This window comes from Arachis hypogaea, chromosome 10 (genome assembly GCF_003086295.3).
Source record: "Arachis hypogaea cultivar Tifrunner chromosome 10, arahy.Tifrunner.gnm2.J5K5, whole genome shotgun sequence".
Taxonomy (NCBI): domain Eukaryota; kingdom Viridiplantae; phylum Streptophyta; class Magnoliopsida; order Fabales; family Fabaceae; genus Arachis; species Arachis hypogaea.
Genome location: NC_092045.1, coordinates 21,287,159 through 21,359,247, shown reverse-complemented (window position 1 = coordinate 21,359,247; position 72,089 = coordinate 21,287,159). Strand labels below are relative to the sequence as shown.

At 33.2% G+C, this 72,089-nt stretch overlaps 1 protein-coding gene, 2 long non-coding RNA genes and 1 other non-coding gene across 5 annotated transcripts; 1 reads left to right on the top strand and 3 right to left on the bottom strand.

Annotated features, from left to right (window-relative positions):
- Window positions 1-9,431: 9,431 nt before the first annotated feature.
- On the top strand, window positions 9,432-13,276 carry LOC112715356 (ABC transporter F family member 4). Its single transcript, XM_025767120.3, has 2 exons — window positions 9,432-9,897; window positions 10,910-13,276. The coding sequence occupies exon 2, from the start codon at window positions 10,919-10,921 to the stop codon at window positions 13,091-13,093; it is 2,175 nt and encodes a 724-aa protein (XP_025622905.1). The 5' UTR covers window positions 9,432-9,897; window positions 10,910-10,918; the 3' UTR covers window positions 13,094-13,276.
- Window positions 13,277-40,654: 27,378 nt separating this feature from the next.
- On the bottom strand, window positions 40,655-41,405 carry LOC114924572 (uncharacterized). Of its 2 annotated transcripts, XR_011866508.1 has the most exons (4): window positions 41,268-41,405; window positions 41,120-41,176; window positions 40,972-41,014; window positions 40,655-40,887 (listed from the first exon to the last, which is right to left on the bottom strand). It is a non-coding gene; the product is annotated as an uncharacterized lncRNA (long non-coding RNA). The 2 variants fall into 2 exon arrangements; XR_003811914.2 differs by lacking the exon at window positions 40,655-40,887 and having other exon boundaries at window positions 40,923-41,014.
- A 565-nt stretch (window positions 41,406-41,970) lies between these two features.
- Window positions 41,971-43,020, bottom strand: LOC140175823 (uncharacterized). Its single transcript, XR_011866507.1, has 2 exons — window positions 42,351-43,020; window positions 41,971-42,283 (listed from the first exon to the last, which is right to left on the bottom strand). It is a non-coding gene; the product is annotated as an uncharacterized lncRNA (long non-coding RNA).
- Window positions 43,021-54,312: 11,292 nt separating this feature from the next.
- On the bottom strand, window positions 54,313-54,420 carry LOC112719415 (small nucleolar RNA R71). The gene has a single exon (XR_003161718.1). It is a non-coding gene; the product is annotated as a small nucleolar RNA R71 (small nucleolar RNA).
- Window positions 54,421-72,089: the final 17,669 nt, after the last annotated feature.

Genomic DNA, 72,089 nt, shown 5'->3' with positions numbered 1-72,089 from the left:
AAAATAATATAACTTATTTAATATGAATTTAATATGAATACAACAAATACAAAATTAATTTAGTCAAAAGTTTATTATTTTCTAATCTTCTATACATAAAAATGACAAAATAGAATTGTAAAAATAATCTTTTTTTTATCATTTTTGCTATTTTAATTTTATTTTTTTGCTTTTTTATGTGTACATTAACTTTGTGTATTTAATAATAAAATATACTGATATTAATTCTATCATATAATAATATATTTTTCTCCTATGTTAATAAAAAATTTCAATAGTTATCAACTACATCTAATAGAATGACTGAGAAGTAAGAACTACGACAAGTTAAACCCAGATTCAAAATGCTGAAACGAAGGAAAGAAAATAGTAGATATATGACTAGAGAAAAATATAAAAGTGGCACATGCTTCAGCTGGAGAATCAACGCCTGCAAGTACTTGCAGAGGTCATGTTCGGCATATTTCAGCTGGAGAATCAGCGCCTGCAAGAAGTGGAAACTTGCAGAGGTTATGCCGCTGGGATGCCTTATCTGACTTGCGGGTCGGATTGCGTCGGGTGCGGGTCGAAACCGACAAATGAGCTCATTACCTGCGATAGGAATAGACATGCATCATGCTTGTTTGCGCATATCTCTATGTTGTGTAACTCTGTGATTGTGTGTGTGTGCTGCGTGACTGATTGACTTCTGAGTTCTTTTATTATTCATGCTTATAAGTGTTTTGTTGTTAGTTGCGGTTGGTTAATAATGGCAAAATGAACTTAACTTCTAACCCCGACCCTACTAAGAACTTCCCGGTTCTTACCCCCCTATCTCCACCCCTTTCAGCTATAGGTGCAAAGCCTCATTGTCAAGTTACGGGAGCACAAAGGAATATGTTTATAAGTTGAGTTGTTAGGATTTGTTTTCCTCTCGTCTTGTTAGTTAGAGTTTTTAGAGGTGTAGGATTTGTTTTTGGGAATCTTGACATAAGTTTATGTATTTAATACTATGTGAATATATATACTTTTGTGATTTAGTGGCGTAAAATAAAGTCTCTTTTCGTTTTCTTAATTAAAGTTTCGGTTCGTATTCGCGAAGGCTCAATATTAAATAAAGATAGTATAAAATAAAAAGGTTTAGAGGTAAGTAGCACTCAGACTTTTAGTACGATCATGAGGTGCTAAAAGTTAGGGTGTTACACCAACAACTCTAATTTTATTTCACGGTCAAATTAAAAAAAAAAGCAGTAATTTTAAAGGTAGTCAGAAAAAAACAACAAAATTAATAGAAAAATAATTAACTTATATTATTCTATTAATTTATTTAATATATTAAAATTATTTTTATTTATATTAAAATTAATTTTAAAAATTTAAAAAAAAGTATAATTAATTATAATTTACATCTTAAATTATGTTGAGTACATGATATTCTATTGTACTGCTAAAAGTAAAAATGAGATAATAAATATATTTTTATCTCTTAATTTAGTATATTTATTTATATTTTATACTTTTTTTACGATTAATTTTGTACGATGTTGGTATATTAAATAAAAATACATGTTATAATAACAAAAAATAAAATAAAATTTCAATCAATAATTTTATATTCTTTACTTTTTTTTTCAATTTTATTTTGGATTTTAATTTATTACTAAAAGGTAGTAAAATTCTATTGATACTGAAATAAAGTTGCAAAAAGGTATATAGGGTAGAATAAGTAAAATAACGTGATACCCACGTTACAACATCCAAATGAAACAACCTAAGATCTAAAATGTTTATCTTTCACTTTCTCGCCGTCTATTATATTATCGATTCTATTATATAAAAATTAATTTTTTACATTTAATGATAGTGTCAACCTAGCATGTTTCTGAGAGTATTTCTTAATTTATTTTGTTTAACTTATTAAATACAATTCATTATGATGCATTAATTATATCAACTAATTGATTTGATTAGATATTTAAGTATCATACAATTTAAAATTATGTATATTGATTTGATTTTTATGATATATAAATTTAAGGAATAAATTAAAATAATATAACTTATTTAATATGAATTTAATATGAATACAACAAATACAAAATTAATTTAGTCAAAAGTTTATTATTTTCTAATCTTCTATACATAAAAATGACAAAATAGAATTGTAAAAATAATCTTTTTTTATCATTTTTGCTATTTTAATTTTATTTTTTTGCTTTTTTATGTGTACATTAACTTTGTGTATTTAATAATAAAATATACTGATATTAATTCTATCATATAATAATATATTTTTCTCCTATGTTAATAAAAAAATTTCAATAGTTATCAACTACATCTAATAGAATGACTGAGAAGTAAGAACTACGACAAGTTAAACCCAGATTCAAAATGCTGAAACGAAGGAAAGAAAACAGTAGATATATGACTAGAGAAAAATATATAATAACGAGAAATATACTAAAACTAGATTTTTCCTCCAACTAATAAAAATGAGGTGTCAATTTCTCATTAATTCATTTTTCCTCTAAAATGAAATCACTATTTTCTTTTCTAAATTTATTTTAGAAAAATATCTTTATTATAATTATATTACAATTAACATTTAACGAATAATGCATGATTATACTAATTTAGGAAAATATCTTTATTATAATTATATAAAATCAATATTTAATACATTATCAACTAATAAAAGTGAAGTGTCAATTCTTCATGAATTCATTTTTCCTCCAAAATGAAAGCATTATTCTCTCTTCTAAATTTATTTTAGAAAAATATCTTTATTATAATTATACAAGTTTAATCACCCGTGCCATGCACGTGATAAGATTAAAATTATAATTTTAAGTTGTTATATTAAATTTTATTTTAATTATAATAATTTAATTAATAAAAAAATAACTTGTATGCGTTATTTTTTTTCTTAATATAGTATTAATTGTATTAACTATAAAATAGTTATTTAATCTACTTTTTTCAATAAATCAGGTATACATACTCAATATGACGATAAATAATCTAGTAATACTTAAATCTACCAACAAAGTTTTATATGTTGATTTACTATGAAGTAATAAAATATCAAAATCAGCTCAAAATGAAGAACAAATTAATAGAAAATCCTAATGCAGAAAGTTTTGTAATAAATAATAAATAATTTAAACCTACTGAATAACAATTCAATGCTATCCTTTGATACATGCAAAATATATACATAAAACAACACTGTATCAATGTTTGTATATAAAATTATATGATTAACGTAATTATAAAATTGTTTGTCAAGAGAATAAAATTATACGAATTTTAATGATAATTTTAATATTCTCAAACTATTAATGTACAATAAGAATTCATCTATTAGTTCCTAGAATTTCTAAATTTTTTTAAGTGATAGTAATAAATTTTAATAAATAAATAGATTTAATAAGACATTTTGTTATTACCTTTTTATTATAGGCTCTCAAAAACTTCTCTATATACCACATTCATCGTGCAGTTATCTTCCAAGTGTCCATGATCTTGCAACAGCACTCGCAAACCATCTTTACTCGTTACCCTTGATAACGCAACATACAATTGACCATAGGTGAAAACTGGCCTTGGAAGATAAATTCCAACTTTCAATAGAGTTTGTCCCTGGAACTTATTTATTGTCATTGCAAATGACATGATAATTGGGAATTGTCTTCTTTGAAACCTGACCGGCAATGTTTCATTATTTGGAATTAGATTCATTCTTGGGATAAGAACAATACTTCCAATTTATCCTTGAAACAATTTTCAACGGATAAATTGGATAATATATCTGGATACACGAAATCAATGAGGTCATCCAAAGCTGTCTCAGAGTTCTTAATCAAAATGTCAGATGGTATATGAACGATCGATTCACCATCTGTTGTATCACCAGCCAAATCATTACCAATTTTTAGTAGCCATTCTGCAAAATTTTTGAGTTCTTGTATGTTGTTGTTTTCACCTAGTGACAATCTCATATTTTTTGTAAGCTTCAAAATCTTACAGTTATGCCACAAATATGAAGAATTAATAGAAGACTGAATTATATCTTGCCTTGAGCCTCTGGGAATCACAGGTAAAATTTGTCTAAAATCTCCTCCGAAAACAACAACTTTACCCCCAAATGACAAATGAGCATTATACGAATCTGAGCATCTTAAGATGTCTCTGAGGCATTTGTCTAAAGCTTCGTAACAATACTTACTTATCATTGGAGCTTTATCCCATGTGATTAATTTGGCCTTGGATATTAACCTTGCAACAGGACTTTCCTGTTTAATACTACACAAAGAATCCTCATTTATGGTCAAAGAAATTTTAAACCTTGAATGTGCAGTTCTTCCATTAGGCAACAAAAGTGTAGCAATCCCACTCGAAGCAACATTTAAAACTATACCTCCTTTAGACCTAATTGAGCATGATATAGTTGACCATAAGAATGTTTTTCCACAACCACCTTGACCGTATAAGAAGAAAAGTCCACTCATATTATCGCTAACAGCACCAATTATTTGATCGTATGCAAATTTCTGCTCATTAGTTAGCCTTTCTAAATACCCACTTAGTTCAATCGCAAGAGCATTAACGTCAAAATAATTAAAACAAATGACTATTACGACTTATATATATACACTAATTACAAGCGATATGAATTTCTAATGGAAATACTTGATACTAATAGAAAAAAATTATATAAATAGAAATTATTTAATTTCAATTTCAATTCCATATAACAAAACAATGGTTTTCAAAATTATGGAATCTTTTTTTGACATATGTATTATGCCATACGTATAAATTATACGGGTTATTATATAAATTCATATATATGCATAACAAAATAGTTTAATATTATATATTTTCTACATTAATTATATGTCAATATTTTAAAAAAAGAGATAAAAGAAAAAATATATAAATATGTATAATATTATTGCTATATATGAAATAGTTTTATATTGCTTTAATTATAGAAACTTATTATAATTATATAAAATTTAATTTGAAGAAATAATTTCTCTTGCCATAAATAATATACTAAAACTGTTAGTATATTATCTTCTTTATGGTTAATTGAATTTATCAATGATTTTCCCGTGTAAATCGTTATTACCCAGTTTTTAATAATTACTTAATATACAAAATTTGAAATTAGAAATTGTTATTACTAATTCAATTAACTGATTAATTGAGTAATAATTGTCAAATTATTAAGGTGCAAAATCATTGATTTACTCAATTGATTTCCATATATTATTTATATTTCAAGTAATAATTTGAAATTATATTATTTACCTAGTTAATAATACTATTATTAAAAATTATTTTTTACATTGATTTTTAAATCAATTATTAAATAATTATTTTTGTTAATATAATTGTTTATAAATTATTTTAAATTATATTTTGTTAAAATATAATTATTTAGATTATTACTCATGACACGAGTATAATTTTATTTTATACTAATTAATCAATTATAATTATATGACACGGGTATAATTTCAATTTTATCTATGGATTATTTTTCGTAATAATATACAACATATTATTTACCGTGATAATTTGATTTGATTGATTTCTAATTATTTACGTACATAAATGATTAAAATATATAACATAAATATCGTAATTATTATAATTCTATGATATAATTATAATTAACATATTTTATCATAATTAAATATTGATTTGATATAATTATAATGAAAATTCTTTTCTAAAATAATATAATCTACTATTATTCATCCACTAATTATTTGGCAATAAACCTTAATATGATTTTTTATATCTCCACTATAAGAAATAATTACTTAGATATACCAAATAATATGTAACATATTACTACTTGTATAAGTTAAGGCACAAAGACAGGATTTAATTAAGGTGATTAAAACTTTCACCAAACAGAATATGACCTCAATCGAATAAAAAATGGTACTCGATTTTGCATTAATTAGCTAGTCGAAGAAATAACATACTCATTCATTATTCATGTTTCATTATATTTTTTAAATAATATATAGAAAACATATATCTTGTGTATAAAAATGTAACTATTAGTAATTTTATTAATAAACTTTTTTTTAAACTATTACTAATTTCAATTTTAATAGAAAATCTGAGGAAATAATTTCGCTTGCCATAAATAATATACTAAAATTGTTAGTATATTATCTTCTATATGGTTAATTGAATTTATCAATGATTTTCCCGTATAAATCGTTATTACCCAGTTTTTAATAACTACTTAATATACAAAATTTGAAATTGAAAATTGTTATTACTAATTCAATTAACTGGTTAATTGAGTAATAATTGTCAAATTATTAAGGTGCAAAATCATTGATTTACTCAATAGATTTTCATATATTATTTATATGTCAAGTAATACTTTGAAATTATATTATTTATACAGTTAATAATACTATTATTAATAATTATTTTTTGCATTGATTTTTAAATCAAGTATTAAATAATTACTTTTGTTAAGATAATTGTTTATAAATTATTTTAAATTATATTTTATTAAGATATAATTATTTAGATTATTACTCATGGCACAGGTATAATTTCATTTTATACCAATTAATCAATTATAATTATATGACACGGGTGTAATTTCTATTTTATCCACCGATTATTGGCAAATAAATTTTATTCCAATTATAAATAAAATCTGTTTTTATTGGCAAATAAATTGTCTTTAGGTCAACGATTTAATATATGTGTAGGTTCATTTTTTGTCAAATATAATGAAAATACAAATAAAGAAATAAAGGATAAAAATAAACTTAATAATACCTGACACTACTTTATTTTATTAAATTATTTAAAAATAGCACATCCACAAAAAATAATCGTAATATATAAACTGAGGCAATAATTTAAAATTCTATAATTATAATTTAATCAAATACTAATAGTAAAACCAAATTACCTAAACAATATTGAACCTATTCTAGTCCTTAGTCACGTATAGTATAGAATCATTCTTGTAACGACAACCAATTGAAATAACATCGTAAGTTTCAATATTTAGAATTCGTGCAAAATTAGACCATCCTCTTGTTAGATAAGCTTCATCATCCGCTATCCATGCAATGCGGCAAGGTATAGAATTGCCACACCGAGAAATCAAACTAACTCTTATTCCCCTCAATGGCATTGCATGCATGCAAAAGAAAGCTGGTAATTTCTGAAAAAAAATCAAAATATGTTAAAAAATTATTCTAATAATGAACGGCTTAAACTAAGAAAATTTAAATATATTACCAATCATTGAAATTGCATATCTGAATTTGTCATGAATTTAGCAAAACTGAACGCTTATATCCTTCGGTAAAGTAGAGACTATTGCCTCTTATTTGAACGCTTACATCCATGTAGTTGGAACCCGAATCAGTGAAGACAACTCGATGAGGTATTTCATGGATGTGATGCATTGTAAATGATTATGGCAAAAGACAATCGAACTGGAACATTAGACGATAAGAATAACTCAGAGTAACAACAAATAAAAAATGATCAAAATAATAATATAATAAAATGAGTATATAAAAAAATATTATAAAAAATTATAAATTGTACCTTAAAATGATCAACTTCAATAAAAAACGAAGAATACATTCGTATTCTATGAAGTAGTAAAAAAAACACTAAATATAAAATTATGAATTGACTCTCAAATTTAGATTCATGTACCACAGGAAAACACTATATATAGACTTTAGTAAAACAAAAATAAATATGTAAATTACCTATTATTAAGGTAATTTTTTAATAATACATTAAATTTTGATTTGATACAATTATAATGAAGATATGTTTCTAAATTAGTATAATTATATATTATTTATTAAATATTAATTATAATATAATTAATATTAAAGATATTTTTATAAAATAATTTTGAAAAATTATTTGATATACGTGAATCGAGTAACAAAGATTTTTTATTATTATTATTACTATTATTGATATTATTATTATCATTAAAATTATTAAAAGTATTTTTAATTGATAATTGATAAGTAGTTTAATAGTGCATTAAATATTGATTTGATATAATTATAATGAAGATATGTTACCAAATTAGTATTATTATATATTATTCATTTAGTATTAATTATAATATAATTACAATAAAATAATTTAGAATAGAAAAAAATTTATTCGTTTTGGAGGGAAAACGAAAGCATGAGAGATCGACACGTCACCTTTAGTAGCCGGGGGAAAACCCAGTTTTAGTATATTAAGTAGATTACAATATTACAATTATATTACAAGTAGCATTTTTTTTGGTGACTATGTTACAAGTAGCATTTAATGAATAATGCATAATTATAGTAATTTAGAAAAATAAAATAAAGTCCAATCATTTATCTTTCGACTGCACACATATGAAGGAGTCACGTATAGTAAATACGGTCGATGATTGTAAAACTGTATACTAACATTGATATAATATTATTTCAGGTATATATTTTGCAGGTATCAAAGAAAAGTGTTGAGTTATTTTTTAGTGGATTTAAATTATTTATTGTTTATTAGAGAATTTTGTGCATTAGAATTCTCTAATAATTTATTATTTATTTTGACTTGATTTTGATATAATTTTATTTAATAGTAAAACAACATATAAAAAAATTGTTGGTGGATCTAAGTATTACTAGGTTATTTATGATCACATTGAGTATATATGTTTGATTTATTGAAAAAAGTAAATTACTAAAACTAATTAATAACTATTTTAGAATTAATATATTTAATACTAAATTAAAAAAAATAAACAATACATAATATGTTATATTTTTATTAATCAAATTATTATAATTCAAATTAATCTTAACAAAAAAATTTAAAATTATAATTTCAGTCTTATCACGTGTATAGTACGGGCTATTATACTTCTTTAATTACTAAAAGAGATCTTTAATATTAAATTATTAACAACAACCAAATCTTTTTATAATATTTAAAAAAAAAATCAAATCTTTTTATAAATAGACAAATATACCTTTAATTATTTTTTACGTATTTTTTTTATAATTTTTATATTAACAATTTTTTTCTAAAATTTTAGTAATTTTTATTATTTATTTATTTTTTTGATCTTTTATTTTTTTATTAAATAAAGATCACAAAATAAAAAATAAATAAAAATAAATAAATAAATAAATAATAAAAATTATTAAAATTTTAAAAAAAATAAAATTTATCAATATAAAAATTATAAAAAATAAATAAAAAAATAATTAAAAATATATTTATTTCTTTATAAAAAATTTAGTTCTTCTTCTTAGATATTATAAAAGATTTAGTTCTTGTTAATAATTTTAATATTAAAGATTTTTTTAATAATTAAATAAATCTTTCTAACGCTCATTTCGAATAATTTTTTCAAAATTATAAATAAATAAAAATACATGCATTCAAACCCTAATTTACTCGAACCCTGTTTCCCCTTCCCTTTCATTTCGACTGCGCTGCGCCTCCCCACCCATCCAAAAACTCCCTCTCCTCAGTCCTTACCGTCCACCGTTGTTTGCGCCGTCACGCCGGAGGCCGGACGGATCCCTCGCCTAACTACTCCTCGTGGTACATCGCCGTCACCATCGTCCATGTCCACTCCTCACTTCCTCGGTTAAGCTGAAGGCTGAAGGTTCCTCACTACTGCTCGTGGTTTATCGCCGCTCGCCACCTCGTTCTTCCCCACGCCGGAGAAATCGACGCTACACGCTGTTCCTCGCCTTTGGTCTGCGTTCCTCGCCTCTGTTCTCCGGTTCTTTCTTCTGCACTGCCGATCTACTTCTGCTTCACTTTGGCAAGGGGTTCCGGTTGCCTGAGCTGCTTCTCTTCTTCTTCGGTTCTGCCTGAGCTTCCTCTTACAAGGTAATTTTTTTAAACAAATTTAAATATCAATAATTTTGGTATGAATTCTGCCATTTTGGTCCTGGTCTGGACTTTTTATCTTATTTTTTTAGTTTAAATTCCGGTGTGGTTTAATTATTTTTTCTAAACTACTGATATCAGTAGACAATAGGTTGATTGGTTCTGGACTTGTTAATTTTTTTCTAAATTTAGATATCATCAATTTTGTATGATTCTTCTCTGGTGCGGTTTAATTCTTTTATAAACTACTGAATAGACAATAGGTTCTGTAGTTTTGTTTTAATATTTAGATATCAATAGGTTCTGGTTCTGATACGAATTCTGGTTATTTCTGGGTCTTGGTGTAGTTTTTTAATTTTAAATTTAGATATGAATATATTCAGTTACTTGCAAAATTTTCTGGAATTGCTGATATGCAAGTGGGCATTTTTATTATGTTATGTTTAATTGTTCTTTTTTATTTGGTTTAGTTTCCACTTTGTGGTGTACTTTTGGAATGTTGCGATATCAAAATGCTCACGTAGGATAGAATACATATGATACATATAGGTTTTCTTTAAGAACAAATATTATTAACAATAACGGAACAGTATTACAATATTACATAGAGATTAGAGAGATACATCCCTCTAAACGAAACATGTGCCTTGCACCAAGTAGATTACACAGGTAAATCTCAAGGCACATGTTTTGTTTAGATGGATGCATTTCTCTAATCTCTATGTAATAATGTAATACTGTTATTTTTAATAATATTTGTTCTTTTATTAAGAAAACTGTGTGTGTTATATGCATTCTATCCTACGTGAAGTATATATTTTGTGACCTTGATATGTTCACATTTTCAATTTAGCATTGATTAGCTCAATTTTACATGTCTTAGATACAAATCTAGCATGAGTTGTCTATTTTGTAGGATAAGTGAAATATTTATTTTATGAGTAAAGAACACAACAAAACTGTAGATGTGATTAGTTGACTAAATCAATGTGGTTTTCGATTGTGTTGCTAGGTTTCAACAATGGTTAGAAAAAAGTCAGAGGATGCAGGCCCATCTGCAAAGACGAAGGCAAGTAGCAAAGATGCCCCTAAGAAGGAAAAAATTTCCATCTCTGCCATGCTGGCCAGCATGGACGAAAAGCCTGATAAACCCAAAAAGCCCTCTTCCACTAAGCCCAAAGCAAAAGCTGCTCCAAAACCTTCTGCATATACTGATGGTATTGATCTTCCTCCATCCGACGAAGATGAAGATGAAGCTCTCTTGGAGGAGGAGGAAGAGAATGCTTCCAAACGGCATCAGAGGAGTGAATTGAAGGCACTTGAAGTATCAACCACAGACAAAGAGCTGAAGAAGCGTGAGAAGAAGGATATTTTAGCAGCTCATGCTGTTGAGCAGGCAAAGAAGGAAGCTCTTAAGGATGATCATGATGCTTTCACTGTGGTTATTGGAAGTCGGACTTCAGTGCTTGATGGAGACGATGATGCTGATGCTAATGTCAAAGATATAACAATAGAGAATTTTTCGGTGTCTGCTCGGGGTAAAGAACTTCTGAAGAATGCATCAGTGAAGATATCTCATGGGAAGAGGTATGGTTTGGTTGGACCCAATGGAAAGGGGAAGTCCACACTATTGAAGCTTCTTGCTTGGAGGAAGATACCAGTACCTAAGAATATTGATGTCCTTCTAGTTGAGCAGGAGGTAGTTGGTGATGACAAAACAGCTCTTGAAGCTGTTGTTTCAGCTAATGAAGAACTGGTTAAAGTTCGACAAGAAGTTGCTTCTCTGCAAAATGCAACTTCTGCCGAAGGAAGTGTTGAGAAAGATAATAGTAATGAGGAAGATGATGCAGGGGAGAAGCTAGCAGAGCTGTACGAGAAACTACAACTGATGGGTTCTGATGCTGCTGAAGCTCAAGCATCAAAGATTTTAGCGGGTTTGGGTTTTACGAAGGATATGCAGGGCCGACCAACAAAATCTTTCAGTGGTGGATGGAGAATGCGAATTTCTTTGGCTCGAGCACTTTTTGTGCAGCCTACTTTATTATTGCTTGATGAACCCACAAATCACCTTGACCTGAGAGCTGTTCTCTGGTTGGAAGAGTACCTGTGCCGTTGGAAGAAGACTTTGGTTGTTGTGTCACACGATAGGGATTTCCTCAATACAGTTTGCACTGAGATTATTCATCTTCATGACTTGAAACTCCATTTCTATCGTGGAAACTTTGATGACTTTGAGAGTGGGTATGAACAGCGTCGTAAAGAGATGAACAAGAAGTATGAGATTTATGACAAGCAACTGAAAGCTGCAAAAAGGAGTGGTAACCGAGCTCAGCAAGAAAAGGTGAAGGACCGAGCAAAGTTTGTGGCAGCTAAAGAAGCATCTAAAGCCAAGGGCAAGGGCAAGGGCAAGGTTGATGAAGATGAGGCCCCACCAGAGGTTCCACAGAAGTGGAGGGACTACAGTGTTGAGTTTCACTTTCCTGAACCTACTGAGCTCACACCTCCACTTCTTCAGCTTATTGAAGTGAGCTTCAGTTATCCGAATCGTGAGGATTTCAGACTGTCAAATGTTGATGTTGGCATTGATATGGGAACTCGTGTTGCCATTGTTGGGCCCAATGGAGCTGGAAAATCTACACTACTAAACCTTCTGGCGGGTGATTTGGTTCCAACTGAGGGTGAAGTTAGGAGGAGTCAGAAGTTGCGGATAGGAAGATACTCGCAACACTTTGTGGACCTTCTAACTATGGACGAAACCCCTGTTCAGTATCTTCTTCGTCTCCATCCAGACCAGGAGGGACTTAGCAAGCAAGAGGCTGTCCGTGCAAAACTCGGTAAGTTTGGGCTACCTAGTCATAACCATCTCACCCCTATTGCCAAACTATCAGGAGGGCAGAAGGCCAGGGTTGTCTTCACCTCAATATCCATGTCAAGACCCCATATTTTGTTGTTGGATGAACCCACTAATCATCTAGACATGCAAAGTATTGACGCATTGGCGGATGCACTAGACGAGTTCACTGGTGGAGTTGTTCTCGTTAGTCATGACTCGAGATTGATATCTCGTGTATGTGAGGATGAAGAGAGGAGTCAAATCTGGGTTGTCGAGGATGGTACTGTAAGGACTTCGGTTGGAACATTCGATGATTACAAGAACGAGTTGATGAAAGAAATCAAAGCTGAAGTTGATGACTGAGCTGCTCCTTTTTGAGAACAACTTTTGGCTACAACTTTTTTCCTTTTATGCAAACTGAGTGTAAATAAAAGTATGTTGCCGGAAATGCTACCAATATTTTTAGCTAGATTCACAATTTCTGTTTTATACTTCTATCATAGTTTATGAGTTGATCACAATAAATGAACATGTGTTTCTTGATTATATATACTTACAATAACATGACAAGAAATATGGTGTTGTCCGATATGTCCAACCAACATAGTGGAACAAGGCCTAATTGTTGTTGTAGATACTCGCAGTAACAACTAAGTGATTAACAATAGCTTACCATGATGGCATCGAAGTGTAACGACTAGCACGAGTACAAGATATGCTTTTAGATGGCATAATTGGAGGAGAAATAGTCAAATAGAGGTTTGGAAGAGATGGATACCACAGTGGGGCTAATAATTGTAATTACTAATTAGAATCGCTGTACCATATGCAGCAATAGTTGAGTAAAATAATAGTACATTACAAGTTAGACAGCAACGAACGGTTTCGTTTGATATTGTTCGTTAGATGTTCTAGATAGCCAAATGCTTAATGGAGACCCAGTGAAAAATGAACGCACATTATGAATGTTGATTCTAACAATATCATACGAAAGGAGTTACTGTACTTTGCTTACAATTTGCATGGATGGAGAACATTCCTGGAGCCGAATTATCACAAATTAATAACAGATGATAATATTGGTACTTAATGGAATATCGGTTTTTCTTGCCATGCCCAAGAATTTTGTATCAACACGGGCATCAAAAAACAACAATTGGCTACTTATTAACTCAATACAGCAGCTACATAGAAGAAACAACAAATGTTCAAAGAAAAATTGCGTGCCTTTGGAAGCGCATGGAGCATGATATAGACAAAAATTGGTAAGTATATGCATATAGCTTGTTAAGTAGAACAAGCTTTTTGAACAATTTTGGACCTAGATTTAAGGACTTCGAAGACAGTTATTAAGAAACACTATATTAAGAAACTTTTGAGCCTTTTGAAAGGGGTGGCAAACGGGTCTAAACCCGCTGGGTTGGCCCGCGTAACTCGCCAAAAAAGGCGGGCTGGGCTGGAAAATTGGAACCGTCAAATAGTAAAAGCCCGCATAACCCGCACCGTTTAAACTGTGGGCTTTGGCGGGTTTTCCCGCAGGGTTTAGAATTTTTTTAGCAAGGGGGTATTTTTACAATTTTTTTACCAAAACCCAACTTACAGGAGAATGAAGATGAAAATTGAGTATTTTGGATTATATTTATTTTGTTTTAGAGACAATATTTATAATTATGTTTTGGATTATGTTTATTTTGCTTTGGGAACAATATTTATAATTACAAAGACTTTTTAATGTTTGTGAATATAAAAATTATAATTTGTTTATACTTTTAGAAATTATAATAGTTAAAAGTAAAAAATAGGAGAGATGTTTTTATGCCTTTATATATATTATTTAATAGTTAAAAGTAAAAAAAAAAGAAAAAAAGAGGTTATTTGGTGGGCTTAGCCCGTCGGCCTGTCAGCCCGCCGTTAGGCGGGGCGGGTTAGGATTCTGGGACCGCCTCACTAGGCGGGACGGGGCGGGCCAGCCAGCTAAAAAGCAGGCTTCTAGCGGGGCGGGGCGGGCTTCTGGCGAGGCGGGGCGAGCTTCCCCACTTGCCACCCCTATATATATATATATAACTCGTTTATAGGATTTGACCGAGCGCTAGTTTGAAATTTTTAACTACTTTCTCTTTCCTTTTACCTTTTTCTGAGCATATAATCGATACTTACGATGACGGCGCGCGCAGTTGGTAATGACAGAGACATCAACAGGTTGAACGACACTTCACATTACGTTGGGGTAGCCGACTTTGCGGTTAGTTTTAAGTTATTGTGTTTTAAAAAATCCTATATAGATAAATCTGTGTATGTAGCTATGGTTAGGGTAGTAGTGAAGAAGTAGAATATAGCTTGTATAGTTATTGTGCCATAGGTCACTAGTAGAATTTTAGAACTCTCTTTTAATTCACTTGTGTTAAATTGCTAGCACATAATTATTAGTTTGGAATGGTTTCTGATTTAGTTATTTTACCCCTCTTAATTTAATAATTAGAATCTTTTTAAATCACATATGTTAAAACTTACGGAATAAGATTTTTCTAAAAAATATGCAACTTAATATGAAAATTACGTTGTTATTTTTAATATCTAAATTTATAAAGAAGTATCTATTTAGGTTTAATATTTTTTTCTGAAAAAATGTAACAAAAAAATATAAACATGGTAGGAACTTTATAAAAAATTAGTGACTTTAAAGGAGTTGTTCACACTAAAGTTAGTATGGTTGCGGGATCGTGTCTGACAGATGCCCGGTACGGACGACCCGGAGACCCTCCGACAGTACGCTAGATGCTACATCATGCTACTGATCAGAGGATATCTGATGACGGACAAGTTGAACAACTTGGTCCACGTCCAATAATGACTCCCACTTCTTCAAGACTTTGGCTGGTGTCAGGCGTTGTCTTGGGGCTTGGCCATGCTGGCTTGGACGTATCAGTCACTTTACTCAATGACACACTAGGTGTCACAGACATCGCTGACTGCACTCCGTTGTTGATGTCCTGGATATACCAGAAATCTCCTCAGTGGTGTCCATCGGAGCGAGCAATCTACATGTATCCTATGGCGGCGAGGTAACAACTGTTGATGTCTTTATTTACTTATGAGTTTGTAACTATCTACGAACAACTGCCTAATGAACTGCTTTTATTATCTTTATTGGTGTCAGGTTAGTTGGACTACAGCAGCAGAGTAGAGATCAGCATGAGGCTAGAATCCTGCATTGGAGAGTTTCGATCGACAAGTTACGATTCGATGACGTTAGCACCATGCTTTACCCTAACTGCAATTTCGTTTTGGTCCCTTATGTTGCATTTGTTTATAGGTACTAATTATTTGTTATGTAACGATTCTCTCAGTTTGTATGGAGGGCATATGATGACCCTGCTCTGCAGGCCCTGTGCCCTCCTTGGTTCGTGGGATGCATCGAAAATATGTAATGTATAGAAACCATGAACTACTAAGTACGCTTCAATGAATCTTAAACTCACCAGTATCTGAGGTTCTGTCTAAGGGCAACACGGAGACTTCATGGACAGTCATTGACAGCTTGACGGCATTGCACATGGTACCTCAGTCTGTTGGATTCGATCACATAGTACTCTGCAGTCCGACGAATACTGTAGTTCTTCACATCCTGAATCGCTGCATCTCGGCATTTGAATTTGTGGCCAAACCGAAACTCTACCCTAACATCTAGGTTGTAATCCTCCTCTCCCATGCTGGAAAACGGAGTTCTCTCGTGCATGACGTCTAGATCCAATGTATGATAGTGGCTTGGTACATCGGATAGTGCCGGAATTGGGTGGGGGAGGCAAAACATAGCGCAAAGCTGCCTGAGCGGGCGTCTCCGGTATGAACTCCTCATTGTCACCCCCCTCGGAAGAATCACTGTCGCCACTATCAGCAACGTACTCCTCATCAGAGTCTTCCTCACCCACCTCCATGTTCTCCACTTGAATGGCAACATGAATGGGTGGTTGTGCGAAAGGTCGGTCATCCTATACGTAGGTCGAGTGAACAGAACTACTGCCACCAACATCCCCAACCTCGGCAAAAAGCTCCATCACTTGTTCCGCCATGATTCTTCCATGGATGTCGAACATCAGTCGCACATGCTCGTCCCCTGCAAGCTGAAATAGTCAAAAGTAGAACACTCCATTACCCAGCGGTGCCAGCAACCTATAATCCACCCTTCCGACCTCCCTCGTTTCAGTGCCCCAAAGATTTCTCAATATCAAACTCCTCAACTCGGACAACGAACTCACACGCTGAGTTCGCAACAGAATCAGATTTTCACACTCAAATATCATCTCATTGTCGTCATTTCTCATACGACAATTGGGGTAAACACACACAACTATGTATACGCTATTATTGGCTGTTGTTGCCTTCTTTTTTGTGAGAAAAACAGAATAGAAGAAGGTATGAAATGAATGTGAAAAATCCCAAGGGTTAGAAATCCTTTTATAGTTGCTGAAAAATTGTTTACACGTATCTCGTTTATAGTGTAAACAAGATAAAGAAAGGTGACGGATTTCGGTAATAACTTTTAAAATTATTTAATTCAATAATTAATACATTTATTTTATTTATTAAAATAAAAAATTTAAAAAAATATTGGGGATCAAGAAATAGTCTATCAACTTTTTAAATAGCTCTAATTAATAATTATTATTTTTATTAAAAAAATAAAATATGAATAATTAGCATTAATAAACAACTTGAATTATAAGGATTATTAAAAAAGAAACCCCTAACCTAATCCTGTATCAATCCTCCCATTGTGATTCTTTTTTTTTTATCGCGCTCCACTCACACTTAAACAAAGTGTCTCCATCCTCCTCTCCCGAGCTACGATCGCCGTCGTCGTCCAAGTTACTGTCACCACAAGCGTGTCTTTGCGTAGACCAGCCACGTCACTGCGGGAACCGCCGTCCACATCTCCGACCACATCCAAGCGCGAATCGCATCCCGTTCCCATCTCGTGAAGCCATCACGCCACTTGCATCTTCAGAGCCAACCCCGCGCCTAAACCGCCACGACCTCCACCCTGACAGTCCTCTACGCAGTGCCGATTAGGGGTGTCAAACGGGCCTAAATCCGGCGGGCCGGCCCACGTAACCCGATAGAAAAGGCGGACTGGGCTGGAAAATTGTGACTGCCAAATAATAAAAGCCCGCCTAACCTGCACCGCTTCAACCACGAGCTTTGGCGGGGCGGGGCGGGCTTTTCCGCCGGGCTTGGAATTTTTTTAGCAAGGGTATTTTTACAATTTTTTTACCAAAACCCAACTTCCTCCAACCCAACTTACAAGAGAATGAAGATGAAAATTGAGTATTTTTTATTATATTTATTTTGTTTTAGAGACAATATTTATAGTTATGTTTTGGATTATGTTTATTTTGTTTTGGGAACAATATTTATAATTATGTTTTGGATGAAAACTTGTTACAAAGACTTTAATGTTTGTGAATATAAAAATTATAATTTGTTTATACTTTTAGAAATTATAATAGTTAAAAGTAAAAAATAGGAGAGATTTTTTTATGTCTTTATATATATATTATTTAATAGTTAAAACTAAAAAAAACGAAAAAAAGGGGTTATTTGGCGGGCTTAGCCCGCCGACCCGCTAACTCGCCATTAGGCGGAGCGAGTTAGGATTCTGAGACCGCCTCACTAGATAGAGCGGAGCGGACTTCTGGCGGGACGGGACGAACTTCCCCGCTTGTCACCCTATTTTTGATCCACCTCAAATGGATGTGATTGCTTGAAAATTCTAAAACTTAGACAGATAACTAATTAAACGAGATTAGCTATCTAAGATGAGTCAATGGAATGAAAAAGTACAAGACACATATATGGCACTTCATGAATTCACCCGAAGAAGCTAAGATTAGTGAAGAAAGGCACAATTAACATTGATTTAAACTACTTTTATACTTAAGTAATTAATTATATTTGACCCTGTAAAATTTATCCCCGAATCTATACATTGAAAAATTAAGAACATGATGAGCTGAATTAAGTAAAGCGTGGTAGCGTATTTTAAATATGTATCTGTGGATAATAAAAAAATTATAAATAAATTAAAAATTTATTTATTTGAACTCAGCTGATTTTTATTTGAATTTGTTTTTTTTTTTAGACTTTTTCTCAGCAATTTGAGTTTGTACTTGATCATATCTAATGTTTTTTATGAGTCTGAATTTATTCTTGTTTCTAGTAATCTATTGGGGCTGAAGCCTAAAAGAAAAAACAAGAACTACAAATCAATAACTACGTGAGGCCCTATATACTCATAACTAATTAGATTGGTCTAATAATTATCTTATTAGTCTACTTAAATAAATATTGAGGATTTGAAATTTTGTTTTGTTTATGCAGCAGTTCATTGCCTAATGAGAAGATTTAGATATAGTTCAAATTTGTGACGAATTAATCCTTAACATATCTGACTGAAAAATACCGTAAAAAAAAAATAATATCGACAACCACATATTAGAGAACAAATCATGAACTACTCATCCCAAAAAACTTAAATTGATAAGAGAAGACAATATTAAATTATTAATGGTTATATCTCTAATACTATTCTTCAAACAAGAGTTTATATTTTTTACTTTTGGAGTTCACGAAAGATCGAACTCTAGACCTTTCAGACATAAAATTCTTACCATATCATGAAATCACTCATTTCAAAAACTTAAGCAAAGACAACATTAATGGTTATACATCTAACAGCATCATCTTCACCTTTTGTTCGTTTTATAGTTTATGGCTAATTTTGTTCACTTAATTCCCCGAGGTTATGGGAAGAATAACTGATGAATATGGAAACAAAAGATTGATGCACACTTAGATAGTTCTGATTCATGAGCTTTCATTTGCTTCTCTAATTATCTATGACATAGGATTTTTTAATCATTCAGTAATTTGTTTATAAAGACTTTCTGAAGTGAAGCAAGTTGAGATTTAAAACCTAGTTCGAGGCCTTAACTGATGAATTTAATTTTACTAATTTGACCAGTTAATGTTAGGCCATTATTGTTCATGATGTATCATGTGTTATTATTAGTGTTGGTTCATGTGGTTTGCGACGTGGTCATTTTTCTATTAGCATCTACTGTGCAAGTCCTGTGTAGAGGTAGAAACTTTATCAGATGCAGAGTAGATTGAATTGAATTGAATTAAATGACCTGAACCCTTACAACATTATATATAGGTGGGTACTCCCATGAAGATATTATAATTGTCTTCATGTGATGATTTTTCTTTTTGACCCTTAGATAATGGAATGTAGGGTTAGATTTTGATATGTTATAAAAGTGTTGTTTTTATTTAAAGTGTGGCCAAATCAATAAATCACACTTTTATACAAAGCATCTTCATAAAAAGATGTTTTTTGCATCTTCATTTGAGTAGCTCCCTTATATATATATATATATATATATATAGCCATGTCTGGTGGCCATGACTATGGTAATTAGTGGTGGTTAGAGTTACACTTTTAACTTAAAAGTGTAATTCTTCACAAAGAAAAGCGTCACCTAATGGAAAAAAGTAAATTAGAAGATCTAAGAGAAGAAATAATTAAGTTATCAAAATTAATAGATAAAAAATTAATGATTTTAACTAATGTTAACTGTAGTGACACCGAATTCTTAAAATCAATACAAAATGATTTTTCTCAAAATCTTTATTTTACTATAAGTTTTATTGAAGGACTTCAAAAACTTGAAAAAAACTTATTTTTCACACGAAATTTCTAAAAAATGTTACCATGGAAATGATTCCCCACATCTATATCATACTTTTAACCCACAATTAAACTCTATAGTAGATATGCTTAAAGAAATATTAACATCCATAAAATTTCAAAGAAATAAGGAAAAAGAGAATCCCAAGGAAGAAAAATTTCAAAACATAATTAACATAACAAATTTAAAAGTAAAACCACCACTAAAATTATGAATATTAAAGAAAAATTAGAAGAAGTTACAATGCTTTTTAAACAATTAAAAATGGCTCAAGAAAATAATATTATGAAACAGGAATTTCAAATAGAAGAATTAGTAAATTCTGAAAATATAAAAAATAAGAACATATCTTAGATTATTCAAGTGACGAAGAAACAGCAATTCCAATACAAGTTAAAAATGAAGCTGGAACATCTAAGGATAATCAATCTCAATTTAAATGGAAAACACGTTTTGATAATTATGCTTTTAAAAAAGGGTTCATAAATAAAGATTCAAAATATACAAAAATACCATCAAAATATGTCCCTAAAATCCAGGAAATGGAAGGAGAAAGAATGCTTGACTTAGACTGTAAAAGAATGAAAATTTTTTTTTCGAAAATTGGTTGAATTCCTTTTTATTAGAAGCTTTTATTAATCCAAAGCTTAGTGAATTGTCTGGAAGAGATATTTGGAACTACATAGGGTTTCATACTAAAGGAACTATAAGAGATTATATGACATCAATAGAAAACCAAATAATAGAAGAATTAGCAACAAGAGCAACATCTTATGATAAGATATTATATATAATGATGATTCTATATAAAGAATTTTTTGGAAAAAATATTATAGATCATAAACAAGAAGTCTATAATAAAGAATATCAAGAAGCAAAAAATCATTTAGCTAATATTCAGATATATGATCTATGTAATGTGGAATCTTATATATGCGAATATAGAATACATTATTACAAATTAAAAGAAGATAAAAATCATTATCTTAATATGTATATAACAAAACTTTCATATCCTGCTAATGAATTTATAATGGGAAGATTTATAAGAGAGATAAATAGAGGGACAATTGAAAATAATTTTGGTGGAGCAACCTCTGCAATAAGAGAGGAAATAAAAGAACGTTGTATGCAAGAAGCAATTCAAAAAAGATTTGCGAATATAATTAGAATTTGTTGTCAGGATAATGAAGAGATACCCCAAAAATATGGTCTTAATAAAAATTTTCAAAGAAAAAGAAAACATCAATTTAGAAAAAGAAAATACTATCCAAACTGGAGAAAAAAGAGGTATTTTAGAAAAAGAAATAACGATAAAAGCAAAAGACAGAAAAATGACTATTGCCCGAATAAAAAAGAAAATTGTAAGTGTTGGTATTGCCAAGAAGAAGGACACTATGCAAATGAATACCCGAAAAAGAAGGATAAAAAGGATCTTACTAAGCAAATAGAAATTGCTAAGTCCTGTTTAATGGAACCATTAGAGGAATCTGATGATAACTTAGACTATATTTTTGAGTATGTCTCGGAAACAGACTCAGAGACTGAGTAATAATGCCACATTTATTACTATAAAAATAACAGAAAAGTTTATAAATGCTTTCATAGATTCTGGAGCAACACAATGCTTTGCTGGTTCAAATATAAAACTTGATTGGAAAAAATTAAAGAAACCATTAAGAGTTAGAATAACTGACAAATCAATACATAAAATTGACCAAAAAGCAGAGATGGTTGAAATTTTTATTCAAAATTATAGGTTCATTGTCCCATCAATATATATGTTAGATTCTGGAATGGATTTTATCATAGGAAATAACTTTTTAAAGTTATATCATCCATTCATTCAAGAATTAACATATATAGTTCTAAAAGCTCCATACGATTCTTCAATAAATCAAAAATCAAAACGTATAAAAATACCAACTACTACTATAGATAAGATCTTAAAATTTAAAATACTTTCTATATTAGAAACATGTTATTTAAATTTATACTTTCAGATAAATATCCCAAAAAATAATCTTGAAATAAAGATAGAAGAACTTTTGGATAAAGTTTGTGCTGAAAATCCTTTAGATATTAAAAATACAAATAACGAATTAGTAAGTATTAAATTAAAAGATCTTACAAAAGAGATAAATGTTCCAAATAAAATCCCTTATTCCGCAAGAGATAGAGAAGAGTTTTCATTAGAATGTAGAGATCTTTTGGAAAAAGGAATTATAAGATTAAGCAAAAGTCCTCATGCGGCTCCATCCTTTTATGTCGAAAACAATAATGAAATTAAAAGAGGAAAAATGAAGAATGGTTATTAACTATAAGAAGATGAATGAAGCAACTATTGGAGATGCTCATAAACTTCCAAGAAAAGATTCTATTTTAGAAAAAATCAAAGGAGCAACTTGGTTTTCATCTCTTGATGCAAAATTAGGATATTGGCAACTTCGTTTAGACGAAGAAACAAAGAAATTAACTGCTTTTACTTGCCCAACAAAAGAATCAACAAGTGTGTTGCTCTATGAATGGAATGTATTGTGGTGCACGAATTTGTGATTCGCACAACTAACCAGCAAGTGCACTGGGTCGTCCAAGTAATACCTTACGTGAGTAAGGGTCGATCCCACGGAGATTATTGGTTTGAAGCAATCAATGTTTATTTTATTAATCTTAGTTAGGAGGTCAATAAGGTTATTTGGATTTAATTGTAAGAAGTCAAAGTATTTAAAATTATTAGAAAAATAGTAGAGAATAATAGCGTTACTTGTTGTGCAGTAATGAGGAATATGTTGGAGTTTTGGAGATGCTTTGTCCTTTGACTTCAACTCTTCCTTGAAATCCTTCAACACACGCAAGGCTCCTTCCATGGCAAGCTCTATGTAGGGTGTCACCGTTGTTAGTGGCTACTTCCCATCCTCTCAGTGAAAACGTTCCTATGCTCTGTCACAGCACGGCTAATCATCTGTCGGTTCTCAATTAGGTTGGAATAGAATCCATTGATTCTTTTGCGTCTGTCACTAACGCCCAGCCTTCAGGAGTTTGAAGCTCGTCACAGTCATTCAATCCCAGAATCCTACTCGGAATACCACAGACAAGGTTTAGACTTTCCGGATTCTCATGAATGCCGCCATCAATCCGGCTTATACCACGAAGATTCTGATTAAAGAATCTAAGAGATACTCATTCAATCTGATGTAGAACGGAGGTGGTTGTCAGGCACACGTTCATGGGTTGAGGAAGGTGATGAGTGTCACGGATCATCACCTCCTCCATAATTAAGCGCGAATGAACATCTTAGATAAGAACAAGCGTGTTTGAATGGAAAACGAAGGAATTGTATTAAATCATCGAGACGCTGCAGAGCTCCTCACCCCCAACAATGGAGTTTAGAGACTCATGCCGTCAAAAAGTATGTAATTCAGATCTGAAAATGTCATGAGGTACAAAATAAGTTTCTAAAAGTTGTTTAAATAGTAAACTAGTAACCTAGGTTTACAGAAAATGAGTAAACTAAGATAATTGGTGCAGAAATCCACTTCTGGGGCCCACTTGGTGTGTGCTGGGGCTGGGACTAGAGCTATCCACGAGTTGAGACCTTTCTTGGAGTTGAACTTCAAGTTATAACGTGTTTTGGGCGTTCAACTCTGGATCATGACGTTTTTCTGGCGTTTAACTCTAGACAGCAGCATGTACTTGGCGTTCAACGCCAAGTTACATCGTCTATCCTCACGCAAAGTATGGACTATTATATATTGCTGGAAAGCCCTGGATGTCTTCTTTCCAACGCCGTTGAGAGCGCGCCAATTGGATTTCTGTAGCTCCAGAAAATCCATTTCGAGTGCAGGGAGGTCAGGATCCAACAGCATCAGTAGTCCTTTTTCAGCCTAACTCAGATTCTTGCTCAGCTCCCTTAATTTCAGCCAGAAAATACCTGAAATCACAGAAAAACACACAAGCTCATAGTAAAGTCCAGAAATATGATTTTTGCCTAAAAACTAATATTATTCTACTGAAAACTAATTAAAACATGCTAAAATCTACATGAAATTACCCCCAAAAAGCGTATAAAATATCCGCTCATCATATTGCCATTCGGATTAAAACAAGTCCCAGGTATTTATCAAAGATTTATGGAAGAAAATCTAAAAGAGTTAAATGAATTTGTTTTAGTGTACATTGATGATATACTAATTTTTACAAAACAGGATAAAGAAGATCATCTTCAAAAATTATTAATAGTTTTAGAAAGATGTAAAGAAAAAGGATTAGTTCTTAGCAAAAAGAAGGCAAGAATAGCAAAACAAGAAATAGAGTTTCTTGGATTAATTTTATCCACTCAAGGAAAGCTAAAACTTCAGCCAAACGTCCTAGAAAAGGTAAATTTATTTCCTAATAAAATAGAAGATAGAAAACAATTACAAAGATTTTTAGGGTGTATAAATTATATTTCTGATTAAGGATTTTTAAATTATATAACAGAATACACTAAAAGCTTATTTCCAAAAATAAATACTAAAAAAGAATGGAAATGGGATGAAAAAGACAGTATGCAAATTCAAAGAATTAAAGAGTTATGTGAAAAGCTTCCAGAACTCTATATTCCAAAAGAAAATGACTACTTAATAGTAGAAACAGATGCTTCAGACATAACCTGGTCAGGATGTCTAAAAGCTAAGAAAGCTATAAAAAGTTTGGAACAAGAAAAAGAATCACTAGATTCTAAATATTCCCAAAAGGAATTACTTTGTAGGTATATTTCAGGGACTTTTACTCCAACAGAACAGAGATATACCACTCATGAAAAGGAAACTCTAGCAGCAATTAAATCTCTTAAGAAATGGAAAATTGATTTACTACCCAGAGAATTTACATTAAGGACAGATTCAAGTTACCTAACAGGTTTCATACGATATAATTTAAAAGTTGATTATAATCATAGGCGATTGGTAAGATGGCAATTATTTTTGTTACAATATCCAATAAAAATAGAATATATTAAGGGTGCCAAAAATGTTATTGCAGATACATTAACAAGAGAATGGAGTTCGTCTACAACGCATTAGATCAAGAAATTAAAAAATATGAGCAAGAACTCGAAAAATGCAAGCATTGCCAACAAATAAGGATACAAATCCAATCCCTCAAGAAGGCCATTGAAGCAATGAAATCAACACAACAAGCAAAACCATCAGAGTTCAGCCAGCTAAGCATGGTGGACAAACCAGGTGAAGAAAAAATTTCAGAAAATAAAACAATTGCTGAAATTATTAAAAAATCCACACAAGACAAAAAATATTATGTGATTTATAATGGCCCCATGAAAGGAGTATATGATGCGTGGGAAAAAGCAGCACCATTTACACATCAATCAAGGATAATTCATAAAGGAGGGCTTTTAACACTGGAAGAAGCAAAGGAATCCTTCAGGGAATATGAAGTTCTTCATCCAGAGCAAATCCTAAAAAGAGCAGATAAAGCTCCAATTCAAACCCAGAGAACAGGGATAATAAGAAACATTCCTACAAGGGCTGAAATCAAGGAAAAGAAAAGGGTCTGTAGATCAAATCTCAGAGAAACCCTTAACATAGTCCTGAATTGGACTGAAGAAAAAAGGGCAATCTTGGGATATTATCCTATTGCTAAAAAACAGCTAACAAAGCTGGTTATATTTCCAGATGCTTCCCCATCGGACACCTATCAGTTTTTTCAGTATGGATTAATTGATACAATTTTAATTTTTAATGATTTGAAAATTATTAGTGAGTTTCCTGCAGGATTCATTGATGCAGTAAAGAGATTTAAAAATATGATTGACAACGTAAATCCAAGGGATATATCCCTAAAATTTACGAATAGTCAACCTATTTTTAATGAAGAAGAAGAATGCTTGGTTCCAGCACATCAAGTAATCTTCATGTCCGTCTTCCCAGGAAATTTTCAACCAATTGATTAAGTTCAGGATTTAACAATCTACAGTCATGAAGGAAGACTAGCCAGCACACTAGCAAGGGTTTTCGAAAGAACTCAAAAGATAACAAGAGAATCTCGCACAAGAATCAATTATAAAAGCAGAAATACTTTGCTTGTGTCCAGTAAAAAGAATGAAATTGAAGAAAGAGAGATGAGACTCTTAGTGGAATTTGAATCAGCATTCTACAACTTATCTGGACTCTTAGAAAAGCTCCCCGAAGGGATAAAGAGGAATCTCTGCTATTTGATAAAAGACAGAGAAGACCACAAGTGCCAGCTATGTGTCTCAGAGTTATCTGAAGAAAGCAATAATGAAACGGAATCAATCCACATGATAAAGAAAGAAGACAACGCATCTGAAGGTCACATGATGAAAGAGGAGGACAGCACATCTGAAGCATCTCTCAACATTATTGCATAGTAACGTAAGCGCTTAGGTCATAGAGCACCAACGATGTAGCTGGTGCAAGATAATAAACAATGACGTAAGCAATGACGTCATAAGAAGGGTAAGGATGGGAATTGTCCATCAGACCCAACCATTATAAATAGATTGCTTAGGCAATTGTAGAAGGTATCAGACAATAGAAAGCAGGAGGCTAAGAGTACTCATATGCTAGGAGAGCAAGGAGGAAGCTGCCGAGGCGATTCTGTAGTCTGAAGAAGAATTCCCTTAGGAAAAACCAATTCTAAACTCCCCTCTGGAGTTAGTATCTATAATCTCCCCTCTGGAGATAAAAACATCTTATGTGAAATATTCTAAATAAAGGAAGTTTTTCTCCAGAAATGTGCGCCTTTATCCTAATCTCTTAGTTATGAATTATTTAGAAAGTTTAGAATTAACGGAAGAATCTGATTATTATAGATTATCTGCTTTATTAGATAATGAAAAACAGGCCGTTCTAAAAACAGAATTAAATCTCAAATCAAATGAAAATTTTAATAAACAAAATCTTTTAAAAGAAGTTTTTAATAGAAAAAATATAATATACTATGGAAAAATTCAACTTGAAGCCCCTATAAAAATAAAATTCGCCAATGGAGAACTTGAAATAGCTTTGATAAATGATGAGAAATTGAGTAAACAGATTGAGAAAATTAAGGATCAACAAAAAAGATCTAAAATTGGATGGATCCATATTAGTATACAAGTCTTAATCAAATCTACATATATGAAAGGAATTAATTCACCAATAAGCTTAGCAATCTGTGATAAAAGAATTACTGATGACCCAATAGATCAAATAATTGGAATTGTTCATGGAAACTTGGCAAACGTAAATGTTAAATTCAATGCCCATCTTGGATACGCTATACCTCTATCAACTGAAAATCTTGGAAGATCTATAAGCTTAGCTTATAAATTTCACAGAAAGAATCTAATGGAACAAGATGATGAACCATTTTCAATTACATATGCAATAAATTATGCTTTAACAAATAGCCATCATAGTATAATATTTAAAAACAGAGAAAGAATTTATGTTGATGAATTATTTCAGAAAATTGTAAAAACAGAAATACCAAAATATAAAGCTATTGAAAACCCAGTTCTATTATTAAAAGAACCATCAGGAAAATTAGTTTCATCGAATTTTCAAATAAGAGAATCTAAAATTAATAGCCCTTTAAGTTTATCTAAGTTAAAAATTAAAGAAGAAAATTCTGAAATAAAAGAACTAACAAAAAAGGTCGAAAAATTAAATGAAACCCTAAACACTAAATTATGACAGTAAATAAAGAAGAAATATATGTAACTTATCAAGACAAGAAACAAGAGCTATTTGAAAGAAAAAATCGGTTAAATTATTTACAGTTTTCTGAAATAAATCAAAGTGCATTCAAAGCCCTAAAAATAATCTATGACAAGTTGAAAAGAGAAGTTGAAGAGCTAGAGAAATTAATAGAATCTCTAGAAAATAGTGATAATCAATGATAGAGTTTGCAGAAATTTTAAAATAAATAATGAAACATAAAAAGATTGAAAAACCAGAAAATAAAATTAAAAGAAATAGGACGAGAAAATTAAAAGGTAAAATAAAGGAGTATAAAAGGGAATTAGACAATCTTCAGATTAAAATTAATGATCTTATAATAAGAAGGATAGAAATAAGAATAAATATAAACAAGTTGGAATTGAACTTAAAAAAGTTATAAATGCCTGGAAAACCATATTATGACCTAAAAGAATTAAAGCTGTTAAAAGAAAAAATGGAGAATGAAATTGAAAAATTAAACAGATATTTAGAAACAGGAGAAAGTGTAGAAATAAAAGAAGTTATTGAGGATTTGAGAAGTTATATTAAAGAAAAAGACAAACAGATAAAAGATTTTATATACAATAATCCATGCAAAAAGGAATATTATAAACTAAAACAAGATTGAAAAGTTATAAATCAAAACTGGTAGAAATGGTCAATACTTTCAAAGAAAAATATGAAGAGCTAATAGAAATTTTGAAAAAGAAATTAAAAGAAAAATCGAAATTAAAAATTTGGTATCAGAGCCAAGTTAACGATTAAGGGTAACACTTTCTCTTTAAGCAATACTTTTAGTGATACACTAAAAAAAAAACAGTTACCAAATGTCCACAATTGGTAAATTTTTTTGTAGTCACCATAGGTACAATAAGATAATAGGTACCACAGAAGGCACCTATATATGTGTATATATATATATATATTACAGAAATTGATTGGAAAATTATGCTATGCGGAGGGACGGATCTATTACCATTGTTGTGGGCAAGTATCTCACAAATTTTTTTTAAATAATATATGATAATAATATTTATTTATTTTTATTAAATTATTAAATTTAATTTCAAATAATATTTAATTTAACTTTTGTTACTTAAAAATTAATTTAAAAATTTTATATTAAATATTTATTAAAATGATTAATTTTTAATTTAAATAAAATTAGTATTTTTTAAAAATTAATTTAAAAGAATATTATTTATCTTTTTTAAAAATTAACTTTAGTTTGTCCTGTAACAAAGATATTAATTAAAAAAATTTTTTAATTATAAATATTAGTAAAAGTTGGTTTCTAATTATATGAGAAGTAAATTTTTAAATTTATTAATATATATAAAAAAAGATATTTCAATTGTATTATTAAAAAAATTATTTAATTTTTTTAAAATATAAAAACTAAAAAATAAAATTTTAAATTATATATTATTATTTAAATTATTATTTTAATTTTTTAATTTATAAATTAAACATTTTAAAAATTAATTACATTTTATAATAACAAAATATAATTATAACAATAATCATACTATATATACATACAAAATAACTATTCATATATAATATATATTAAAATATAAAATATATATTAAAAATAAGTTAAACAACATATATATTTATACAAAAATATATAATAATTCATAAATAATTTAATAATTAATTTATATATATATAATATTTTTATTATAAAAATTATTATTATATTATATATATATAGTCTTTATTATTAAATTTTTTTGGATTCATCACTAGCTGTGCCTTAAGTATCCCATAAGAAAAAGTATATCTGTTGATGAACATGTTAAGTGAGTATTGTCTACTTGGTGCAAGGCACATGTCATGGGAAATAGATCCTTTACAGTAAAAAATTCACTATCTTTTACTTTTAATTTTATAAGTAGAACTAAAATTAAATAGAAAAGATAAAGCAATGAAGGATTTAATTAGATACTAAATATTATCTAATTTTTTTTCCACTAAAAAGATGCACTTCTCATGTCATGTTCGAAGGGATGTAACTTATTTGGCAAAGTATTCTATGGAAGTCTAAAAAAATTTACTTATTGTCAACAAAAAAATTTTAATTTCAAAAGCAAACCCAAACCTCAAAATCCTCTTCAGTGTCAACCATCACTACTCCAATCTTCAGTGTAACGGCTTCTATTCTATAGAGCAGTTGTGAGCGGTAAGATCACACTAAAAAATATAACTCAGCGAGATAATTTGCAACTCCGTTTGAGTGCGAATCATTGAAATATTTACAAAATTGCAGTCCCTATAAAAAAAAGAAATATCACTTTTTTACCGTATAAAGTCATTTCTATATATAGAAAAAAAAAATACTGTACTTGTTTTGGTTGTTGTGAGTTTTTTTTTTTTTTGTTCTTGAAAAATTAAGTAGTATAACTGAAAGGTGTCATAGATCAAATTTGTATAAATCGATCTCCTTGATGATAGGAACAACAATGGACTCCGAAACACATTTCTTGCACAACTAGTAATTGACAAGCTTATCGGCAGTGAGGTAGAACCTGAAACCAAGTGGTAATTCTGAATCACTCTTCATTAGGGCCTCTTCCTTTCTTCTTTTTTCTTCTTTGTCGTTACTATACATGTTTGCGACTTGGAAGTTGGAACACGAGAGAGAAGGCTTGGAGGAGCTGAGATTTATATAGGGACCTAGGGAGGTCAATTAAGTTGACATGTGTGCATTTTGTACTTGAAACTTGCAACTTGGAAGCAAGCTTACTGATTTTGACACTACTTAACCATATTTTTATCCGATTTATCCGCTTTTTTAAATAAATATAAAATTTAATTATTTTATATTTTATACATATTAATAAAATAAAAAATAAAAAATTAAGTTTAAATTAAAATTAAAAATAATAAAATTTTAAAAAAATATAACATAAAATTATAAATAGTATAATTATCAAATTTTTAATAAAATTAAAATAATATAAATAAAGATAAATGTCATATCATTTTTTTTTGTAACTCTAACTTCTTATAATATTACTCTTTAAGTAACAAATATAATAAATTAATAATTTAAATTATTAATTTAGTGATTATTTTAAATTTTTACAAAAAAAAATTATGATTTTAATAATCACTTTTTTTAATATATATATTAAAAATGCAGATAAGATAGAGTAGAATATATTTAAATTGTGATGATTTTAATAACTACTTTTTTTATTATATATATATATATATTAAGAGTCCAAATAAAATAGAGTAGAGTATATTTAGATTGTGATTTCAATAACATTTTTTTTACTATATATATATATCTTGAATCAACATTTGATCCTATCCATTAATAAATTCTATTTGTACTTCACTAATGTTTGGTTGGCATTGGGCTAGTTTGGTGGATCATTGTTCATTTAGCAACCTGAATTTTTTTATTCCTTTCCTTTGGGCGGCAGCAACAATTATCTTGGGGCCTGCATCACTAAGTGAAATAATTAAATTCAATTGGATTTTTAACCCAATAATTCAATATTTGTTATTATCATCAAATTAATTGTATACTTAACTCAACATATATTATTGTTGTTCAAAATATAAATCTTAGTTCTCTCAAGTATTATTTCATCCAATAAAAAATATCTGTAAATTTATATTTTTATCATATAATTCACCTTCAAATTATGTCATTACTATTCCACATTAACACACAGCACAAGTATCCAACGGAGTTTAATTTTTTTTTCTGACACTAAATATCTCACTTTTATTTTTTTTCCCTTTTGTCCCTAAAATTTATGGATAGAATTCAAATTATTTTTCAATAAGATACTTTAGCAAAGGCCCAAAATTAAAATCAACATCAAATACCCGTCATCCTTATTTTCGGTAACATTATTAGCCCAAACACTTTTTTATTTCTTCATATACATGACAGTGCCATAACAATACTTTTTCAAACTAATAAAAGATTAAATTAGCTCAACTACGTGAAAATGTCACTATAGTCACTATTGAAGTAAAAAGCCCAATCTTTCACATAACAGGTCCATCGCCACCAAAAGCACAAAACCCAACTCTGATGAATTAAAAAAAAGTATTATTACAGAAAAAAAACATTGTTAAATTCATTTTCAAAATTGTCATTAGCAAGGCTATAATACCCAAATTACAGCAAAATTAGTTTGATCACAGTCAAACAAAATTTCTAAAACGTCGGTCCCCCTTCTGCTTCTACTACAACAAAGTCTAACAAAAATTGATGTCCTGAGATAAGCGTTTAGTCGGGTATGGATTTTCTTTTTTTACAATTGAAGAAGTAAAATATGATTTCTCACCATTAATTTTATAAATAAAATAAAAAATAAATATAAAAAAATAATAAAAAATTAAAGATTATACTTTATATTTTTAATTATTTTTTAACAATTGAAAAAATTCATTTTCAGTTCAGTCCAACATCATGACACTCTAATTTCATTAGGTGTGAATATGGATTCCTCCTTTATCATCATAGAATAAAAACATTTTCTAAATAATGTATTATGCTTTGAATTAGTATGTGTTTGGAGTAGGGGTGCACACGGTCCGATCCGATTCGAAGATCCGGTCCGGCTCCGAACACTTTAGGGGTTAATTTGGTGTAATTTTATTGGATTTAGGATCAGATAAGGGTCTTAAAAATAGACTCGGTCATTGTTTCGGGTTGGATCCGGGCCATAGCTCGGGTCACCCGAAGTCGGTCCGGTGGCCCGGTCACCATACACAATTAATATTTTGTATTATTAGTGATGGATCATGGCTATTTTTATGTGGAATTTAAATATTGTAAATCTTAATATTTTGTGTTATTAGTCATTATAAGACTATAAGTTAATGTTTTATGTTTAGAATGCATAATACTTTAGATTAATGCATAATATTGTGTTATTTATATTGATTTAAATATTTGGTGTTATTAGACAATATTATTATTGATTGTGGCTATGCTTTAGTATTGGTTGTGGTTATGCTTTAATTTTGAAGAAGGGTTGGTTCTTATTATAGTTTTCTAAGTGAATTTTATCATGTTAAATAATTGTTGGAGTCTTGAAAATTTGGATATTTTTACATGCTAGCTTACAAGAAGGTATCAATGTAATGTAATGTTAACGATCCGGTTTTCACCCGATTTTTATTCGGTATAATTGTGGTCCAAAAATGTATTGGTTTCATCGGGTCTAGAATCGAATTCGAGTCTAATAAATAGACCCGATGTATATTTTGAAACGGATTTGGATCATATCAAACCCGGCTTCATCTAACCATGTGCATCCCTAGTTTGGAGAATGTTGGTATAAACATATACTTTTGCAAAATTAATAATTTTGATTGAAATTGGATTTTTATGTGGTTTGTATAGTTGAATATTTTTTTTGTCAACGGTAATTTTGGAAAAGTGAATATTGTTTGAATAATGTTACCTAAAGTCATATTAGAAGGTAAAATTACTAAACAAATATAATTTAGATTACTTCTATATTTATTTTTTATAATAAAATGAAATATATTTAAAAACCTAAATATATATTATTTTATGGTTTAAAAAAATTTTCAAAATTAACATTAAGATTTATTTTAAGTAAAATTATATTATTTTGTCAATTTATTTAAAATAATATTAATATTATTTAGGATAAAATACTAAATTGGTCCTACGTTTGGGCATAATTCTTTTTTGGTCCTTAAGATTTAAGAAATCCTATTTGAATCCAAAAAAATTTCATTTAACTTTAATATAGTCCCACCGTGAGGTCAAAATTAAATAATTAATGGAATGTCCTACCTAACAGCAATACAAGAATAAGATCGATAATCTGGAGAACAAGTACAACCTCGAGAGATACAAATCAACTGTGGATGTATCAATACATTTATTTATCATTCTCTTTAATTTTATAAAAAATATTTTATTTAAATTGTAAGAAGAATGATAAATAAATGTATTAATACATTTACGGTTGATTTTGTGCTTTTAGAGTTTGTATTTGTTTTCCATATTATCGATCTTGTTCTTGTAATGCTGTTATGTAGGACATCCCTTTAATTATTTAATTTTGACCTCACGGTAGGATTACATTGAAGTTAAAAATAAAACTTTTTTGGATTCAAATAGGACATTTTAAACCTTAAGAACTAAAATAGAATTATGTCTAAATGTAGGAGACTAATTTAGTATTTTACTCTATTATTTAAAAAAAATTAAGTCTGCATGTATGAAGTTGTGTATTTTTCACAAAGAGAAAATAACTTTGTTTCTAGAACCGAACAAAGTAATGGTACTTGTTAGGAGCAACTGCACTCAACATTCATTTATTTATTTCCCCCTTTATAAATGTGTGTGTGTTTTTCTTCCTCAAATGGTCCATGTGTAGAATAGAGGTTAATTATTATTCTTATTATCAAGTTAAAAAGATGAAATAGAAAAGATCAAGTTGGTGAGAGTAGAAAAAGAGAAGAATATGTACTGTAAGTCTGTAAGGGCGAAAAAGAAATTTGAAGTTGTGGACAAGGAATATATAATTAGAAAAGTTGAAATAGTACATTAAGCGGTAAAACTAAAACCAACTGCAAAAGGTGATTAAAGTTAATGGGATTACCTTATCGTTTTTAATCCACTTAAGCTTTCGGTTCTTAGAAATAAACAAGTCCTTCAGTATTTTTTTTAAAATCATCAAGAGTTACAAAGTTGATATCTATTTTAAAGTGACCTTCTCTAAGTCTATATTCATCATTAAACACACCAATGATGATTTCCAAATTCTTCTTCAAATTAAATAGGGATATGCAAATTCTTTTAACGGTATTCATACTTATATTCTGAACTAAAGAAGTTTGGCTTCGCAGTAAGCCCATTTGATGAGCCAAAGATTTGATTAACTTAAATTGATAGGTATCAAATTACTTTAAGTAATACCATGATAAGTAAATATTGTTTCTAGCAAAATTAACAAATTGAACAAATAACTTTTAATCAAATCTCTAATTAGATCAACAAATTTTCATGAAGGAAGGATAAGATCTTAAAATAATACAGCAAAGTATGTGAATAAATACTTATGAATAATTAGAGAACAAAAACAATGAATGGAGATATTAAGGTTTTAGAAATATTTAATTTAAAAAAAAAAAACATTCATGTTTATTTACTTTGATTCATACGAGATAATTTCATGACAAATCTTATATAATTAAACCTCAATTCCTTTGCAATTCAATTTCTCTTTATCTTATTTAATCGCCAATTTCATGGTCAATTAATTAAGAAAGAGAGGTTAAGCACAAGTCTAATTTAAGAATGTTTTCTTCCATTTGTAAAAGTTAAGGATGTTTTTGCATGTAAATGTTTTTAAGAATGTATTTGTCAAAAAAAAAATTAAAAGGTCAGGTATAATGACCCAACTTTTAGTATATCCGGACAACTGACAATCGTCAGGTTTTACCACTACGTTAACCTATGGGACTCTAGACTCTATATTACATATATAGATATGAGCCTGTTGTACTATCAGAATCGTGTAAGTTAGTCAAGTTTTATAACTTTGTATTTGAGATAAAGAACATATAATATAAACAAAATCATACATTCATACAACATAATATGTAATAAAACAATTAGCATACATAGATTGTCTTGAGGGTCTAGTTTATATATCAATAAAGAACATATAAGTCATAACAGATATTCAATCCAAAAAATATATAACCTTGCAGTCATAATAGACTTATATACTTATAATACAACGCATATGACTATCATACATACGACATTTAAGACCTGGCCTACACAGGAGCCCCTAAGCTAGAACCTAGGCTAGCCTAGAAAGAGTAAAAATTCCACCCCTCATAAAATACTAGCAAAAGAGATAGAATCAAAATCTAGTTTTAAAGATGCTCTCATCTATAGGTGTCTTCAAATGAAAACTCAGTCTACTCCCATCATCTTAGGACTGTCGTGCACAGCTTCCGACTCACCTTTTATAGCTCCACTAATTGAGAAAGAATCAAAAGCCTCGTCTACTACTGTCTGAGTCTCCAATGCAAGGTCCTACTCAAGATCCTCTTCCTTAGATGAACTGATCAAAGGTCTGATGGCCATCGTCGGAGCAAGTACCTCTCTCAGGGGGTCAAATTGTGTTGCCAATAGATAAAAAAGATGGAGATCTAGCTAAGGATCTGGTGGTACATCGGATTGTGGATCACATCTTGCAGGTTGGAATTTTTCCTGATTGTAATGTGGAGTGAAGGCGTGAAGAGTGCCTTCAGGATGCAGGGTAGAAAGTGGAACTTCGTAAGGAATGTTTGGGTTGAAGTCCGGACTATACAACGGGTAAGAGAAAGGACAATTGTGGAATATATACATCCGGATATGAGGCTCTTTCTAGATGATGGCACTCTCTAACACTAGATCGTCGTAAATTAATACCATCGGCATCTCAATGAACATGATTCTCGTGCCAGCAATGATTACCGTGGGCTCCATCTACAGGAACATTTAAAGAAAGGGGTGAGAACCTATGAGTTATATCCTGGACTGAGTTATAAGGGTTCGGGTTTCACGAAGACAATGGACCGACCTCTTTAAAGGTTGGCCCATTACAACGAACTCTTCACAAGAGCTCGGAAGATCACCACAGTGGCCCAGAATGAAAGGACCACCGACTACTAGAAGAAGGTTGGCCAAAAACATGATCTCACTCGCAAAAAATAAGATAAGATAACACACTTATCTCAAAGAAAGATCGTCAAGCACTACTATAAATACACTGGAGCACCCAGGTATAACTTATACTCCAATCCTACAAAAAATATGCCTAAAGCCCGTACTGACTTAAGCATCGGAGTCTCTTGCAGGTACCACCACCCCCTGGTGAATCGAGAACTAGCAGCACCTCCTACTCCAACAAGTCGGATACAACAGCCTTGATCAAACCAGAAGATCTCGCCCGAGATCGACCTTCCAGTTTCAGGTAACCCTTGGAACACTATGTTTTCTAGTAGGGTATTAAGGAAGGGGAAAAAAAATCATATATCAGTACAAGGGCAAAACTCTAGCACTTTAGCTAATCCGATATTTTATTGTGTTAACCCTAAAGTCTAGTCTTCACTCATTTATCATAGTCTTAGTCTCTCGTTAACTATATCCTAGTCTATATTAGTAATAGTAAGTGATAAACTCCATTTTACCATTCTAAATTGTATTAAAAAGTATAGAGTTTATCAACAAACTTACACAATTTTGGCTTAATTGTTTTAGTTTTTTGAATATTTTTTTGATTAAGTTGTGTGTGAAAATATATTTTTTGTGTTTCTAATTATTAATTTCTCAATCTCTTTTTACACCATTTGATGCCGTGATAAAATTTCTTTAGATGTTTTAGGGTTAAGGTACATCAAAGACCTCAAAGGATCGAAAAGAATGGAGTGAAAAAGCAAATTCGAAAAGAAATTTGAAAGAAAAGCTGTCTGGAAGCTCGCTTAAGTGAGATTTTCGCATGTGCGAGCTTCTCTCGCTGTGCAAGATGGGATTACATTCCTTGATTAATGAAGCATGTGTATTCATGTTTTGGGCTTCCCAAAGGCCCCACCAGCTGCAACTAATGGTATTTAGAAGCTAAAATGAGGAAAAAATGACACATTCTCACATACTCACTCTTTTTTACATTTTCTTAGGTTTTTAGTGGGATTCTAGAAAAAGAAACTCCAACTTCTCTCAATAATTCCTAAGGTTTTACTTAATTTTCTCCTTAGTTTTAGACTTTAATTTTGTTTAGATATAGTTTTGCTCTAATTTTCTTATTCTCACACACTACTTTAGTTGGAATATTTTGCTAGTTTCTTCATCTTATTATTTTAGTTTATGAACTTATGTTAAATTTTTATTTACATTTGATGAATTTGATATTTTATGTTTTATTCTTTTTTACTTAAGATGTTATTGTTGCTTGCTTGAATTGGATACTTGTAGATTTTATTATTTTTACACTTTATGATACTTTTTATGTACACTAAATGTTTGATGAAATGTCTCACTTAGTTATAGAATAGATTTTACATTCTTGGCTTGGGTTGAAAAATTGGGTAACCTTGAGTTATTAATGTCCAATTTGATTGATAATTTAGAGATATTAATTAATCTTGTTTTTACTATCGCTTATCTTTTACTAATTCAATTAGTAAGTTAGTTAGAACTTGTGGATTATAGTTAATTAAGCCTAATTGACTTTTCTAAATTTGTAGAGGTTGACAAATTGGGTTTGCTCTTTGTAATTATCATGTTGTAGTTAGTGACAAGGATAGTAATGCTTAACCCTTGCCAAGATCTTTTTAGCACTTGAATTTACTTTCTTCTACTAGTTAATTACCTTAATTGCTATTGTTTAAATTCTCTTGACATTAGATATTGCTTGACCTTTTAAATTTCTTGCTATTTAAATTTTTTCTAATTTTAATCAAACTCCCAATTTTCCGTAGCCAATAATTGAGCACTCGATTGTGATTCCAAGAGAAAACGGTCCGAGATTAAATTTTCGGTTATTATTTTGAAATTCTGATATATTTTTAAACTAAACTTTGATAGTGTTAATTACCGGTTTAGAGCTATATACGACGAATCTTGAGCTTTAACTTATGAATTTTCTAAACCAATCTTTAACGCTCGTCAGTAAGTAGGTATAGATAAATCACAGAACACAGAAAACAAACATAGAACACAATTATAGAGAATATGCATAGAGCAAAAACACAGAGAAAACATGACAAGTAATATGATGTATGTCTATCTAATGCAGGCCATAAACTCATTTGTCGGTTGACTACTCACAACCTGACATTACCCGAAACCAATCTGAAATATGATTTCTCAACTACGTACAGTCGACAATCACTGCAAAACTTGACGTCATAATATGCTCCGAGTTAAAAAACAGAAGTTATCACACAAGCGAACGTCCCACCTCACTAACTGAATTACTACCCTTGCTAAACATATACTTAGAATAGGGTGTACATTTAGAAAACTTAAAGTTAACTCATTCTATCTGACCAACTTACATTTTTATATTTTTATAGTGAATTTGAACTTTTTCTATCTTTATAGAACCTTTTTGTCTTTTGTCTTTTTATATATTGACTCTAATGTCCTTTAATCTTTTAAAATATATCCTTTTAACATTACCCTTTTCTCATATGATTTTTATATTTTTTTTTAAAATTAGGTCTTTATTCTTAAACTTTTTATAAATGACTTTTATATTCGTAGTTTATTAATCTTATATTTTTATCCTTAATCTTTTATCTTAATTACTATTTTATCCTCTAATATTTTTTCAAAAGACTTTTAACACCCCTTTTTCATAATTACTTTTTTTGCCCTTAATATTTATAATATGACTAGTTTGTCCTTAGTGTTCTAACTTTTATTATTTTAACCTTATTATATCTTATCAAAATGACTATTTGGCCCCCATATTCCATAATTAATCATTTTAACCCTTTTTTTAAATGATCAATTTGTACGTCGGACCTTCCAAATTACTAGTTTACCCATAATTTTTTTTAAAAATAATTTTATTCTTTATTAGCCTAATAAATTATCATATTATCCCTATTCTTTTATTCATATCTTAGTATTTTATTATATTTATATTTTTATCCCTAAATTTTACTAAAACTATTATTTATGCCTAAAATTTTATCTTAATTATATGTTTAACCCAAATCTTTTATATAGTTATATTTTTACCTCTAAATCTTCTATGTTCATATTTTTTAGTTTAGTCATTTGTTATTTACACTTTGGGTACCCTTTTTTTACTCTATATTTTCTCTTAATCATATTTGGTGCAGTATACATTGTTCATAGACTTAAATCTTTAGCTTATGATACTTTTAGGTTCTTTTGCTCATTTTTTTAATCTTTCAATCATTTACATAATTAACTTTATTAACATAATCTTATGAGTGTTTTTTTTGGCTAATTTTTTTATATAAAAAAAATATTGGTGTTTTTGTTGAAAATGAGAGTATTTGATGTAATTACAGATGGGTGGATTTTTTAGGTGAGAAGTCAACACGTGGAGGGTGTGTTGCAACACATGGAAGCGTGTTGGATACGTGGCAGCATTCTGACCAACACGTGGGGAGCGTGTTGAACACATGGCAACATCTTAGCCAACACGTAGGGGACGTATTGCACCACGTAGAGAACGTGTTGGACAATGTCCACAATACTGTAAAATACTTCAAATATCAATATTCAACTAAAACACCATCTCTCTTTCCATATTAAAAATAATTTCTGGTTTTTCTTGTTTTTCAACTTATATAAAATTATATTTTGATCCCAAAAGTCTCTTAGCAATTCAGCCAACATAATTAGGTATGCACAAATATCAAAACTCATACCAAACACTTATAAACCATATTAATAGCTCATTTAACATCCAATCATTAGCATAGGCATTCATAAGTATCAAATATCATCAAATTATCATCAAACATTAAATATGAGCTTATAAATATTTAAATATCATCAAATTATCATCAAACATTAAATATGAGCTTATAAATATTTATGAGATATTTTAAACTATCCTAACTCTTACCTTTCTTGTTAGTGCTTCCAAAGTACTCCCTTAACTTTTATGATCACCAAAACTTCCTAAATAAGAATTAAAACAATTTTAATAAACTTTTGGGCCTTATGGCCGAATTGAGTTTGGAAGAGAAGGGGGAGATTTTTCACTCTTTTAAACTTGAAATCTTGATGTGTGAACTCCTTAAAGATCCTAGAACATGATTCATGAATCAAAATATCATCAAAAATAATTTCTTTCTTCCTAAGAAGGCATGACCGAATTTATCATGGACAAGAGAGAAGAAAATCTCCTTACATCTTGAGTTTTGGAACTGATGCTTTCTCACTTTTTGAAGCTTATAAAGATGATATCCTAAATAAGAGAAATAAGAAAAAAGATTCACTCTTAAATCATAATGACCGAACCTATAATAGAGGAAAACGAGAAATTTTTGTTGACAAACCTTCATGCGTTTTATATAAGAATTGTGAGGAAGAAATTGGTTAGAATGATTCTTGGATATGAGCTCTTGACTTATTGAAATTTGGATTCAAAATAACATGAACACATGAACTTTCTTTCTTTCTTTTTTTTTTTCTTTTCTCTTCAACGTTCTTGACTCACTTTTCCTAGCTCTCTTTCTTTTTTCTTTCTAGTCATATAAGTGTGTTTAAGGATGAGAATTAAAGTGATAAGAATGATATAAGAGAGAGATGAACGTTGCATGTGGCTTGAAGTGATAAGAATAAATTTTTATATCATTTATCTTTTCTTTCTTTCTTCTTATCTTAATTACTACTAATTTTATATGATGATAAAGCAAGTGAATATGTTGAAAAGGAAGAGAGAAGAAGTTGCTTTTCGGAGGAGGGATGAGGGTGAAAATTTTAATTTTACTTATCATTGTTTTTTCTTGTTATTATCTCTTTTTTTATTTGGTCTTCAAGTAGAATAAATTTCAACATGTGGGGAAAGAAAGAAAGAGAGAAAAATTTAAGGTTGTGATAATTGAATTGATAAATGAATCGATCGAATAAATGATTTAAAAATTTAATGGTCTAACTGAGGTTGAATCGAGATCAAATTGATTTAATTGAATATAAAATAAAATTATTAAAAATTTAACCAACCTCAACATATTTATAGCCATACCAGAACAAGCCATATTAAAATAAGAATAGAATATATTTCAACATATCAACAACCATATATACTAGAACAAGTCATACCAAAACAAGAATAGAAAACAATCAACAAAAAAAAAAACTAAGCAACATAACAAATTCAAGAACACACTAAAAAAAATTAACAATCAACAATAATTATCTTAAAAAATTAACTCAGGCACAACAATTAACTCAAAAAACAAGAATAACTAAAAATAAATTCGACAGCATAGAGCACATAGGTGAGGGAGAGAAAGCACGACATGTACACGAGACGGAGTGCGGCGAACTGGAGCAGAGAAGGCCATCCCTCCTGAAATTTTCTTATGTAAGTTTTATCTCTGTAGCAGTCTATTGTTTAGAGTTCGAGTGGAAGTTACCTGGTTCAAGTGCGACCAAGATGAACTTTACCTCCGAACTTTGAAGAGCCTAACAAGCTCAGATTGGTCAGCCTTGGAGCGCGGCAGAACATGGACTATGCAACAGAGGACCAAGATGGAGGAGACGAACTTGAGTAGTGGCAACGGCAGAACAGGGGAGACAGAGGAGACGAGTGGCAACAAGAAATGCGTTGCGACGGAGGAGACGAGCTTGAGAAGTGGAGATGGCGACTGGGATAGATGCGACTACGGCGGTAAGATAGCGGTGGATGTGAGCTTTCGGTGATGGAGAAGGCGACGGGTGAGTTTGAACTTTGAAGGGAAATGATGGCTGGGTTCAAAGAAGGATTTAGGGTGGGAGAGAGGGAAAGGAGTCCTGAAACTTTCTATTTTTAATATATATAAAAATCTTAATCAGTATCCCAAAAAATTATTTCAGCTGATCTTTTCACTGATTCTTGCAGAGGGCATCACTCGAATTGGCCAAAGGACCGATTTTCGGTTAACCTGGTCGAACCAGCTAATCCGATTCGATTTTTAAAACTTTGAAAAAAACTAGGAAGAGAAGAGAGAGTGGATTTAATTTGAGTTTTCATTTTTCTTTTCATGTATAATTATCATATATATCTCCAAGTTAATTCATCACATGGTGAAATAGCTTGTGGTGGATAATGAATGGAGAAAGGAGAATAAATGTATGAGTAGAGAATTGTGTGGCTTGGATTATATCTTAGAAGATAATTACTAAAAGTGGTAATTATTTGATCACTTATTATATTAGACAAAATAATCAATTATGCTAGTATGAGTGATACCAGTATCATATATTATCTCAACTCTAAAAATATTATTAAAATATCTTGGTGAAGTTAAATAAATTAATGAATACTCATAAAAATTTCTTATCAATTGAATTTGGACCTGGTAATTAAATATCATTATTAAGTATTTTTTTTGTCTTATATGAAAAATAATATTTTAATAATTTTTTATATGGGTGCTCCTCGTCAATACAAAGTGAACTGTGGTTATTGAATTTTGTGAATTCCAATCGCAGAAAGCCCGAAAAATCATTCTATGAATAATTGGATTCTTATATCAGGGACCTATTTGTCCTTTTTTCTAGAAGAAAAGAGGTTAAGAATTTCAAACTTAGAGTGGGAATGAAAGAGAAAAAAGAACCAAAAAATAGAAAAAAGTTCAATAACACAATTGATACTTTGGCATCTTTAGTGGATTTTCACTTCTCTTTTAGTAGTTTTCTTATGTTTAATTAAAGTTTTCATTGCTAATCTATGTCATTTGGAGTTGTTTTAGACTTGTTGTATATCCAGAATTATTGTTTAAAGAATTTAGGTGAAGAGAAGCAATCAGAGACATGGACGGCCAACGCCCATCCATGGGCACCCAACACCCAAAAGGAGAAGAGTGGGCACTCAGCGCCCAGAAGGAAAACTAGAATGTTGCCCAACGCCAATGCATAGTGCCTAACGCCAAGGACTTTTTCAATCCCAGAGACTCAGCACCAAGCGCCCAACCTTGGTGCCCAACACCTTTGAAGAAAAGCAAAGACTAGCGCTCAATGCCCTCATCAAGAAACATAATAAAAGCTCTGGTGCCTAGCACTAGAAGCTAGCGTCAAACACCCAAGAAGCTTGAAAAAGTTGGCACCCAGTGTCCAAAAGGATAAAAGTGGGGTCCCAGTGCCCAGTTGAACTTGAAGGATGGGCACCCAATGCCAGCATTCGACACTTAGTGCCCATGCAAGAATCAAGGCCGAGTAACAATTCAAAGACATTCGGTTTGGCCCACAGCAAGAATTCATATCTGAATGTAGTTAGTTTATGTTGTTGACTAGATAAGATTAGGTTTTTGGTGCACGAAATTATGATCTCAATGGCGCCAACAACTTGGTACGCACAATTGTAATATCACTCTTTTTCACAACTTCGCACAACTAACCAGCAAGTGCACTGGGTCGTCCAAGTAATAAACCTTACGTGAGTAAGGGTCGATTCCACGGAGATTGTCGGCTTGAAGCAAGCTATGGTCACCTTGTAAATCTCAGTCAGGTGGATTCAAATGGTTATGGAGTTTTAATAATTTAAAAGATAAATAAACATAAAATAAAGATAGAGATACTTATGTAATTCATTGGTGGGAATTTCAGATAAGTGTTTGAAGATGCTTTATCCCTTCTGAATCTCTGCTTTCCTAATGCCTTTATCCAATCTTTCATACTCCTTTCCATGGCAAGCTGTATGTTGGGTGTCACTGTTGTCAATGGCTACTTCCCGTCCTCTCAGTGAAAATGGTCCTCTACGATTTCTGTACGGCTAATCAACTGTCGGATTGCTCGTCTCGGATGAAAAATACCATGCAAAGATATCGTATGGCTAATCAGCTGTTGGTTCTCGATCGTGTAGGAATAGGATTTACTATCCTTTTGCATCTGTCACCACGCCCTACAGTCGCGAGTTTGAAGCTCGTCACAGTCATCCCATCCCAGATCCTACTCGAAATACCACAGACAAGGTTTAGACTTTTCAGATCTCAAGAATACTACCAATTGATTCTAGCTTATACCACGAAGACTCTAATCTCGGATTCAGATGCCCCATTGTCAGAGGGGAGTCGATGTGAATTGTTGATTAGAAACCCAAGAGATATACATTCAAGCTTGTTTTCATGTAAAACGGAAGTGGTTGTCAATCACGCGTTCATAAGTGAGAATGGTGATGAGTGTCACACAATCATCACATTCATCATGTTCTTTTGTGTGAATGAATATCTTAGAATAAGAATAAGCATGAATTGAATAGAAGAACAAGAGTACTTTGCATTAATACTCGAGGAACAGCAGAGCTCCACACCTTAATCTATGGTGTGTAGAAACTCCACCGTTGAAAATACATAAGTGATGAAGGTCCAGGCATGGCAGAATGACCAGCCTCCACAAAAGTCTAAGATAGCATAAAACTAATCAAAGATCTCCGATACAATAGTAAAAGGTCCTATTTATATCAGACTAGTTACTAGGGTTACAGAAATAAGTAAATGATGCAGAAATCCACTTCCGGGCCCACTTGGTGTGTACTTGGGCTGAGCATTGAAGCTTTCACATGTAGAGGTCTTCCTTGGAGTTAAACGCCAATTTGTAACTTGTTTCTGGCGTTTAACTCTGCTGTGCAACTTGTTTCTGGCGTTTAACGCCAGAATAGGGCAGAAAGCTGGCGTTAAACGCCAGTTTGCGTCGTCTAAACTCGGGCAAAGTATGGACTATTATATATTGCTGGAAAGCCCTGGATGTGTACTTTCCAATGCAATTGAGAGCACGCCATTTGAACTCCTATATCTCCAAAAATTCTATTTCGAGTGCAGGGAGGTTAGAATCCAACAGCATCAGTAGTCCTTTGTCAGCCTCTGAATCAGATTTTTGCTCAGGTCCCTCAATTTCAGCCAGAAAATATCTGAAATCATAAAAAAACACACAAACTCATAGTAAAGTCCAGAAATGTGAATTTTGCTTAAAAACTAATAAAAATATACTAAAAACTAACTAAATCATACTAAAAACTATGAAAAAACAATGCCAAAAGCGTATAAATTATCCGCTCATAAGTTTTCTTTAAGTTTAAAATATTGTTAAGTTTATCTTATTCCTCTAGAAAAGATAAAAGTATATTTGTCTTGAATTTGAACTTTAGGTTAGATCATAGGATATAAATAAGCGAGCAACGATCCATCTGAGATAATCCAGCATCTAGTATTCATTAGCATATTTCATCTTCTGTTTACTTGCCATGAGTCACTGATAAACCACTATTTTACGGTCTATCTTGTGCTTAATTTAGTAGATTTTATCCATTATTCTCACACTTATTCATTGAATTCGCATGTTTTACACTTTTCTTCCTAATTTTGTGCTATGATTGAAAACATGCTTCTTTGGCCTTAAATTTGCTAATTTCAATCCTCTCTTATTACCATTCGATACCGTGATATGTTTGTTAAGTTTTTTCAGGGTTTATAGGGAAAGAATGTCTTAGAGGATGGAAAGAAAGCATGCAAAAGTGGAAGGAACACAAGAAATTGAAGGAATTGCTAAGCTGTCAATCCTAACTTCTACGTACTAAATCGATAATAACTTGAGTTACAGATGTCCGAATGAGGCGGTTTTAATTGCGTCGGAAAGCTAACATCCGGGGCTTCAAAATGATATACAATTTGTCATAGTTGCCATGCAGTTAGGCAACGCGCACACGTAGATCACGTGTACGCGTGACCTTGCAAAATTTCAGCGACGCGTACGGGTCGCCCACGCGTACGCATACGGGTCACCCACACGTACGCGTGACAGAGCCACATGCTGCACGTATCAGAAATTTCGGAGGGCGATTTTTGGGCTGTTTTTAGACCAATTTTTAGCCCGAAAATAGAGATTAGAGGCTTGAAGTGGAGCAGAATGAGAGGCATTCAATCATTCATTCAATTCTCATTCACAGAATTTTAGGTTTAGATGTAGTTTTCTAGAGAGAGAGGATCTCTCCTCTCTCTAGGTTTTAGGATTTTTAGGTTTAATTCTTCTCAAATTCAAGTTCAATGTTCCTTTAATTTAGTTTCTCTTCTAATTTTATTTGTTCTAGCATTCTGATTTATTTATTTTCCTTGTTGATTACTTTATGTTGACAATTTAGTTTATGAATGTTCCATGTTAGATTCAATTTCCATATTAATGCAATTTATGTTTTCTATGGTTATTGTTGCTTTCTTTAGTTTGTGTTATTAATGCTTGCAATTGGTTGTTTAAATTTAATATTCCTTGTTACTCTTCTATGCTTTTATGCTATACCTTCCAATTGTTTGATAAAATGCTTGGTTGGATTTTAATTTAGCTTTTTATATTCTTGACTTGGATTGATTAGTTGAGACTATAGAGTTATCAAATTCTCTTGTTGAAGGATAACTGAAAATAGATTATTGGCTTAGACTTCACTAAATCTAGTCTTTGATTAGGACTTGTGAACCTAAGTTGATTTTGCTTACTTGACTTACCTTCATTGTAGAGGTTAACTAAGTGAAAGCAAAATACAATTACCATCACAATTGAAGATGATAACGAGGACATGACTTCTAGTTCTCAATCCTAGTTAAGAGTTTTCTTAGTTATTAATTTAATTTCTTACCATTTTATTTCCTTGTTCCTTATTTCAAAAACCCAAAAAGATACTTTTCTATAACCAATAGTAAAAACAGTTCCCTGTAATTTCTTGAGAGTTGACCCGAGGTTTAATACTTCGGTTAATTTTATTGGGTTTGCTTAAGTGACAAACAAATTAAATTTGATTGAGGTTTAATTGTCGGTTTAGAACTGTACTTGCAACGCTACGATTTTATTGAGAAAATCTTTACCGACGATTTTTCCCTATCAGTCACTAATTTTCTTTTGTTAGGGTTAGGAGCTCTATTTAGTTTTATGGATTGGTAATTGATTGTTTCTTTCTTGATTAATGTATTAATACTTTTTCAAGAATTAAGTTTTGTTTTTATTCTTAATGATTAGAAGTATTGAAAAATATTCTAAATCTGTCTTGGATCCTTTTATTTTATATTGGAAAAGTTAATATTGGGGTTAGCTTGAAATTTATTCTCATAACTTTTCAATTGACTAGGAATAGCTTTGAAAATTGTGTGACTTTAAATCAGAACTACGCTTAACCTCTTCTTGCCAACTAATTAACCAAAAAATTGGCAATTACGTGGGATAAAGAGAAATCGAAATGTCAAGGATTGGCGTTTGATTATATATGATTTGTCGTGAAAATATATTTGCATAAATCAAGGTAATGAACATGAATGTTTCCTTTTCTAAGAATTAAACATCTCTGAAACCTTAACATCTCCATCCATTATGTATTCTTCTTATTCATATGCTTTGCATATATCATTGTTGTTACTTTACGTCCATTTCCTACTTCTTACAAAAAGTTTCGTTGATCTAGTTAGAAGTTCAACTAAACACCATTTTGTTCAATTGTTTAGTCCTCATGGGAACAATATCCATTTACTGTGATGTTACTTGAAGCAATTTTGTATACTTGCCAAACCACCCATCAACAACAAAGTCTCAAAAAGAGAGAGAAGAAAGAGTTAGAAAAGAAGACCACCTAGAGAGAAAGAAGGCTAACTAGCAACGGCGGTGATGTTGTGTGGAGATGCTGCGACGACCTATTCGATTTTTTTTTCGAGCAGCAAACAGTTCCTCCAGTAGAGAGAACAGAGAAGGATGAGTTCGAGGGTGGTGATACTGTCGGCAGTTCTTACAACAGCAAAACAGGATGGGTTTGACCTTAAACTATTCTTGTATGCAACACTCTTTGTTATATGTTCGAAACTAGCAATTTGGGAGAATACTAATTATGAACTGAACTACTAATGTTTAAAGCATGAGTCCATTGATTTGGGTTTTTATTTTCAAGTTATAAATTGATAAAAAGAAATGATAGAAGGCGACTAAAATTAATTATTTTTGGTCATCAATGTTTAAAAGTATCACTACAAAAAAGAGGATTAAAATGGCACTAATTTTACAGCGATTGTACAAAACTGCCATTTTTTCGCTAATTTCAGTGGTTTTAGTCTTTGCCAAAATTCTCATGTTTTTGTAGCGGTTTTAGTTGATTTTGGCAGTTTAAACTGCCATTACCATTTTCTGTGTCTCTTTTAATTTGGGTGATGAGTGTTGCTGCATATGAGAAAGTGGGTGTAATGTAAATGACAAACCCTAATCTCTTGCCACAATTCATCTCATTCCATTACCATTCATCTTATATCACCTGCCTGCATCTCCTTGTCGCTACAAGAAACATTGTTGTTGTTGCCTTTAGTGAGCTTCTACGACCTGGTTCTTCATCTGGCTTCGATCTGAAGATTTGTTGCCGCCGCTTAATTTAGCTCCATCGTTCATCTCCACTATGTACCACTACCTTCAATGAGCTTCTATGATCTTGTTTTGACTTCAATCTGAAGGTTATTCATCGCTTCTCATCTCCTCGTTGCTTCATTTATCACCTCTCTGCAGTAAGCAACATTGTGCTGCCTATAGCGATCTTTTGCAATTTGGTTCCACCTTCTCTTCACTTTTGCAATTACGTCCTTGCTCTTACCGTCGAGAAGCTCCTTAAGTGCCACTTCTAGACTCTTGTGTTCAAGTCCGGCATGGCCAAGTCAATCCACCCTGCCATGTGATGCGTGAGCATCTTTCTTATCTTTTTCTAATGAATTTGCATTTAATTTGTTAAGTTTAATTAAGAATTAATTATCTTTTAGCCACTATAGATGCTACTTTGAGTCTTGTGCAAATCTGTTTATTTTAGGTAGCATTCAGCTGGATTTGATGGAATTTCTGCAGCACAAGAATTAAAGGAGATGACAACGATGAGCGACGCGTGCGCGTACCCTGACGTGTGCGCATGATTTAGAGCTTTCCACGGCGACACGTGCGCGTACCTGACGCGTGCGCGTGATTTGAAGATTTGTGCAGCGATGCGTGCGCGTACCTGACGCGTACGCGTGACACGCGAAAAAGACCATTGATGCCTACGCATGACTGACACGTATGCGTGAGATGCGCCACGTACAGAAAATGCAAAAAATGCTGGGGCGATTTCTGGGCCCCATTTTGGCACTCAAGTAAGGCACAACTCTCTGCCAAGTTAGGCGTGGATCCAGTGAAGCCAAGTGGTCCTTATGTTACAAGGTGATGAGCGGATAATTTGTACGCTTTTTGGCATTGTTTTTTGTATGTTTTTAGTATGATCTAGTTAGTTTTTAGTATATTTTTATTAGTTTTTAGTTAAAATTCACTTTTCTGGGCTTTACTATGAGTTTGTGTGTTTTTCTGTGATTTCAGGTAATTTCTGGCTGAAATTGAGGGACCTGAGCAAAAATCTGATTCAGAGACTGAAAAGGACTGCAGATCCTGTTGGATTCTGACCTCCCTGCACTTGAAGTGGATTTTCTGGAGCTACAGAAGCCCAATTGGCGCGCTTTCAACGGCGTTGGAAAGTAGACATCCTGGGCTTTCCAGCAATATATGATAGTCCATACTTTGCCCAAGATTTGATGGCCCAAACCGGCGTTCAAAGTCACCCTCAGAAATTCCAGCGTTAAACGCCGGAACTGGCACCAAAATGGGAGTTAAACGCCCAAACTGGCACTAAAGCTGGCGTTTAACTCCAAGAGGAGTCTCTACACGAAAATGCTTCATTGCTCAGCCCAAGCACACACCAAGTGGGCCCGGAAGTGGATTTTTATGTCATTTACTCATCTTTGTAAACCTTAGGCTACTAGTTCTCTATAAGTATGACCTTTTACTATTGTATTAAGGGGGTCTTTTGGAGATCTTTTGATCATGTTTTTATGATTGAACCCTCTTTGGGAGGCTGGCCATACGGCCATGCCTAGACCTTGTTCTTATGTATTTTCAACGGTGGAGTTTCTACACACCATAGATTGAGGTGTGGAGCTCTGCTGTACCTCGAGTATTAATGCAATTACCATTGTTCTTCTATTCAATTCCGCTTGTTCTTGTTCTAAGATATCACTTGTTCTTCAACTTCATGAATGTGATGATCCGTGACACTAATCATCATTCTCACCTATGAACGTGTGACTGACAACCACCTCCGTTCTACCTTAGATTGGGTGAATATCTCTTGGATTCCTGATACACGATGCATGGTTGATCGCCTGACAACCGAGCCAGCCATTCCGTGAGATCAGAGTCTTCGTGGTATAGGCCAGAACTGATGACGGCATTCAAGAGAATCCGGAAGGTCTAACCTTGTCTGTGGTATTCTGAGTAGGATTCAATGATTGAATGGCTGTGACGTGCTTCAAACTCCTGAAGGCGGGGCGTTAGTGACAGACGCAAAAGAATCACTGGATTCTATTCCGGCCTGATTGAGAACTGACAGATGGATAGCCGTTCCGTGACAGGGTGCGTTGAACATTTCCACTGAGAGCATGGGAGGTAGCCACTGACAACGGTGAAACCCTTGCTTAAGCTTGCCATGGAAAGGAGTAAGAAAGATTGGATGAAGACAGTAGGAAAGCAGAGAGACGGAAGGGACACAGCATCTTCATGCGCTTATCTGAAATTCCCACCAATGAATTACATAAGTATCTCTATCTCTATCTTTATGTTTCATTCGTATATCACCATATCCATTTGAGTTTGCCTGACTGAGATTTACAAGATGACCATAGCTTGCTTCATACCAACAATCTCCGTGGGATCGACCCTTACTCGCGTAAGGTTTATTACTTGGACGACCCAGTGCACTTGCTGGTTAGTTGTGCGAAGTTGTGTTTATGCCATGGTATTGAACACCACGTTTTTAGGGTTCAATGCCGGGGATTATGAGAGTTGTGAAAAGTATTGTTCACAATTTCGCGCACCAAGATTTTGGCGCCGTTGCCGGGGATTGTTCGAGTATTCGGCAAGCTTTTGGTCCGGTAACATCAGTGCCAAAATCCGGCAACAGCACCAAGTTTTTGGCGCCGTTGCCGGGGATTGTTGAGTTTGGACAACTGACGGTTCATCTTGTTGCTTAGATTAGGTATTTTTTTTTCAGAGTTCTTAAGAATGAATTCTAGTGTTTCAAGATGATCTGTTGAAGTCTGACTGGCTGTGAAGCCATGTCTAATCTTATTGGACCGAGGTTTCAACTTATCATCACAAGAGCTTGTTGATTTCTATCAATCTTGCTGTTGGAGTAGTGATCTGCTAAGGCTTGGCTGGCCTTTGGCCATGTCTAGTATTTTGGACCGAAGCTTTCTTTGAAAGCTTGGCTGGCTGTGAAGCCATGTCTAATTCCTGGACCGGAGTCTTAGACTAAACATTGCATGATTCCTGGAATTCTCATTAAGAGTTCATTCCAAGAACAAGAGATCAAAAAATAACAGAAAATAAAGAAAAAAATCATTATGATTTGCTTGTTCCTGAATTCTTTTTTTGCGCTAGACGTCGTAGAGAATTAAGAGATTTGGTTAGACAATGTGTGGTTGGTAAACAAGGATCGGTTTTTTTAGCAAGGTACGGAATGTATCATCAAATATTCAATATGATTCCACGAGATCTATTTTCATTCAAGTAACGGATACCTTTATTTTCTTTTCCACTTAATTTTCGAAAAAGCACAAAAAAATTACAAAATCATAAAATCCAAAAATATTTCTTGTTTGAGTCTAGTGTCTCATTTTAAGTTTGGTGTCAATTGCATGCATTCATTCATGTGTCTTAAGTGATTTTCAAGTTATTCTTGATGATTTACTTGCTCTGATCTTTGAATTCTATTGACTTGAGTATTTTGTGTTTCTCATATGCATTCTCATGTTGTTAGTGTCAGTAGTATACAAACTGCTAAGTTTGGTGTCTTGCATGCATTGTTATTTGATTTTAGTTGCATTTTGATTATTCCTTATTATTAAAAAATCCAAAAATATTTTTAATTTGTGTCTTTTCAAGTCAATAATACAAAGAATTGAAGATTCAGAACATACAGCAGAGGAATTGCACAGAAAAAGCTGGGCGTTCAAAACGCCCAGTGAAGAAGACAGACTGGCGTTTAAACGCCAGCCAGGGTGCCTGGCTGGGCGTTTAACGCCCAAAAGGGTAGTGATTTGGATGTTAAACGCCAGAATGTGCACCATTCTGGGCGTTTAACGCCAGTATGGCACAAGAGGGAAGATTTTGTTTTCAAATCAAATTTTCTTCAAGTTTTCAAAATCTTTTCAAAATCAAATCTTTTTCAAATCAATTTTTCAATCAAATCTTTTTCAAAATCAATTTCTTTCCATTTTCAAAAATACTTGCTATCAATTAATGATTTGATTCAACATTTCAAGTATGTTGCCTTTTCTGTTGAGAAATGTTTAATGTTTGAATCATATCTTTTCTTGTTGGCCAAGTTATTAATTTTTAAAATCAAATCTTTTTTTAAAATATTTTTCAATTCATATCTTCTCAATCACATTTTTTTAAAACCAATCATATCTTCTTAATCACATCTTTTTCAAATAGTTTTCAATCAAATCTTTTTGATTTCTAATTTCAAAATCTTTTTCAAAAATCACTTAATTCCTTTTCCATTCTTGGTTTTCGAAAAATCAATAAGTGTTTTTCAAAATGTTTTCAAAATCTTTTACTTAATTTTCGAAAATCACTTCCCCTCTTCTCACATCCTTCTATTTATGAACTAACACTATTCCTTAATGCAAAATTCGAACTCCATTTTCTTTGATAAGTTCAAATTTTCTACCTCTGTCTTCCATTTTTCTTTTCCTCTGACATCTCAAGGAATCTTTATACTGTGACACAGAGGATTCCATATTTTCTTGTTCTCTACTCTTTCATATGAGTAGGAGCAAAGACAAAAGCATTCTTGTTGAGGCTGATCCTGAACCTGAAAGGACCTTGAAGCGTAAGCTAAGAGAAGCTAAGGCACAATTATCTGTAGAGGACTTAACAGAAATCTTCAAAGAAGAAGAACACATGGCAGCCGAAAACAACAACAATGCCAACAATGCAAGGAAGGTGCTGGGTGACTTTACTGCACCTACTCCCGACTTCTATGGGAGAAGCATCTCTATCCCTGCCATTGGAGCAAACAACTTTGAGCTGAAGCCTCAATTAGTTTCTCTAATGCAACAGAATTGCAAGTTCCATGGACTTCCATTGGAAGATCCTCATCAGTTCTTAGCTGAATTCTTGCAAATCTGTGACACTGTCAAGACTAATGGGGTTGACCCTGAGGTCTACAGACTTATGCTATTCCCTTTTGCTGTAAGAGACAGAGTTAGGACATGGTTAGACTCACAACCTAAAGAAAGCCTGAACTCTTGGGAAAAGCTAGTCAATGCCTTCTTGGCAAAGTTCTTTCCACCTCAAAAATTGAGTAAGCTTAGAGTGGAAGTCCAAACCTTCAGACAGAAGGAAGGAGAATCCCTCTATGAAGCTTGGGAAAGATACAAACAATTAATCAGAAAATGTCCCACTGATATGCTTTCTGAATGGAGCATCATAGGTATTTTCTATGATGGTCTTTCTGAACTATCCAAAATGTCTTTGGATAGCTCTGCTAGAGGATCTCTTCATCTGAAGAAGACGCCTACAGAAGCTCAAGAGCTGATTGAAATGGTTGCAAATAACCAATTCATGTACACTTCTGAAAGGAATCCTGTGAACAATGGGACAAATCAGAAGAAAGGAGTTCTTGAGATTGACACTCTGAATGCCATATTGGCTCAGAACAAAATATTGACTCAACAAGTCAATATGATTTCTCAAAGTCTGTCTGGAATGCAAAATGCACCAAGCAGTACTAAGGAAGCTTCATCTGAGGAAGAAGCTTATGATCCTGAGAACCCTTCAATGGAAGAGGTGAATTACATGGGAGAACCCTATGGAAACACCTATAATCCTTCATGGAGGAATCATCCAAATCTTTCATGGAAGGATCAACAGAGACCTCAACAAGGTTTCAATAACAATAATGGTGGAAGAAATAGGTTTAGCAATAGCAAGCCTTTTCCATCATCTTCTCAGCAACAAATAGAGAGTTCTAAGCAGAATACCTCTGACTTAGCAACCATGGTCTCTGATCTAATCAAAACCACTCAAAGTTTCATGACTGAAACAAGGTCCTCCATTAGAAACTTGGAAGGACAAGTGGGTCAGCTGAGCAAGAAAATTACTGAACTCCCTCCTAGTACTCTTCCAAGCAATACAGAAGAAAATCCAAAAGGAGAGTGCAAAGCCATCAACATGGCCGAATTTGGAGAGGAGGATGAGGCAGTGAACGCCACTGAGGAAGACCTCAATGGACGTCCACTGGCCTCTAATGAGTTCCCCAATGAGGAACCATGGGAATCTGAGGCTCAAAATGAGACCATAGAGATTCCATTGGACTTACTTCTGCCATTCATGAGCTCTGATGAGTATTCTTCCTCTGAAGAGGAAGAGTATGTCACTGAAGAGCAAGTTGCTAAATACCTTGGAGCAATCATGAAGCTAAATGACAAGTTATTTGGAAATGAGACTTGGGAGGATGAACCTCCTTTGCTCACCAAAGAACTGGATGACTTGTCTAGGCAGAAATTACCTCAAAAGAGGCAAGATCCTGGGAAGTTCTCAATACTTTGTACCATAGGCACCATGACCTTCAAGAAGGCCTTGTGTGACTTAGGGTCAAGTGTGAACCTCATGCCTCTCTCTGTAATGGAGAAGCTAGGGATCTTTGAGGTGCAAGCTGCAAAAATCTCACTAGAGATGGCAGACAACTCAAGAAAACAAGCTTATGGACTTGTAGAGGATGTTCTGGTAAAAGTTGAAGACCATTACATCCCTGCTGATTTCATAGTCCTAGAGACTGGGAAGTGCATGGATGAATCCATCATCCTTGGCAGACCCTTCCTAGCCACAGCAAAGGCTGTGATTGATGTTGATAGAGGAGAATTGATCATTCAAGTGAATGAAGAATCCTTGGTGTTTAAGGCTCAAGGATATCCCTCTGTCACCATGGAGAGGAAGCATGAAGAGCTTCTCTCAAAACATAGCCAAACAGAGCCCCCACAGTCAAACTCTAAGTTTGGTGTTGGGAGGCCACAACCAACTTCTAAGTTTGGTGTTGAACCCCCACATTCAAACTCTAAGTTTGGTGTTGGGAGGTTCCAACATTGCTCTGAGCATCTTTGAGGCTCCATGAGAGCCCTCTGTCAAGCTACTGACATTAAAGAAGCGCTTGTTGGGAGGCAACCCAATGTTATATTTTATATATTTTCCTTTGTTATTTTATTTTATTTTGTAGGTTGATGATCATGAGAAGTCACAAAATCAATTGAAAAAGCAAAAACAGAATGCAAAACAGAAAGAAAAATAGCACACCCTGGAGGAGGATCTTGCTGGCGTTTAAACGCCAGTAAGGCTAGCAGATGGATGTTTAACGCCCAGTCTAGCACCATTCTGGGCGTTTAACGCCAGAAAGGGGCACCAGACTGGCGTTAAACGCCAGAAAAGGGCAAGTACTTGGCGTTAAACGCCAGAAATGGGCACCAGCCCGGTGTTTAACGCCAGAATTGGCTCAAAACGCATTTTTGCATGCCATTTGGTGCAGGGATGACTTTTCCTTGACACCTCAGGATCTGTGGACCCCACAGGATCCCCACCTACCCTACCACTCTCTCTCTTCTTCACCAATCACCTCAACACCTCTTCCCCAAAAACCCTTCACCTATCAAATCCCATCTTTCTCTTCACCACTCACATCCATCCTTCATAAATCCCCACCTACCTCACCCTTCAAATTCAAACCACTTTCCCTCCCAAACTCACCCTCCCATAGTCGAACCATAACCCTTCCCCCACTCCTATATATACCCATCTTCACTCCTTCATTTTCACACAACCTAAACACCACTTCTCCCCCCTTTGGCCGAACACAAAGCCACTCCCTTCTATCTCATTTCTTCTTCTTCTACTCTCTTCTATCTTCTTTTGCTCGAGGACGAGCAAACCTTTTAAGTTTGGTGTGGTAAAAGCATTGCTTTTTGTTTTTCCATAACCATTTATGGCATCCAAGGCCGGAGAAACCTCTAGAAAGAGGAAAGGGAAGGCAAAAGCTTCCACCTCCGAGTCATGGGAGATGGAAAGATTCATCTCAAGGGTGCATCAAGACCACTTCTATGAAGTTGTGGCCTTGAAGAAGGTGATCCCTGAGGTCCCTTTTTCACTCAAAAAGAGTGAATATCCGGATCCAAAGAATTGGCTTACTATGGTTCGGGGAAAATACTTTGATTTTAGTCCGGAAAGTGTAAGGTTGGCATTCAACTTGCCTATGATGCAAGGAGATGAACATCCTTACACTAGAAGGGTCAACTTTGATCAAAGGTTGGACCAAGTCCTCACAGTCATTTGTGAAGAGGGCGCCCAATGGAAGAGAGATTCAAGAGGAAAGCCGGTTCAATTGAGAAGGCATGACCTCAAACCTGTGGCTAGAGGATGGTTAGAGTTTATACAACGCTCAATCATTCCCACTAGCAACCGGTCCGAAGTTACTATAGACCGGGCTATCATGATTCATAGCATCATGATTGGAGAAGAAATAGAAGTTCATGAGGTCATAGCCCAAGAACTCTATAAGGTGGCGGATAAGTCCTCTACCTTGGCAAGGTTAGCCTTTCCTCATCTCATTTGTCACCTCTGTTATTCAGTTGGAGTTGACATAGAGGGAGACATCCCCATTGATGAGGACAAGCCCATCACTAAGAAAAGGATGGAGCACACAAGAGATCCTACTCATCATGAGATCCCTGAGATTCCTCAAGGGATACACTTTCCTCCACAAAACTATTGGGAGCAACTAAACACCTCCCTAGGAGAATTGAGTTCCAACATGGGACAACTAAGGGTGGAGCATCAAGAACACTCCATCATCCTCCATGAAATTAGAGAAGATCAAAGAATCATGAGAGAGGAGCAACAAAGACAAGGAAGAGACATTGAGGAGCTCAAGCACTCCATAGGATCTTCAAGAGGAAGAACAAGCCGCCATCACTAAGGTGGACCCGTTCTTTGATTTCCTTGTTCTTTATTCTTCTGTTTTTCGAAAATTAATGCTTATGTTTGTCCATGTTTGTGTCTTATGATCATTAGTGCCTTAGTGTCTATGCCTTAAAGTTATGAATGTCCTATGAATCCATCACCTCTCTTAAATGAAAAATGTTCTTAATTAAAAAAGAGAAGAATTGCATGAATTTTGAATTTTATAACAGTTTGATTATTTTGATGTGGTGGCAATACTTTTGTTTTCTGAATGTATGCTTAAACAGTGCATATATCTTTTGAATTTGTGGTTCATGAATGTTGGCTCTTGAAAGAATGATGAAAAAGGAGACATGTTACTGAGGATCTGAAAAATTATCAAAATGATTCTTGAAGTAAGAAAAAAAGCAGTGAATACAAAAAAAAACGAAAAAAAAAGAGAAAGAAAACGAAAAAAAAGAGAGAAAAGAAAGAAGTAAAGTTGTGATCCAAGGCAAAAAGAGTGTGCTTAAGAACTCTGGACACCTCTAATTGGGGACTTTAGCAAAGCTGAGTCACAATCTGAAAAGGTTCACCCAATTATGTGTCTGTGGCATGTATGTATCCGGTGGTAATACTGGAAGACAGAGTGCTTTGGGCCACGGCCAAGACTCAATAAGTAGCTGTGTTCAAGAATCATCATACTTAACTAGGAGAATGAATGACACTATCTGGATTCTGAGTTCCTAAAGAAGCCAATCATTCTGAATTTCAAAGGATAGAGTGAGATGCCAAAACTATTCAGAGGCAAAAAGCTAAAAGCCCCGCTCATCTAATTAATACTGATCTTCATAGATGTTTTTGGAATTCATTGCATATTCTATTCTTTTTATCTTATTTGATTTTCAGTTGCTTGAGGACAAGCAACAATTTAAGTTTGGTGTTGTGATGAGCGGATAATTTGTACGCTTTTTGGCATTGTTTTTAGTATGTTTTTAGTATGATCTAGTTAGTTTTTAGTATATTTTTATTAGTTTTTAGTTAAAATTTACTTTTCTGGGCTTTACTATGAGTTTGTGTATTTTTCTGTGATTTCAGGTAATTTCTGGCTGAAATTGAGGGACCTGAGCAAAAATCTGATTCAGAGACTGAAAATGACTGCAGATGCTGTTGGATTCTGATCTCCCTGCACTCGAAGTAGATTTTCTGGAGCTACAGAAGCCCAATTGGCTCGCTCTCAACGGCGTTGGAAAGTAGACATCCTGGGCTTTCCATCAATATATGATAGTCTATACTTTGCCCAAGATTTGATGGCCCAAACCGGCGTTCAAAGTCACCCTTAGAAATTCCAGCGTTAAACGCCAGAACTGGCACCAAAATGGGAGTTAAACGCCCAAACTGGCACTAAAGCTGGCGTTTAACTCCAAGAGGAGTCTCTACACGAAAATGCTTCATTGCTCAGCCCAAGCACACACGAAGTGGGCTCGGAAGTGGATTTTTATGTCATTTACTCATCTTTGTAAACCTTAGGCTACTAGTTCTCTATAAGTAGGACCTTTTACTATTGTATTAAGGGGGTCTTTTGGAGATCTTTTGATCATGTTTTATTGATTGAACCCTCTTTGGGAGGCTGGCCATACGGCCATGCCTAGACCTTGTTCTTATGTATTTTCAACGGTGGAGTTTCTACACACCATAGATTGAGGTGTGGAGCTCTGCTGTACCTCGAGTATTAATGCAATTACCATTGTTCTTCTAGTCAATTCCGCTTGTTCTTGTTCTAAGATATCACTTGTTCTTCAACTTGATGAATGTGATGATCCGTGACACTCATCATCATTCTCACCTATGAACGTGTGACTGACAACCACCTCCGTTCTACCTTAGATTGGGTGAATATCTCTTGGATTCCTGATACACGATGCATGGTTGATCGCCTGACAACCGAGTGCTCGCCTAACAACCGAGCCAGCCATTCCGTGAGATCAGAGTCTTCGTGGTATAGGCCAGAACTGATGGCGGCATTCAAGAGAATCCGGAAGGTCTAACCTTGTCTGTGGTATTCTGAGTAGGATTCAATGATTGAATGGCTGTGACGTGCTTCAAACTCCTGAAGGCGGGGCGTTAGTGACAGACACAAAAGAATCACTAGATTCTATTCTGGCCTGATTGAGAACCGACAGATGGATAGCCGTGCCGTGACAGGGTGCGTTGAACATTTCCACTGAGAGGATGGGAGGTAGCCACTGACAACGGTGAAACCCTTGCTTAAGCTTGCCATGGAAAGGAGTAAGAAGGATTGGATGAAGACAGTAGAAAAGCAGAGAGACGGAAGGGACACAGCATCTTCATGCGCTTATCTGAAATTTCCACCAATGAATTACATAAGTATCTCTATCTCTATCTTTATGTTTCATTCGTATATCACCATATCCATTTGAGTTTGCCTGACTGAGATTTACAAGATGACCATAGCTTGCTTCATACCAACAATCTCCGTGGGATCGACCCTTACTCGCGTAAGGTTTATTACTTGGACGACCCAGTGCACTTGCTGGTTAGTTGTGCGAAGTTGTGTTTATGCCATGGTATTGAACACCACGTTTTTGGGGTTCAATGCCGGGGATTATGAGAGTTGTGAAAAGTATTGTTCACAATTTCGCGCACCACAAGGCATGGATTATTTAATTGATTCTGAATTCAAATTTGAATTTGAAAATAGGAAAAGATATTATCTTAGTTTTAGATATTAGATTTTAAATTAATTAAGATTGAATATAAAAGACAATTCAATTCTATACCAATTGACATTCCGTACTTCAGAGTCTACCTGAATCCTAGTTTTCTTCTCTGAGTCATGAGCAACTAAATCCTCATTGTTAAGGTTAGGAGCTCTGTCTATTGTATGAATTGACATTATTACTTTTCTATTTTAATTCATGTTTTGATTTATATTTCAAGAATTGTTTTTGTTCTTTATTCTATGAATTTGGGTGGAACGGAAGTATGACCCATGTTCTAATTGAGTTCTTCTATAACTTGAAAAAGCTCTTTACTTGAACAACAGCTTAAAAACATATTCGCCTGAGTTTCTAATTGTTTGTATTTAACGGGATACGTGACATATAATCCCCTTATATCTAGATAATTAGGATTCTTGTGGCATATAAACTGGAATTTGATCATCATCCTTTAATTGAAATTAATTGACCAAGGAATTGGCAGTTAATGAATTTTAGAGGAGACTAGGAAGGTCTAAGGAATTAGGGTCTAGTCACATATAGTTTCCCATGAATTAGACCTTGCATGATTAAAATAGTTAGTAAGAAAAGTGAATCTAGAAAATAGATAACTCTGAAGCCTTAACTATTTTCTCCCATATTTTATTCCCAACTTATTCACCTGCTGTCTTCAAACTCTTAATTTAATGTTTAATGCTCTTTGAACATCTAACACTCTTTTCTGTTTGTCTAACTAAGTGGTTTAACCAACCATTGTTGCTTGATCCATCAATCCTCGTGGGATCGACCCTCACTCACCTGAGGTATTACTTGGTACGACCCGGTGCACCTGCCAGTTAGTCTGTAGTTGTAAATTCCGCACCACCAGGGTCCTCATCTGCTAGCACCACATTAGGTCTTCCTTTCTTCTTTTCACTTTTTTTTTCTAAAATTTAGGGTTTTTAACTTCCTAATTTTCTATCAATAATTGTTTGTTTTTTCTTACTGTCAAATTAAAAATCTAATTTTCTTAGTTTCTAGACTTTTGATAAAATTTTCTTACGTCAGATTAACCACTCAGTATAATTTCTCTTAGATATATAATGTCAGTATTACTGAAGGTATAGGATCATCACAATTATATAGTGTTTTAGTTTAGTCAAAGTAGATAAAAAAAATTTACTTAAAAATCTAACCGAAATACCTTATTAGCTTAAAAACATTTTGAAAGTATTATTAAATTTTGTGATTATAGAAGATCTGTTCAATTTAAAATTACGCAGATAAAATATTATTCCTTTTGAGCATTTTGTTTGCTAAAGTAGGAGATCTTATGTTATATTTTGATATTTGATTTGGTAATTGAAAGTTAAGCCTGATTTGTTTTCTATATGCATGTGCTAATATAATCGTAAGAATGTAATTGGATCTTATAGAAACTCTGTCATGTCAATTTCTGTTCCTCACTCTAATTCTTCTTTTGTCTTGATTATTTGCTTCTAAAATACCTATTTTGATTTTGAATATTTTTGCATATAAGTTTGCTTTCTATTCATTTAGCATGTATATACACTTTATACTCTCTAGGCATGATTACCTTGAGTTTGATTTTGGTTTGTTGATTCAAAATCTGGTATTTGCCCTTGCCTTGAATAACTTAGTTCACCAACATGTGCCAAGTGAACTAAATTTCTTGTCATTGTAAGTAATTTAATTTAGTTCATCTTAATATCTGTGTAAATTGCATTCTCAAAGCTAAGAAAGAAGAAAAAATTAGTTGCCATTTTTATAAGCCCTTGTAACTTCAATCCTTTTAATTTTTTCCATTGTTTTTTGTTTTTAAATGAAAATCCCTTGGAGCAATCCAGCAGGTTTTGACATTCCTTTCCCTTCTCATTATTTGATTAATTGATGATACCTTTGCGCTTTGATTTTTGGTAATGAATTTATATCTATCCAGGTTTCATTCCTACACTATCTAACACTTTGTGACTGATATTAGACACATGAGAGGTAGGTTTACATTAAAGAAGGTGAATGCAGCAATCAATGACATGGCATCCTATGCTGAAGCAAATGTTCAACTCATTATAGCCCCGAAAAAGTAGGTTAACGATCAAATGCTTTTTAAATGTAAATTGTAAAGCACATTCTCTAAATTCTTGAATAGTTGTTCTATTTGTTCATGAAGTTGGTAGAAAATTTTTGGGAGAAAGCCCTGGTGAGTGAAGTCTCAATTTTCATCTTAATTTGTCATTTCTTAGTTCATTTATGGCAAAAAGAAAGGTTCTCATTCATCTTGCAAAATTCAGGAAATTGGAGATATTACAACCATGGAAGGAGTTAAGGGAAAATATTTCTTTCTTAAAGTTGATATAAAAGGACCATCAGTAAAGCTTGACAACACTGGAAAGGCAATACTAACTAAGTTTTCTTGTCTATCCATCTCAAATTTGTTTCAATTCTTCCAAAAAAAGAAAAAAAAAGTGAATCCATGATTATTGATTTGTTTCCATTCTTACATTATAAATGTTCTGGTTTACTATTCAATAGTTCACTTCTGATAATGATTATGTCCTTATTTAGATATGGTGTAGTTTTTTGTATGAACATGTTGTTGCTAATTTGTCTTTAATTATGAGTTTTTGTATTACTTTGTTTTGTTTTGTTTTGCAATACACTACGTGTTTCAATGCCCAAGGATGTCAAAATTTTTCTGTATTCAATCAACAATGTGAATATAATGAAGCAAAAATTTAACGATAAACTATTTCGTATTACATTTGACATAATTCTATTTTGTGCATAGTGTTTGTGAAGCTCCAAAGTGCCTCAATTTTTCTATTAATTTGTTTGATTATTTTGAGATTAACATAAGAATGTTCGAATGAATTATGTAGAATGTGGTTCCATTGGAAGGGAAAAAGCAAGGGGCATATAGTAACACTTTGATTTCTCTGCTCCAATTCTTCCTTCTTTATGCCTTTCACTTATTGCGATTATGATGGTTGTAATTATTTATACCTTAACCCAAAACATAAAGTTAAACCAATATGAATAAAGAGTCCAATCTTAGAAAGTGGCCTTCATCTCCTATCCAACCTCTTTTAAGAGGTCGGACACCGACAGAAGGATCCAGTTCTACTTGTCCAAGCAAGTAACTGCTTTCGGATATCCCTCTGCTACATCTAGAAGGGAGATCTTAATAGATTTCCAAGATAAAGGGAACAGTTATCCATCAATAAAAATGGAACTACTCCTACAAAAGTGGTTATCTACTCTACTATAAATACACTGACACTTCTCAGACATATTCACATTTGATGGTTTCAGTGGCTAAGAGAAGGGGGGGTTGAATCTTAGCCCCCTTTTTTGTGCTAACACTTGCTGACCTTCAGAGAAGATTTTTCTATTTTTGCTCGTCACTGGACACGAGCAACTTTGTTTTGTCTCGTCCTTTGCCACGAGACTTTTTGTTTTGTCTCGTCACTTGGCACGAGATAATTCTGGCTTTTGCTCCTGTGTAGTAGAAAACAGAAATGGAGTAGAAAGAGAAGAAGATTGCACCCAGATATATCCTTGTTCGGCTGCTAAGTGCAGTGCAGCCTACATCCAGTCTCCACCACAAACATGATGGAATTTCACTATAATCAATCTGATTACAACTTGTAAAGTGCTAACCCAACTTACAAGGGGATTCCCACAGAATCATGATACACAACATAGATGAACAAAGGAACTCTAAGACATCTATGGCTTTTTCTTTTACTTTTGCACTCTCTGCCTTTTTCCGCTCTATGGATTTTTCATACAAACCTCACTTGTTTGCCTTTTTCCATGAGACTCAAGACATGACAAAATTAAACAGAAAAATACTAAACAGAATACATTGAAGGAGAAGAGAAAACTGTTAGCTCAGGTAGCTCTGAGAACTCCGTGCCTTGCACTCTCAAATTTTCTCCTTGCCTCAAACAGTGGTTGTTCCCCCTTTTTAAAGAAGAGGAAAGCCTCCACACTTGAAGCCAAAACCGAACCAACTTCTTCCTCCTTCAACAAACACAGAACCGGTTCGGCCACACAGAGAGAGAAGAGATAACCATGCATTAACCAACATGCAATTACCTCTAGTCCTTTCTTGATCATCACCCTTCATCAATCCGGGCTCTCCATCCTTGGCTTCCTCTCCAAGATGGATTTCTGGCCCTTGATGCCTCATGATGATAATGACTTCATCTGCTTCAATCTCTGCCTTCAACCATCACTTCGCCACTCTAGCTACTCCCTGTGGTGGTTGAGCAGAATCAAAGACAAGCCATGCTTCAAGAATCTCCTCTAGCTGGCCGAATCTTCTTCTTCCATTTTTGAGCACGAAAGGCTCAAGATAGCCTCACCAAATCTAACCGCATTTGATAAGTATCTTAGCCACAGCTCACTTTTATTTTAGTATGTTTTCTTGCCATCATTAGCTTGATGGTCTTGATGCATGCAGCTTCTTCGGTTGAAGAACATTTCTTCCATTGTTTCCTGGACAAGGACCGAAGAAAGAAGAAGAAAGAGATGAGAGAGAATTAAAGAATCTGAAGAAAAGCAATGTAGAGTGGTTAAACACATTAATTTGAGAATAGCTTGCTTTTACTTCCCTTAGAGTGGCGTGCATAGTCATAATAGCCATCAAATCAATCTTCTCTCTCTTTCTTATGTTTCCAATGCATTAAATTAAATTTGAATTCCATCCAAAGTGAGGAATGGAATTCGTTGGAAGCATTGAACCATTTTTCTTTGCTTCTTGGGTTCGGTCAAAGCATGAGGAACTTTCTTTTCAAAGGGAATTGGGCTTAGTTGCAATAATCTTTAAATCTGGCCCAATTGATTAACATTTGCTTTCCTGATACAATTGATTTCGGATCAAGCATAGAGCACATAAGAAAGCATTTGTTTGGGCTTGCAACAATAATGTTTATTCTGGCCCATTTAATAATTCAGCCTCATATAGCAATGCTGATTTTTAATTTTGGGCTAGCAACATCTTTGTTTTCCGGCCCAAGGTAAAATCCGCACAACAAAATTATTAATTAAGCAAATATGAATTAAGATCAAATTAATAATTTTGTAATTTAATATTTTAATAATGTTTGTTCATCATCAAAATTTAATAAGAGTTTTCCAAACTCATCAATCTCCCCCTTGATGACAAACATTATTAAAATTGAAATGGAAAGAAATTTTGAGATTGAGTAAGGAATACTCCCTTTGAATTTGAATTTCTCCCCCTTTCTAAATGTCACATAGCTCCCCCTTGATGTATGCTTATTTTACCAAGGGAAGCACTAACCTGTAACATTTAAAATCAAGCTTCAAGTAACAATGTTATTTAGCAAATTTATACATGATGCTAAATGCTTGATTTATGAGCAGTTTTAATTGATAATCAAAACTCATTTGATATCATAAACTGATTTACTGCTCAAACACAAAAGGTATCCAAATATTTTTCAAACATTTTCCTGTTTAAGATATCAGAGCAAATCAACATGATGAAAAATATTTGAAGAAGAAAACAAGGCAGTTTTGATATTTTACACAAATTAAAGGAACCGCCAAAAATAAATTTTTCAGTCCAACAAGTTTATCAATGATGAAACAGCAGCCAGGCATCAAAATAAATCAATCATTATAAACCTAATGGCAAATAAACTAATCATGATAAACCAAAAAAATGCAGTTCAAACAGTAATGACCATAGTAAAGCCAATGCAATAACAACATGCATTCTTTGATCAAGGGTGATCATGAATTTTCAAAATTGAAAATTTCAACCCCTGTTCCCCTGTTTTTTCCAGCCCTTGTTTCGTTCCAATTTCAATTTTGGAACCTAAATTTCCTCCCCCTTTTGTCATCAAAGGGGCACTTGCACAAACCATGATTAACATAACAAAAAGTTCAAGATAAAAATAGCAAGAGTGTATCAAAGTATCCTAGAGATTATCCTACAGCAGTGAGTATCAAGTCATGCTTATACAAAAGGATTGAGCCTAATGGAGCCAATATCAAACAGAGTAAAAAAAATCACTAATCATCAGAGAATTGAATATCCTCTTCCTCAGCGCCTCCTTCACTATCATCTCCCAAATCCTTGTTAAGGTGTTCCAGCATCAGGTTGACCCTTTCTTTGCAGTTTTTCCAAGCTTTCTCATTCTCATAAGCTTGCTTGCAGGCTTCTTTATGAGATCGAAACATCATGTCTGCCATGTTTGAAAATTCTCCCAAAATCTGTTGAATGGATCTGATTGTTTTGGAAGATTCTGGCCTGCCTTCATGCTCACTGTCCGATTTTCGCCCTTTGGTTTCCTTAATTGCTCCTCCACCTCGGATTGTAGACACATCGTTTTCTACCTTCTCATTCAACAAATCAACTTTAAAGTACTCAAAAATTCCAGTTAAAAACATACCATAAGGCAGGTTAGCCTTTCTGGTGCTTCTAACAGAATCCCACATGTGTCTAATCATAATATAACCAAAGGAGATAGGAGTAGAGGTAACCAAAGCAAACAATATGAGACAGTCATAAAATGTTACTCTGTTGTGTGAGCCGCTTTGGGGAGTCAGAATATGAGTGATGATTCGGTGAAGCAGGGAATTAACTGGTCCAAGGGCTTTGTGGGTTGAAATGGTGCCATGCAATCCAGAAAGGTTCTTGCAAATGTGCTGGAGAACAGTGTTGTGTGAAACGCCAACTTGTGTGTCCCATTTCTCCACCATATATGCTCGCGGTCCTTCATCCTTGAAGCCTAGGGCCGCCCCAATTGTCTCAGCATCAAGGGCTATTTGAACCCTTTTGACATAGGAATGAAGGGTGCCGTCAATGAGTCTCATATTAGCATAAAATTCTCGAAAAAGACCGGGGTAGACTGGTTTTTTGATGAGGAGCAAGGGCTTCCAGTTGAGGAGTTCAAACAGAGAGGGAATGTTGGTGCTCTTGAGGTTTTCGAGGCTAACAAGATAGGTAGTGCACAAATGACGCTTCTCCATAACCTCTTTGTGAAACTCAAAAGAGGTACAGGAGTTAAATCTGCTTGGATCAAAATGAGAGTGAGTCTTGCCATACTTGTCTCGGAATTCCATGGATTCCAAGTTTGGAGGTTCAGTTGTGTCATTGAGTGCAAACCCCTGATTCTTCTTTGAGCTTTTTCCGGGGGTAGTCTTCTTCGGTGATGAGGGTGGAGGTGAAGGAGTAGGAGAAGTATGAGATTCTTGCTCTTTTTCTTCAACTACGGGTTTCTTGTTCTTGCCTCGGCCTGAACTCTTGTGGGCAATCACCTTTTTCTCATGGTGGTTGTTTGTTTGGATGGTGGTGAAGGAGAAGATGATGAGGTTGAATGAATGTGGATATGAGTGTGGGTTTGAGGCGTTGATGGTTTTTGAGAAAGAAGAATTCTTTCACTCTTTCTTGGCGCGGTTTTCTTTTTCATAGTAATGGAGGAAAGAAATATGAAAGGGTGTGGTTGATAACCGAGTGGAGTGGGAGAGAAGCAAGGTGGGTGACGCATTAAATGTGGCTTGGAGAGAGAGAATGATGGAAATAATGATCATTAGTGGGCGGTTAATGACCATTATGGGGTGGTTATTACCCAAAAAGATGATTTTCCTTTTAATTTTTGAAATCTAAAACTGAAAAGTTGTTGCCTTAAATCAAGGGATTAGATGGAGAGAGGGATTTGATTTGACAATAACCACTTCCAAGAAGATATGATGACACAAGGAAGAAGATTCTTATTTGCATAGAGAGATAACTAACAAAACTGTTATGGTGGGGTCATGGAATTTTTGGTGGGGCCCATAAAATTTTGAATTCTGCGTTGCCTCCCCCTTGACCATAGCTCTTCATTATGCAATTTATTTTCATCTCGTCCAAACCTACGAGCAAAACAGAGCAGTCACATATTCACAGATTTTCAATGAGGCTTAAATCACACATTCCCAAACTTTTTCTCAAAGTACAGAATCTGTCTTCACAAAGGGGTTTTGTAAAAATATTAGCAATTTGGTCTTCAGATTTTACAAATTGAATATCAATGGTACCTTTTGCACATGTTCTCTAATAAAATGATATTTTATCTCAATGTGCTTAGTTCTTGAGTGCAGAACAGGATTTTTTGAAATGTTTATAGCACTCATATTATCACAAAATAAGGGTATACTATTGATTTTTAATTTGTAATCTTCCAATTGTGTTTTTAACCAAATTAATTGTGAGCAACAAGCAGATGCGGAAACATATTCGGCTTCAGCAATGGATAGAGCCACTGTGGCTTGTTTTTTGCTTGACCACATGTTGAGTGAGCTTCCAAGGAAGCAACACATGCCTGAGGTGCTCCTCCTATCCACTCGATCTCCCGCATAATCTGCATCACAAAAACCTACTACACAAAAGTCATCAGATTTAGGATACCATAATCCATAATTACAAGTTCCCTTAATGTATCTAATGATGCATTTAACAGCCGTAAGATGGGATTCTTTTGGATGTGATTGAAACCTTGAACATACACCCACACTTTGGACTATATCCAGTCTAGAGGAGGTAAGGTACATAAGTGAACCTATCATTCCTCTATACCTAGTTTCATCCACATCTTGGCCATCATCATCCTTTTCAAGTTTAGTATTGGGATGCATAGGAGTGCCCATTGATTTGGAATTTTCTAGGCCAAACTTTTTGATAAGTTCTTTGGCATACTTTCCTTGATGAATAAAAGTACCACTAGGAGTTTGCTTAATTTGGAGGCCAAGAAAGAAAGTAAGCTCTCCCATTAAACTCATCTCAAACTCACTAGTCATGAGTTTTCCAAACTCTTCACACAAAGAAACATTGGCTGAACCAAATACAATGTCATCAACATAAACTTGAACAAGAAGGATATCATCATTAGATGCTTTAATGAATAAGGTAGTGTCGGTGGTTCCCCTTTGAAAATGATTTTCCAACAAGAAGGCACTAAGCCTTTCATACCGAGCTCTTGGAGCTTGTCTAAGACCATAAAGAGCCTTAGTTAATTTAAAAACATGATTTGGAAATTCTTTATATTCAAAACTGGGGGGTTGAGCCACATACACTTCCCTATCAATAAAACCATTAAGGAAGGCACACTTAACATCCATTTGAAACATTTTGAAACCCTTATGGGCAGCATAGGCAAGAAGCAACCTAATTGCTTCCATTCTAGCTACCGGAGCAAAAGACTCATCAAAATCAATACCTTCTTCTTGATCGTAACCTTGGGCCACTGATCTAGCCTTGTTACGAACAACTTGTCCATCCTCACCAAGTTTATTTTTAAAAACCCACTTAGTACCGGTAACTTTCTTACCATCCGGATGAGGTACTAGTGTCCAAACCTTATTCTTGTCAAATTAAGCAAGCTCCTCTTGCATTGCTTTGACCCATGATGGATCCTCAAGAGCTTGTTTGACATTGTTGGGCTCTATTTGTGAAAAGAGAGCAAGATTGCTAGGTTCGGTTTGCCTTTTGGTGGATGATCTTGTTGTTACTCCTTGAGAAGGATCACCAATGATGAAATCATGAGGATAACCCCTCATGGACTTCCATTCTCTAGGCTTTCGGACAGGTGTAGAACTTTGATGAACTTCTGGTGGTCTCACTGTTTCAGTTGCTCGTGCCTGCTCAGGAGACAAAACGGAAGTTTCTCCTCCAATCTGACGAGATAAAATTGGACTGACAGATTCTTCATTTTGCACAGATTTGGGATTTTCTTTACTTGTTTCAGCCTCTTCACAATCTGAATCATTATCCTTCACAATACTGGGAATTAAGTTAGAATCACAAAAAGTAACATGTATGGATTCCTCTATTGTCCTATGTTCCTTGAGATAAACTCTATAAGCCTTGCTTGTGGTGGAATATCCAACAAACATTCCTTTATAGGATTTTGGATCAAATTTTCCAAGATTTTCTTTATTATTAAGCACAAAGCATTTGCATCCAAAAACATGAAAGTACTTAAGATATGGAGGGGTTCCTTTCCATAGCTCATAAGGAGTTTTCTTTAACCCTTTTCTAATGATTGTTCTATTCAAAATATAACATGCTGTGTTCACAGCTTCAGCTCATAAAAATTTAGGAACTTCGTTCTCACATAACATTGCCCTAGTCATTTCTTGAAGGCTTCGATTCCTTCTTTCAACCACCCCATTTTGTTGGGGTGTTCTAGGGCATGAAAAATTATGAGAAATCCCTAAGTCATCACAGAATTTTTCAAAATCTTGATTTTCAAATTCTCTTCCATGATCACTTCTCAAATGGGCAATTTTCAAATCCTTTTCATTTTGAATTTTCTTGCAAAGGGTGGAAAAAGCATAAAACGCATCATTCTTATGAGCAAGGAAAAGTACCCAACCGAATCTAGAGTAATCATCAACCACAACAAGACCATAATATTTACCTCCCAAACTTTGAGTTCTAGTAGGACCAAAAAGATCAATATGTAACATTTCCAATGGCCTTTTGGTTGAGATTCCATCTTTTAATTTAAAAGAGGATTTTACTTGTTTGCCCAATTGGCAAACATCACAAGTAAGATCCTTATCAAACTTGATATTTGGAATTCCTCTAACCAAATTCTTTTTGACTAGCTTAGAAATTTGGTACATGCTAGCATGTCCTAACTTTCTATGCCAAAGCCATTTTTCAGATTCAAAAGATGTAAAGCATGTTACATTTTGTTCCTTTAAATCCTCAAGAGTTAATCCATACACATTGTTGCATCTCTTGGCTTCAAATAAAATATCCCCAGTTTTCTCACAAACAACCAAGCAAACAAACTTCTTAAAGATAACATCAAAACCTAAATCACACAATTGACTAACACTAAGTAAGTTATGTTTCAAACCATTTACAAGAAGCACATCATTTATACAAGAAGAAAAGTTTTTACCAACTTTCCCAACAGCCACTATTTTTCCTTTTGCATCATCTCCAAAAGTGACAAGTCCTCCATCATATTCATCAAGTTTTATGAAGAAGGTTGTCTTTCCGGTCATATGCCTAGAGCATCCGCTATCCATGTACCACATATTTTCTTTTTTCTTGGATGCTAGGCAGACCTACAAAATAAACTCAAGTGACCTTAGGTATCCAAATTTTCTTGGATCCTTTCACGTTAAACCATCTCTTATGTCCCAGATCATTGTAATCAAAAACAACCTTGTAAACTTTATCACCTATCATTCTTTCTCCAAAGAAACATTGAACTGGAAAATGACCACTTCGGTTACATAGTCTACAAAATCTTGGAGTTGCTGTTTTGTTAAAGGAAGTTGGGTCTTGATACTTCACATCATTCGAAGATGAAGCATTGTTTTCAAAATATGATTTTTCAGATTTATAAAAACCCAACCCAGCTCTATCATAAAGAGGTT

Coding starts and splice junctions, on each gene's coding strand:
- LOC112715356 (XM_025767120.3), top strand. CDS start 10,919: ATGGTTAGAAAAAAGTCAGAGGATGCAGGCCCATCTGCAAAGACGAAG.